The sequence below is a fragment of the Zea mays genome, chromosome 2 (genome assembly GCF_902167145.1).
Source record: "Zea mays cultivar B73 chromosome 2, Zm-B73-REFERENCE-NAM-5.0, whole genome shotgun sequence".
Lineage (NCBI taxonomy): Eukaryota > Viridiplantae > Streptophyta > Magnoliopsida > Poales > Poaceae > Zea > Zea mays.
This window is the reverse complement of record NC_050097.1, coordinates 3592526-3658093: the sequence shown is the minus strand read 5'-3', so window position 1 is coordinate 3658093 and position 65568 is coordinate 3592526. Positions and strand designations below refer to the sequence as shown.

Genomic DNA, 65568 nt, shown 5'->3' with positions numbered 1-65568 from the left:
CTTCAGGAAAAGGACAACTAAAAGCTTGATGGATATCATCATATTTTTGGTAGGATCAACCTTCATTTTTGGCTCCTAGATGTGTATGACAAAAAACTCTAACATGCTTGATGGGCACCTCATAGAGACTATGATGACCCAAACTTCATTGACAAATTGTTGAGACATGGTAAAAGGACTTAACGGAATTTCGATGAAATTTCTTTTACAAGTCCAGCGTAGACACGGCAAAGTTTTCCAAGCTAGTCATTGTGACATCAAATAACTATCGTCCAAGCTCGGTCTAACTACAAGTATGAGTCCAACTTGAACACAACCAATTCTTTTGAGTGGGGTTTTAGGCCATTGGATAATTGCGGTCTAAGCCTAGTCGGATTCACTCTCAAAATCAATAATACCACTTCGATCTACCAACAAGCGATCACAAGTCTTGTCACATCCACTCTCACGCCAGAGGAGGGATACGAGCAAAACTCCCACTAATAGATGCCCAACAAGGTCTGGTACTATGGTCCTTACCGCCCCATCAGATGGAAGCATTATACACTTGGCAAAAATCCTACTACTCAAGAGCAACCCTGCTTCCTCCCGCATAGTCTCCTTCATGGATCAATTATCATACCGAGTCAGAGTCACCATTCTAACCATTTCGATCACTGAGCACTACACTCCCAACAACACATGCAACTATGATCGTAGCCTAAAGATCTTCAATTAAAAAAGAGAACAACCCAAAGGACAATGAAGAATAGATCGATATATCTAATGATTAGCAAAGTGTAGTTGGAGAGAAAGAGCCTAAGAGAGCTATTCAGAAGAATAAGTAATGCAACCAACGACGTCTCTATGTTTGACTTCACCGTGACACACTTAGCTAGTGCTTAGTTTAAGAACAATGCCATGAAGAAGCTAGATGACAACTCGACAACTGCCTGCGTGGCTCCACAGTGTGCATTCCTGACTCCAACTTCCAAGAAGTCGTATGACATGGAACCTACAACAGGTTTGAAACTGATGTCATGTTCATTGCAGATGTGGTACATCTGGAGCCCAATCTACCTCCTATGTACAAGAGACTCAAAGTTATTATGAAATCGACAACTTTGATGCTTCATAGAGCTCAACAACCTTAAGCATGCATAATATTCACTTGAAATGAATAAGGGCACACAACTGAACTAAAACATGCTAATGAATAATGGCCATAATTCGGAAAGGTTAGTCCACCCTTAAGGTAGTCAACTCTAAAATAGGGGAGGTCTAGGCCACCGCGAGCCTATCTAGCATTAGAGTGGGATACATGGATTGTTACATGCCCATGATCTACATGAGCAACTAAAGTCCATACAAGAGGACTGTGATCATGCAGAGTCTTCCAACACGATTGGGTGCAGCGTCGATGGGGTACTAGTGAACGACTTTCCTTGATTTTATAGAGGAATGAACTTGATCAAGTACCTAAGAAAGTTAAGCCTATTAACATTGACGAGTATGACAACAAGAATTGCCCAAACTAGTGGATTTGATATTACTCATCTACCATCAATCTCGCTGGAGGAGATGATGATGTAAAGACTCTACTTCCCACTGGTACTCAAAGCTACTTCGCTGACTTGGTTCGAGTAACATAGAACATACAACATTCATAATTGTCTGTGCTTTCCCAAAAAACAATGGAGAAGTTATGAGGTGTATAGGCTCATCCAATCAACCATCATGACCTCTACAACAACAAGGACAAAGATGGTGAAAGCATATGCGTCACTTTGCTAACATATGGTGCACACTGCTAGATGCATCAGATAGAGACACCATCAATTACTTTAGCCATGTATTTAGAGACAAGTATCTCTATCAGGACTTCATCAGAAACCAACCAAGAAATATTGTTGAGTTCTAAGATAGATATGTAGACGCAGAAGAGAGGATACATGATAAGTATAGCAATCGAAAACCATTGAGATAACAAGGGTAGCAACTAGAAGAAGGGTCAAGGCAGTCCGACAGGATGGAAGAAGGGGGTCACACAACTCGGTTGAAGCCATTAGCAAGTTGAAGAAAGACAAGAAGCCTAAATCTTTTAATGACCTACTCCTATAGCTATTCCCCTTGAGAGCACCTAGAGGGGGGGGGGGTGAATAGGTGATCCTGTAAAACTTAAACTTATAGCCACAAAAACTTGTTAAGTGTTAGCACAGTTATTGCCAAGTGGCTAGAGAGGAGTCTCAACAAAACACAATACCACAAGAGATCAAACACAGAGAGGACACAGTGGTTTATACCGTGGTTCGGTCAAGACCAACGCTTGCCTACTCCACGTTGTGGCGTCCCAACGGACGAGGCTTGCAATCAACCCCTCTCAAGCGGTCCAAAGACCCACTTGAATACCACGGTGTTTTGCTTGCTTTTTCTCAATCCCGTTTGCGAGGAATCTCCACAACTTGGAGCCTCTCGCCCTTACAATTGAAGTTCACAAATAAATACAGAGCAAGGGGGGAATGAGCAACGCACACAAGACTTCAAAAGATCAGAGCAACACGCACACAAGCAGCAACAAGAGCTCGCAACACAACTCCAAGAGTTCACAACTCCACAAGAGCTCTATATGCTATCACAATGAATCGAATGCGCGAGATCAATGTCTTGGTGCTTAGAAAGGTTGTAGGAATGCTTGGTGTCCCCCTCCATGCGCCTAGGGGTCCCTTTTATAGCCCCAAGGCAGCTAGGAGCCGTTGAGAACAAATCTGGAAGGCCATCTTTGCCTTCTGTCGTCGGGCGCACCGGACAGTCCGGTGCACACCGGACACTGTCCGGTGCCCGATTTCCTTCCTTAAACAGCGCAGTCGACCGTTGCAGATGCGGGAGCCGTTGGCGCACCGGACATGTCCGGTGCACACCGGACAGTCCGGTGCCCCCTTCCGACCGTTGGCTAGGCCACGTGTCCCGCGCAGATCGCGCGGCCGACCGTTGGCCCGACCGACCGTTGGCTCACCGGACAGTCCGGTGCACACCGGACAGTCCGGTGAATTATAGTCGTACGCCGTCAGCAAATTCCCGAGAGCGGCCTCTTCGGCCGAGGCAGCCTGGCGCACCGGACACTGTCTGGTGCACCACCGGACAGTCCGGTGCCCCAGACCGAAACAGCCTCTTGGCTGTACACAGCCAACTCTCCTCTTTTCTTCTTCTTCCTGTTTCTGATACTTAGACAAGTATATTAGTACATAAAACCAATGTACTGAGACTTAGAAACATACCTTAGCTCTTGATTTGCACTTTGTTCATCCATGGGCATAGATTCACATTTAAGTACTTGTGTTGGCACTCAATCACCAAAATACTTAGAAATGGCCCAAGGGCACATTTCCCTTTCAATCTCCCCCTTTTTGGTGATTTATGCCAACACAACATAAAGCAACTAGAACAAGTGCAAAATCACTTCAAATAAAATAAATTTGAGTTTTATTCAATTTTGGCATATATGGATCATCCTTTGCCACCACTTGGTTTGTTTTTGTAAATCAACCTCAAATATCTATCTCTAAGTCAAACACACATGTTGAAGCATAAACAGAGTCATTCCAAAAGAGATTGATCAAAGATTTCAAAAACTCCCCCTTTTTCCCATAATCACTACTTCTCCCCACAAGAAGCCAACTTTTGACAAAAAAGACAATAAGAGAGTTTTGACAAAACAAAAAGCTCTATTCTACTATTTTCAAAATTTCTCAAGTGGTAGCTGATCCATTTATTGCTTTGGCCTTTATTTTCTCCCCCTTTGGCATCAAGCACCAAAACGAGATCAACTTTGGCCCTTGAACCCCATTGCCTCACCAAAATTTCCAATTAAGAGCAAATGGCAATAAGAGTTCATTAGATGGACTTGGAATAAGTTACCCTCTCATCGGAGTGCAGTGGAAGTCTTTCATGGTCCAAGTCCACCTTTCCCTTTCAATTCTCCTTCGAGACTAAATCAAGCAAACTCAAGCATATGGTTAGTCTCAAAGGGTCAAGTTGTAACACAGCTCCCCCTAAACATGTGCATCACTTTGCAACGGACTTGTGAGGTCCAGGGAGTGTTTGTACAACTTGAGCACCACAATAAGCAACAAAATGCAGAATGAACATGATCAAAAGCATAAACACATGTATGCTACAATTCAATCCAAGTTCCGCGAATCTAAGACATTTAGCTCACTACGCAGCCTGCAAAAGGTCTTCTCATCTAGAGGCTTGGTAAAGATATCGGCTAGCTGGTTCTTGGTGCTAACATGAAATACTTTGATATCCCCCTTTTGCTGGTGGTCTCTCAAAAAGTGATGCCGGATGTCTATGTGCTTTGTGCGGCTGTGCTCAACAGGATTTTCCGCCATGCGGATAGCACTCTCATTGTCACATAGGAGTGGGACTTTGCTCAGATTGTAGCCAAAGTCCCGGAGGGTTTGCCTCATCCAAAGTAGTTGCGCGCAACACTGTCCTGCGGCAACATACTCGGCCTCAGCGGTGGATAGGGCAACAGAGGTTTGTTTCTTAGAATTCCATGACACCAGGGACCTTCCTAAGAATTGGCACGTCCCCGATGTACTCTTCCTATCGACCTTACATCCAGCATAGTCGGAATCTGAGTATCCAACCAAGTCAAAGGTAGACCCCTTTGGATACCAGAGCCCGAAGCAAGGCGTAGCAACTAAATATCTCAGAATTCGCTTCACCGCCACTAAGTGACACTCCTTAGGATCGGATTGAAATCTAGCACACATGCATACGCTAAGCATAATATCCGGTCTACTAGCACATAAATAAAGCAAAGAACCTATCATGGACCGGTATGCTTTTTGATCAACGGACTTACCTCCTTTGTTTAGGTCGGTGTGTCCGTCGGTTCCCATCGGAGTCTTTGCGGGCTTGGCGTGCTTCATCCCAAACCGCTTTAGCAGATCTTGCGTGTACTTTGTTTGGGAGATGAAGGTGCCGTCCTTGAGTTGCTTCACTTGGAACCCAAGGAAGTAGTTCAACTCGCCCATCATCGACATCTCGAATTTCTGCGTCATCACCCTGCTAAACTCTTCACAAGACTTTTGGTTAGTAGAACCAAATATTATGTCATCGACATAAATTTGGCACACAAACAAATCACCATCGCATGTCTTTGTAAAAAGAGTTGGATCGGCTTTCCCAACCTTGAAAGCATTAACAATTAGAAAGTCTCTAAGGCATTCATACCATGCTCTTGGGGCTTGCTTAAGTCCATAGAGCGCCTTAGAGAGCTTACACACATGGTCGGGGTACCGTTCATCCTCGAAGCCAGGGGGTTGCTCCACGTACACCTCCTCCTTGATTGGCCCGTTGAGGAAGGCGCTCTTCACATCCATTTGGTACAACCTGAAAGAATGATGAGCGGCATATGCTAGCAAGATACGAATTGATTTTAGCCTAGCCACAGGAGCAAAAGTCTCCTCGAAATCCAAACCTGCGACTTGGGCATAACCTTTTGCCACAAGTCGAGCCTTGTTTCTCGTCACCACTCCGTGCTCGTCCTGTTTGTTGCGGAACACCCACTTGGTTCCCACAACATTTTGCTTCGGACGAGGCACCAGTGTCCAAACTTCATTCCTTTTGAAGTTGTTGAGCTCCTCCTGCATGGCCAACACCCAGTCCGGATCTAGCAAGGCCTCCTCTACCCTGAAAGGCTCAATAGAAGAGACAAAGGAGTAATGCTCACAAAAATTAACTAATCGAGATCGAGTAGTTACTCCCTTGCTAATGTCACCCAGAATTTGGTCGACGGGATGATCCCTTTGAATCATCGCTCGAACTTGGGTTGGAGGTGCCGGTTGCGCTTCATCCTCCATCACATGATCATCTTGTGCTCCCCCTTGATCACACGCCTCCACTTGAGGTACCTGTTCGTCATCTTGGGTTGGCGGATGCACCATGGTTGAGGAAGAGGGTTGATCTTGCTCCAAGTGTTCCTGTGGTCGCACATCACCAATCGCCATGGTGCGCATAGCGGCCGTTGGAACATCTTCTTCATCTACATCATCAAGATCAATAACTTGCTCTCTTGGAGAGCCATTAGTCTCATCAAATACAATGTCGCTAGAGACTTCAACCAAACCCGATGATTTGTTGAAGACTCTATACGCCTTTGTATTTGAGTCATAACCTAATAAAAACCCTTCTACTGCTTTGGGAGCAAACTTAGAATTTCTACCTTTCTTCACTAGAATGTAGCACTTGCTCCCAAATACACGAAAGTAAGATACATTGGGTTTGTTACCGGTTAGCAGCTCATACGAAGTCTTCTTGAGGAGGCGGTGAAGGTAGACCCTGTTGATGGCATGGCAAGCCGTGTTCACGGCTTCCGTCCAAAAGCACTCGGGGGTCTTGAACTCTCCTAGCATCGTCCTCGCCATATCGATGAGCGTCATGTTCTTCCTCTCTACCACACCATTTTGTTGTGGTGTGTAGGGAGCGGAGAACTCGTGCTTGATCCCTTCCTCCTCAAGGAATTCCTCCACTTGAAGGTTCTTGAACTCGGACCCGTTGTCGCTCCTTATCTTCTTCACCTTGAGCTCAAACTCATTTTGAGCCCTCCTGAGGAAGCGCTTGAGGGTCCCTTGGGTTTCAGACTTATCCTGCAAAAAGAACACCCAAGTGAAGCGGGAAAAATCATCTACAATAACCAGACCATACTTACTCCCTCCTATGCTCAGATAGGCGACGGGTCCGAAGAGGTCCATATGCAGCAGCTCCAGGGGTCTTGAAGTGGTCATCACATTCTTGTTGTGATGCGCTCCTCCCACTTGTTTACCTGCTTGACAAGCTGCACAAGGTCTATCTTTTTCGAATTGAACGTTAGTCAGACCTATCACGTGTTCTCCCTTTAGAAGCTTGTGAAGGTTCTTCATCCCCACATGTGCTAAGCGGCGATGCCACAGCCAGCCCATGCTAGTCTTAGCTATTAAGCATGCATCTAGACCGGCCTCTTCCTTTTGCAAAATCAACTAAATAAAGTTTGCCGTCTAATACACCCTTAAAAGCTAGTGAACCATCACTTCTTCTAAAGACAGACACATCTACATTTGTAAAAAGACAATTATATCCCATATTGCATAATTGACTTACAGATAATAAATTATATCCCAAAGACTCAACTAAAAACATATTAGAAATTGAGTGCTCATTAGAAATTGCAATTTTACCTAACCCTTTTACCTTGCCTTGATTCCCATCACCGAATATGATTGAATCTTGGGAATCCTTATTCTTGACGTAGGAGGTGAACATCTTCTTCTCCCCCGTCATATGGTTTGTGCATCCGCTGTCGATAATCCAGCTTGAACCCCCGGATGCATAAACCTGCAAGGCAAATTTAGGCTTGGGACTTAGGTACCCAACTCATGTTGGGTCCTACAAGGTTAGTGCAAATATCCTTAGGGACCCAAATGCAAGTTTTGTCTCCCTTGCATTTTGCCCCTAACTTCCTAGCAACAATTTTCTTATCCTTTCTACAAATAGCAAAGGAAGCATTTAAAGCACAATAAATTGTAGAAGGTTCATTCACTACTTTCCTAGGAGCATGAATAATATTCTTTCTAGGCATAGCATTTTTCCTAGACATATTTCTACCATGCATAAAGGAAGAACTAGAAGCAAACATGGCATGAGAGTTAGAATCATCATATGCATTATAACTCCTATAAGCATTTCTAGTTTGTCTCCTATCATGATATATAAAAGCATGATTCCTTTTAGTGCTACTTGCCATAGGGGCCTTCCCTTTCTCCTTGGCGGAGATGGGAGCCTTATGGCTTGTTAAGTTCTTGGCTTCCCTCTTGAAGCCAAGCCCATCCTTAATTGAGGGGTGTCTACCAACCGTGTAGGCATCCCTAGCAAATTTTAGTTTCTCAAAATCACTTTTGCTAGTCTTAAGTTGGGCATTAAGACTAGCTACCTCTTCATTTAATTTAGAAATGCAAGCTAGGTGTTCACTATAAGCATCAATGTTAATATCTTTACACCTAGTGCACGCTACAACATTTTCTACACAAGAGGTGGATTTACTAGCAATCTCTAACTTAGCATTCAAATCATCATTAATGCTCCTTAATTTAGAAATTGTATCATGGCAAGAAGATAATTCACAAGAAAGCATTTCATTTCTTTTAACTTCTAGAGCATGAGATTTTTGAGCTTCTACAAATTTATCATGTTCTTCATACAACAAATCTTCTTGCTTTTCTAAAAGTATGTTCTTTTCATTCAAGGCATCAATCAATTCATTAATTTTGTCTACCTTGGTTCTATCTAGGCCCTTAAACAAACATGAGTAATCTACTTCATCCTCATCACTAGATTCGTCCTCACTTGAAGAAGCATAGGTAGAGTTCCGAGTACATACCTTCTTCTCCCTTGCCATAAGGCATGTGTGACGCTCGTTTAGGAAGAGGGTTGATTTGTTGAAGGCGGTGGCGGCGAGTCCTTCATTGTCGGAGTCGGAAGAGGAGCAGTCCGAGTCCCACTCCTGCCTAGATGCGCCTCGCCCTTTGCCTTCTTGTAATTCTTCTTCTTTTCCCTCTTATTTCCCTGTTTCTGGTCACTATCATTATCGGGGCAGTTAGCGATAAAATGACCAATCTTACCGCACTTGAAGCATGAGCGCTTCCCCTTTGTCTTGGTCTTGCTTGGCTGCCCCTTGTGACCCTTTAGTACCGTCTTGAAGCGTTTAATGATGAGAGCCATCTCTTCATCATTAAGTCCGGCCGCCTCAATTTGTGCCACCTTGCTAGGTAGCGCCTCCTTGCTTCTTGTTGCTTTGAGAGCAAAAGGTTGCGGCTCGTTGATCGGTCCATTCAAGGCGTCGTCAACGTACCTTGCTTCCTTGATCATCATTCGCCCGCTGACGAATTTTCCTAGGACTTCTTCGGGCGACATTTTGGTGTACCTAGGATTCTCACGAATATTATTTACCAAATGAGGATCAAGAATAGTAAAGGACCTTAGTAATAGTCGGACGACGTCATGGTCCGTCCATCTCATGCTTCCATAGCTCCTTATTTTGTTGATAAGGGTCTTGAGCCGGTTGTATGTTTGGGTTGGCTCCTCGCCCCTTATCATCGCAAACCTTCCAAGCTCGCCCTCCACCAACTCCATTTTAGTGAGCATGGTGATGTCGTTCCCTTCGTGAGAAATCTTTAGGGTGTCCCATATTTGCTTGGCATTGTCCAAGCCGCTCACTTTATTGTACTCGTCCCTGCACAAAGAGGCTAGCAACACAGTAGTAGCTTGTGCATTTTTATGAATTTGTTCATTGATAAACATAGGGCTATCCGAGCTATCAAATTGCATTCCACTTTCTACAATCTCCCATATGCTAGGATGGAGAGAGAACAAGTGAGTACGCATTTTGTGGCTCCAAAATCCGTAGTCCTCTCCATCAAAGTGAGGGGGCTTGCCAAGTGGAATGGGGAGCAAATGCGAATTTGAACTTTGCGGAATACGAGAGTAGTCAAAAGAAAAGTTCGAATTAACCGGTTTCCTTTTCTCGTAGTCGTTGTGGTCGTCGTCTTTTTGGGAAGAAGAGGATTCGTCGCTGTCGTAGTAGACGATCTCCTTGATGCGCCTTGTCTTCTTCTTCTTCCCATCTCTGCGCTTGTGGCTTGAACCCAAGTCGGTAGACTTGTCATTCTTCGGCTCGTTGAAGATAGACTCCTTCTCGTTGTTGTCGACCACCATCCCCTTTCCCTTAGCATCCATCTCTTCGGGCGATTAGTCCCTTTCTTGAAGAGAACGGCTCCGATACCAATTGAGAGCACCTAGAGGGGGGGGTGAATAGGTGATCCTGTAAAACTTAAACTTATAGCCACAAAAACTTGTTAAGTGTTAGCACAGTTATTGCCAAGTGGCTAGAGAGGAGTCTCAACAAAACACAATACCACAAGAGATCAAACACAGAGAGGACACAGTGGTTTATCCCGTGGTTCGGTCAAGACCAACGCTTGCCTACTCCACGTTGTGGCGTCCCAACGGACGAGGCTTGCAATCAACCCCTCTCAAGCGGTCCAAAGACCCACTTGAATACTGAAAGGGAATTAGGCTTACACCTATTTCCTAATTGATTTTGGTGGTTGAATTGCACAACACAAATAATTGGACTAACTAGTTTGCTCTAGATTATATGTTCTACAGGTACCAAAGGTTCATCTATAACTATACGAAATCGACTGTCCGGAATACCGTAGATTATTCCGGACAGGAGAAGCTTTTTGGAAAAACAGGCCAAGCGCGGACCGTCCGGCCCCTTGCGGCGGACCGTCCGCGACACAAGAATGACCCTCGGACAGAACCAATGCGAGAACACAAGTTTCCACTACGGACTGTCCGAAGGAAAAGCAAAGACCGTCCGAGCCCTCGCGCGGACCGTCCGGCCTCAGGCGCGGACCGTCCGGTCGGTAAGAAACCGAAAAACCCGAAGGTAACGGGTTCGGAGAAATGAATTATAAGGGGCCTCGCGGACCGTCCGGGGTGCACGACCGGACCGTCCGCGACTGGCTCTGTCTGACATCTGACGACGCATTAAATGCAATATAGCCGTTGATATAGCCGTTACTGCTGACCGTTGCATTTTCAGCCGTTGATCTACAGGGGCGGACCGTCCGGACCTGGCTCGCGGACCGTCCGCGCTCAGCAGAATGGCCCAACGGCTAGGAAGTGGTTGGTGGCTATAAATACCACCCCAACCACCTCCATTCATAACACCCAAGCATTCCAATCTTCAACATTCAATACAAGAGCTAGCAATCCATTCCAAGACACATTCAAAGCCTCCATCTCTCCAAGTTTCACAATTGAGAAAAGAGATCATTAGTGATTAGTGGCTTGAGAGAGAAAGTGATCCGTGTGTTATTTGTCGCTCTTGTCGCTTGGCCTTTTGCAATCGTGCTTTCTTTCAATCTTTCATAGCGATCAAACTCACTTGTAATTGAGGCAAGAGACACCAATCTTGTGGTGGTCCTTGTGGGAACTTTGTGTTCCAAGTGATTGAGAAAAGAAAGCTCACTCGGTCCGAGGGACCGTTTGAGAGAGGGAAAGGGTTGAAAAAGACCCGGCCTTTGTGGCCTCCTCAACGGGGAGTAGGTTTGCGAGAACCGAACCTCGGTAAAACAAATCCACGTGTCACACTTCTTATTTGCTTGTGATTTGTTTTGACCCTCTCTCGCGGACTCGATTTTATTTCTAACGCTAACCCGGCTTGTAGTTGTGTTTATATTTGTAAATTTCAGTTTCGCCCTATTCACCCCCCTCTAGGCGACTATCAATTGGTATCAAAGCCCGGTGCTTCATTAGAGCCTAACCGCTCGAAGTGATGTCGGGAGATCACGCCAAGAAGGAGATGGAGACCGGCGAAAAGCCCACTACAAGCCACGGGAGCACTTCATCGCAAGAGTCCCGCACCAAGAGGAGGGAGAAGAAGAAGATCTCCTCCAACAAAGGGAAGGAGAAGAAATCTTCTTCTCACCACAAAGAGAAGAAGGAAAAATCTTCTTCCCACAAGCCGCATCGGAGTGGAGACAAGCAAAAGAGGATGAGGAAAGTGGTCTACTACGAGACCGACACTTCATCAACATCGACCTCCGGCTCCGATGCGCCCTCCGTAACTTCTAAACGCCAAGAGCGTAAGAAGTTTAGTAAGATCCCCCTACACTACCCTCGCATTTCTAAACATGCACCTTTACTTTCCGCCCCATTAGGCAAACCACCAACTTTTGATGGTGAAGATTATGCTAGGTGGAGTGATTTAATGCGATTTCATCTAACCTCACTCCACAAAAGTATATGGGATGTTGTTGAGTTTGGTGCACAGGTACCGTCAATAGGGGATAAGGATTATGATGAGGATGAGGTGGCCCAAATCGAGCACTTCAACTCTCAAGCGACAACGATACTCCTCGCCTCTTTAAGTAGAGAGGAGTATAACAAAGTACAAGGGTTGAAGAGCGCCAAGGAGGTTTGGGATGTGCTCAAAACCGCGCACGAAGGAGATGAGCTCACAAAGATCACCAAGCGGGAAACGATCGAGGGGGAGCTCGGTCGGTTCCGGCTTCGCAAAGGGGAAGAGCCACAACATATGTACAACCGGCTCAAGACCTTGGTGAACCAAGTGCGCAACCTCGGGAGCATAAAGTGGGACGACCACGAGGTGGTTAAGGTTATTCTAAGATCTCTTATTTTCCTTAACCCCACTCAAGTTCAATTAATTCGTGGTAATCATAGATATACTAAAATGACCCCCAAGGAAGTTATCGGGCATTTTGTAAGTTTTGAGTGCATGATCGAAGGCTCGAGAAAGATCAACGAGCTTGACGAACCCACCACATCCGAAGCTCAACCCGTCGCATTCAAGGCGACGGAAGAAAAGAAGGAGGAGACTACACCAAGTCGACAACCAATAGACGCCTCCAAACTTGACAATGAGGAAATGGCGCTCGTCATCAAGAGCTTCCGCCAAATCCTCAAGCAAAGGAGAGGGAAAGACTACAAGTCCCGCTCCAAGAAGGTTTGCTACAAATGTGGTAAGCCCGGTCATTTTATTGCTAAATGTCCTATATCAAGTGACAGTGACCGAGGCGACGACAAGAAGGGGAGAAGAAAGGAGAAGAAGAGGTACTACAAGAAGAAGGGCGGCGATGCCCATGTTTGTCGGGAGTGGGACTCCGACGAAAGCTCTAGCGACTCCTCCTCCGACGAGGACGCCGCCAACCTCGCCGTCACCAAGGGACTTCTCTTCCCCAACGTCGGCCACAAGTGCCTCATGGCAAAGGACGGCAAAAGGAAGAAGGTAAAATCAAGCTCCTCCACTAAATATGAGTCTTCTAGTGATGATAATGCTAGTGATGAGGAGGATAATTTGCGTACTCTTTTTGCCAACCTCAACATGCAACAAAAGGAAAAACTTAATGAATTGATTAGTGCCATCCATGAAAAGGATGATCTCTTGGACACCCAAGAGGACTTCCTTATTAAAGAAAATAAGAAGCATGTTAAGGTTAAAAATGCTTATGCTCTAGAAATTGAAAAATGTCAAAAATTATCTAGTGAGCTAAGCACTTGCCATGAAACAATAGACAACCTTAGAAATGAAAATGCTAATTTGTTAGCTAAGGTTGATTCTCATGATTGCAATGTTTCAATTCTCAACCCTAGAGATAATAATGATGATTTGCTTGCTAGGATTGAAGAATTGAACATTTCTCTTGCTAGCCTTAGAATAGAAAATGAAAATTTAATTGCTAAGGCTAAAGATTTTGATGTTTGCAAAATTACAATTTCCGATCTTAGAGATAAAAATGATATTCTTCATGCTAAGATTGTTGAACTTAATTCTTGCAAACCCTCTGCATCTACTGTTGAGCATGTATCTATTTGTACTAGATGTAGAGATGTTGATATTAATGCTATTCATGATCATATGGCTTTAATTAAACAACAAAATGATCACATAGCAAAACTAGATGCTAAAATTGCCGAGCATAACTTAGAAAATGAAAAATTTAAATTTGCTAGAAGTATGCTCTATAGTGGGAGACGCCCTGGCATCAAGGATGGCATTGGCTTCCAAAGGGGAGACAATGTCAAACTTAGTGCCCCTCCTAAAAGATTGTCAAATTTTGTTAAGGGCAAGGCTCCCATGCCTCAGGATAACGAGGGTTACATTTTATACCCTGCCGGTTATCCCGAGAGCAAAATTAGAAGAATTCATTCTAGGAAGTCTCACTCTGGCCCTAATCATGCTTTTATGTATAAGGGTGAGACATCTAGCTCTAGGCAACCAACCCATGCTAAGTTGCCTAGAAAGAAAATTCCTAGTGCATCAAATGAGCATAACATTTCATTTAAGACTTTTGATGCATCTTATGTGTTGACTAACAAATCCGGCAAAGTAGTTGCCAAATATGTTGGGGGCAAGCACAAGGGGTCAAAGACTTGTGTTTGGGTACCTAAAGTTCTTGTGTCTAATGCCAAAGGACCCAAAACCATTTGGGTACCTAAAGTCAAGAACTAAACTTGTTTTGTAGGTTTATGCATCCGGGGGCTCAAGTTGGATACTCGACAGCGGGTGCACAAACCATATGACAGGGGAGAAAAGGATGTTCTCCTCCTACGAGAAAAACAAAGATCCCCAACGAGCTATCACATTCGGGGATGGAAATCAAGGTTTGGTCAAAGGTCTTGGTAAAATTGCTATATCTCCTGACCATTCTATTTCCAATGTTTTTCTTGTAGATTCTTTAGATTACAATTTGCTTTCCGTATCTCAATTATGTCAAATGGGCTACAACTGTCTATTCACTGATGTAGGTGTCACTGTCTTTAGAAGAAGTGATGATTCAATTGCATTTAAGGGAGTGTTAGAGGGTCAGCTATACTTGGTAGATTTTGATAGAGCTGAACTCGACACTTGCTTAATTGCTAAGACTAACATGGGTTGGCTATGGCACCGCCGACTAGCTCATGTTGGGATGAAGAATCTTCATAAGCTTCTAAAGGGAGAACACATTTTAGGACTAACAAATGTTCATTTTGAGAAAGACAGGATTTGTAGCGCATGCCAAGCAGGAAAGCAAGTTGGAGCTCATCATCCGCATAAGAACATAATGACGACCGACAGGCCACTGGAGCTCCTACACATGGATCTATTCGGCCCGATCGCTTACATAAGCATCGGCGGGAGTAAGTACTGTCTAGTTATTGTGGATGATTATTCTCGCTTCACTTGGGTATTCTTTTTACAGGAAAAATCTCAAACCCAAGAGACCTTAAAGGGATTCTTGAGACGGGCTCAAAATGAGTTCGGCTTAAGGATCAAGAAAATTAGAAGCGACAACGGGACGGAGTTCAAGAACTCACAAATCGAAGGCTTCCTTGAGGAGGAGGGCATCAAGCATGAGTTCTCTTCTCCCTACACTCCACAACAAAATGGTGTAGTGGAGAGGAAGAATCGAACTCTATTGGACATGGCAAGGACCATGCTTGATGAGTACAAGACTTCGGATCGGTTTTGGGCGGAGGCAGTCAACACCGCTTGCTACGCCATCAACCGGTTGTATCTTCACCGAATCCTCAAGAAGACATCATATGAACTCCTAACCGGTAAAAAGCCCAACATTTCATATTTTAGAGTCTTTGGTAGCAAATGCTTTATTCTTGTTAAAAGAGGTAGAAAATCTAAATTTGCTCCTAAGACTGTAGAAGGCTTTTTACTTGGTTATGACTCAAACACAAGGGCATATAGGGTCTTTAACAAGTCCACTGGACTAGTTGAAGTCTCATGTGACGTTGTGTTTGATGAAACTAACGGCTCTCAAGTAGAGCAAGTTGATCTTGATGAGATAGGTGAAGAAGAGGCTCCATGCATCGCGCTAAGGAACATGTCCATTGGGGATGTGTGTCCTAAGGAATCCGAAGAGCCTCCAAATGCACAAGATCAATCATCCTCCTCAATGCAAGCATCTCCACCGACTCAAAATGAGGATGAAGCTCGAGTTGATGAAGTAGAAGATCAAGCAAATGAGCCACCTCAAGATGATGGCATTGATCAAGGGGGAGATGCAAATGAGGAAGACAAGGAGGAAGAAGAGCAAAGGCCGCCACACCCAAGAGTCCACCAAGCAATCCAACGAGATCACCCCGTCGACACCATCCTCGGCGATATTCATAAGGGGGTAACCACTAGATCTCGTGTTGCTCATTTTTGCGAACATTACTCTTTTGTTTCCTCTATTGAGCCACACAGGGTAGAGGAAGCACTTCAAGATTCGGATTGGGTAGTGGCGATGCAAGAGGAGCTCAACAACTTCACTAGAAATGAGGTATGGCATTTAGTTCCACGTCCTAACCAAAATGTTGTAGGAACCAAATGGGTCTTCCGCAACAAGCAAGATGAGCATGGTGTGGTGACAAGGAACAAAGCTCGACTTGTGGCCAAAGGATACTCTCAAGTAAAAGGTTTGGATTTCGGTGAAACCTATGCACCCGTAGCTAGGCTTGAGTCAATTCGTATATTATTGGCCTATGCTACTTACCATGGCTTTAAGCTTTATCAAATGGACGTGAAAAGTGCCTTCCTCAATGGACCAATCAAGGAAGAGGTCTATGTTGAGCAACCTCCCGGCTTTGAAGACAATGAGTATCCTAACCATGTCTATAAGCTCTCTAAGGCGCTTTATGGGCTCAAGCAAGCCCCAAGAGCATGGTATGAATGCCTTAGAGATTTCCTTATTGCTAATGGCTTCAAAGTCGGTAAAGCCGATCCTACACTCTTTACTAAAACTCTTGAAAATGACTTGTTTGTATGCCAAATTTATGTTGATGATATTATATTTGGGTCTACTAACGAGTCTACTTGTGAAGAGTTTAGTAGGATTATGACACAGAAATTCGAGATGTCTATGATGGGGGAGTTGAAGTATTTCTTAGGATTCCAAGTAAAGCAACTCCAAGAGGGCACCTTCATTAGCCAAACGAAATACACTCAAGACATCTTAACCAAGTTTGGAATGAAGGATGCCAAGCCCATCAAGACACCAATGGGAACTAATGGGCATCTCGACCTCGACATGGGAGGTAAGTCCGTGGATCAAAAGGTGTACCGGTCGATGATAGGTTCTTTGCTATATTTATGTGCATCTCGACCGGATATTATGCTTTCCGTATGCATGTGTGCAAGATTCCAAGCCGACCCTAAGGAAGCTCACCTTACGGCCGTAAAACGAATCTTGAGATATTTGGCTTATACTCCTAAGTTTGGGCTTTGGTACCCTCGGGGATCCACATTTGATTTGATTGGTTATTCGGATGCCGATTGGGCGGGGTGCAAAATCAATAGGAAGAGCACATCAGGGACTTGCCAGTTTTTGGGAAGATCCTTGGTGTCTTGGGCTTCAAAGAAGCAAAATTCGGTCGCTCTTTCCACCGCCGAAGCCGAGTATATTGCCGCAGGCCATTGTTGCGCGCAATTGCTTTGGATGAGGCAAACCCTGCGGGACTACGGTTACAAATTAACCAAAGTCCCTTTGCTATGTGATAATGAGAGTGCAATCAAAATGGCCGACAATCCCGTCGAGCATAGCCGCACTAAGCACATAGTCATTCGATATCATTTTCTTAGGGATCACCAACAAAAAGGGGATATCGAGAATTCTTACATTAACACTAAAGATCAATTAGCCGATATCTTTACCAAGCCTCTTGATGAACAAACTTTTACCAAACTTAGGCATGAGCTCAATATTCTTGATTCCCGCAATTTCTTTTGCTAGATTGCACACATAGCACATTTATATACCTTTGATCGTATCTCTTGTATATGCTATGACTAATGTGTTTTCAAGTCTATTTCAAACCAAGTCATAGGTATATTGAAAGGAATTTGGAGTCTTCGGCGAAGACAAAGGCTTCCACTCCGTAACTCATCCTTCGCCATCGCTCCATGCCACTCTCCATCTTTGGGGGAGAAAGCAAAAGGACTTCGTCTTTGGTATAATCTTAACTCATTTATTTATGACCAAAGGGGAAGAAAGTACTTCTAGGGCTCTAATGATTCCGTTTTTGGCGATTCATGCCAAAAAGGGGGAGAGAGTATGAGCCCAAAGCAAAAGGACCGCACCACCACCAATTTCAAAAAACTTCGTGTTTTCAAAGAATTTTATCATTTGGTATCCTATTGTGTTCAAAAGGGGGATAAGTAGTATTTCAAAAATGATATATCAAAACCCTCTTGAACACTAAGAGGAGGATCTCATTTAGGGGGAGTTTTGTTTAGTCAAAGGAAAAGCATTTGAAACAGGGGGAGAGAATTTCAAATCTTGAAAAATGCTTCTCAAAATCTTATTCATTTACCTTTGACTATTTGCAAAAGAACTTTGAAAAGGATTTACAAAATAGTTTGCAAAAACAAAACATGTGGTGCAAGCGTAGTCCAAAATGTTATATAAGAAAGAAACAATTCATGCACAAATTCCAAGCAACCTTTGCACTGACATTATGCAAACTAGTTCAATTATGCACTTATATATTTGCTTTGGTTTGTGTTGGCATCAATCACCAAAAAGGGGGAGATTGAAAGGGAATTAGGCTTACACCTATTTCCTAATTGATTTTGGTGGTTGAATTGCACAACACAAATAATTGGACTAACTAGTTTGCTCTAGATTATATGTTCTACAGGTACCAAAGGTTCATCTATAACTATACGAAATCGACTGTCCGGAATACCCTAGATTATCCCGGACAGGAGAAGCTTTTTGGAAAAACAGGCCAAGCGCGGACCGTCCGCGACACAAGAATGACCCTCGGACAGAACCAATGCGAGAACACAAGTTTCCACTACGGACTGTCCGAAGGAAAAGCAAAGACCGTCCGAGCCCTCGCGCGGACCGTCCGGCCTCAGGCGCGGACCGTCCGGTCGGTAAGAAACCGAAAAACCCGAAGGTAACGGGTTCGGAGAAATGAATTATAAGGGGCCTCGCGGACCGTCCGGGGTGCACGACCGGACCGTCCGCGACTGGCTCTGTCTGACATCTGACGACGCATTAAATGCAATATAGCCGTTGATATAGCCGTTACTGCTGACCGTTGCATTTTCAGCCGTTGATCTACAGGGGCGGACCGTCCGGACCTGGCTCGCGGACCGTCCGCGCTCAGCAGAATGGCCCAACGACTAGGAAGTGGTTGGTGGCTATAAATACCACCCCAACCACCTCCATTCATAACACCCAAGCATTCCAATCTTCAACATTCAATACAAGAGCTAGCAATCCATTCCAAGACACATTCAAAGCCTCCATCTCTCCAAGTTTCACAATTGAGAAAAGAGATCATTAGTGATTAGTGGCTTGAGAGAGAAAGTGATCCGTGTGTTATTTGTCGCTCTTGTCGCTTGGCCTTTTGCAATCGTGCTTTCTTTCAATCTTTCATAGCGATCAAACTCACTTGTAATTGAGGCAAGAGACACCAATCTTGTGGTGGTCCTTGTGGGAACTTTGTGTTCCAAGTGATTGAGAAAAGAAAGCTCACTCGGTCCGAGGGACCGTTTGAGAGAGGGAAAGGGTTGAAAAAGACCCGGCCTTTGTGGCCTCCTCAACGGGGAGTAGGTTTGCGAGAACCGAACCTCGGTAAAACAAATCCACGTGTCACACTTCTTATTTGCTTGTGATTTGTTTTGACCCTCTCTCGCGGACTCGATTTTATTTCTAACGCTAACCCGGCTTGTAGTTGTGTTTATATTTGTAAATTTCAGTTTCGCCCTATTCACCCCCCCTCTAGGCGACTATCAAATACCACGGTGTTTTGCTTGCTTTTTCTCAATCCCGTTTGCGAGGAATCTCCACAACTTGGAGCCTCTCGCCCTTACAATTGAAGTTCACAAATAAATACAGAGCAAGGGGGGAATGAGCAACGCACACAAGACTTCAAAAGATCAGAGCAACACGCACACAAGCAGCAACAAGAGCTCGCAACACAACTCCAAGAGTTCATAACTCCACAAGAGCTCTATATGCTATCACAATGAATCGAATGCGCGAGATCAATGTCTTGGTGCTTAGAAAGGTTGTAGGAATGCTTGGTGTCCCCCTCCATGCGCCTAGGGGTCCCTTTTATAGCCCCAAGGCAGCTAGGAGCCGTTGAGAACAAATCTGGAAGGCCATCTTTGCCTTCTGTCGTCGGGCGCACCGGACACTGTCCGGTGCCCGATTTCCTTCCTTAAACAGCGCAGTCAACCGTTGCAGATGCGGGAGCCGTTGGCGCACCGGACATGTCCGGTGCACACCGGACAGTCCGGTGCCCCCTTCCGACCGTTGGCTAGGCCACGTGTCCCGCGCAGATCGCGCGGCCGACCGTTGGCCCGGCCGACTGTTGGCTCACCAGACAGTCCGGTGCACACCGGACAGTCCGGTGAATTATAGCCGTACGCCGTCAGCAAATTCCCGAGAGCGGCCTCTTCGGCCGAGGCAGCCTGGCGCACCGGACACTGTCCGGTGCACCACCGGACAGTCCGGTGCCCCAGACCGAAACAGCCTCTTGGTTGTACACAGCCAACTCTCCTCTTTTCTTCTTCTTCCTGTTTCTGATATTTAGACAAGTATATTAGTACATAAAACCAATGTACTGAGACTTAGAAACATACCTTAGCTCTTGATTTGCAATTTGTTCATCCATGGGCATAGATTCACATTTAAGTACTTGTGTTGGCACTCAATCACCAAAATACTTAGAAATGGCCCAAGGGCACATTTCCCTTTCACCCCTACCAGTCATTCAACAAATATCCAGTCGTTGGATGTGAAGGACCGTGATCTAACCTCCGTCATAGATCAGGACAAGACTAACGTGAAAGGGAAGCTAGACGAAGACAAAGACCACGACAAGCGGGAAAGAGCAAAGTTTTAGTGGGCAATAATATCCACAACCTCATCTTTGGAGAAGTAGCTACATCAACGTCTAAGCAACATAGCATGCTCACGCTCTCTGAGATCATTGCTACAGAGCCACAACTTTGACTTAGCTACAATGGTGTGAGGTCCCAATTAAATTTTTAAGGGATGGTTAACAAATTTGTTTCTCCAACCCAATCCGAGCATGCTTATAACTTGGCTTCTTGTCCTCAATCCGAGCATGCTTAAAACATTGCTTATAGGCGTTATATTTGACATAGATAATTTTACTCTCGACTTGTTTTTAGGTCTCATATTTGATAGATGTTGTATTATTTGGCAACGTATTAGGTGCAAAACAAGTTTCCGTGTAAACTCCGTACAAACCAACTAACAAAAGTTAAAAAAAATCTCAAAAAAAATTAGATGTACTTTATTGCCTACTCTACCACTATATAAAATTTCAAGTTCAAATATACAATATGTTAAGAGATATAAAAAGGAAAAAAAATCTGACATGTAAAAAAGTGAAAATTACTTTAGAATTTTATTTTTTATATATTTTAATATATAATAAATTTGAATTTATAATTTTATACAGTGATAGAATGGGCAAAAAAATGCATCCATATATTTTTTTTAGATTTTTTGTGACTTTTGTTAGTTAGTTTGCACGGAGTTTACTAAAAAAAAATTACTGGTTTGCACCTCACGTTGCCATATTATTTACGATCGTCACATCGTCAGTCCAAACAATCTCATGATTTCTATATCATCCAGACGAAGATTTTTTTTTAAATTTCTTGTATTAATATAATAAATAAATAGATGGGATAATTTGATACATTATCACCCCCTTCCTCGTAAGCTCATAATTTAAGTCATTGCATGAAAAAATAGAAAATAGACCTGTAATGCACCGCCATATAATAATGGTCTCTTCTCGTGCTAGAAAAGAATCAAAGCATTCAGAGAATTGGATGCACGTGATGTATCTTTTATTTACAAGAAGAGCCGCTGCGTGGCTACGAAGAACACTCATTTCTCGTATTTGCGACGTTACACTGTGCAGGCTGCGCAGGACATATAGCCCTGACTTTCTAAGCCATTTGCATGCAGTCGTTCAAGACATGCACGCCATTCTCGCTCATCTGCTGTACTTCCGAAGGCGCCAGGATCCGAATGCATCTCACACAGTTGATGAACTCCCTGCCAAGAGGAAGAAAGAAGCACCGTAAGGTTATGCATACATTGTTGTTGGTGTTGTTGTTTCGAAAACGAACAGAGGACTAAGGGCAAAGAAGGCTAATAGAGTACTTACTCCCACGGGTCGTCTCCAACGAGGAGAACATCGTTCTCGTAGTCGACATAAACAAGCTTCCAGTCTGAACTGCCAGGGTGTTCCAGTTTCCCCTGTAGTCCAAACATGCAGGCAATGGCTGACCTCAACTCATGGTAGTCTCTAAACCGTGTAACGTCGATAGATCTTCCAACTGATCCTAACTTTTGAACCTGTCATCATGGAAAGCATGATAAGCAAAAAAAAGAAAGAGAAAAAACACATTTTTTCATTTTAAAGATCTTTTCAGTGCACCTTTGTATATGTCCGGACCGGTGGTTTCAGTGGCTTCACACTTCGATCCATACAGTACTCGACCGCCGCCGCATCCATACTGCACGAAGGTGTTCCCATGGAGCTGTTGTGAATCTCCTGCAGAGGCAAGGCCTGGCATTCTTTTATGTTTGATAGTTTTGAGAACGTCCCTGCATCAAAGCTCCCTGTCGCCAGTGGTTGAAGGCAGGAGCTGTTGATATGGACAGCTTCCATGTGTAGGCCACTTAAGGATGCACTCTGGCTCTCCTCCGAGAAGCTCATCTGCACATAGGAGTTGGACGTGCTCTGCAAGTTGCTGCCGTCGTGTTGGGCATCCAGATGTTGCATCTCAGGCGACATAAATGTCAGTGTGTTTATATCTGGACTGCTGATGAATTCTTGGATGGAATTAGGAAAGCACTCGGAAAGGCAAGAGGTTTGGAACGCGTCCATGCCGTCCGCGTTCATTGTGGAAGGTGGTATACCTTCAGACGGATTAAAGATGCTATCCGATGTGGTAACTGAATGGATGCCATTGGAGTCTTGGTAGCAGGAAGGCGGGATCATCCAATCCAGACCCTCAAAGAACTGTGAGAAACACCCTTGGTTTGGGAACGAGCTGACGGACTTCCCTCCATCAGGTGACTTTGATGACTCTAACTTCGGTGGTGGAAGTAGACCATCTTGTTCAACCTGCTGAACTTGTAGCTCTCCAGCAAAATCACCACGTGTGAGTGCACCAGATGAATCCTCATTGTTCCCACAGGTAGCTTGTTCTGCTTCAAAGTCTGCCGATGTTGGTTCTGAACCATGCCTTTGCTTGTCACAGATCTGAGAAGGTACTGAAGAAATCTCAGATTTATCCGAAATGGTTTTGTGAGACGAGCTCTTCTTGCTCCTTCGCGTTTTTGTTTTAGGGTCACTCTTGCTGTTTGGATCCGAAATGCTCTGACTTGAGTATGAATCCGTGCTTCTTGGGACTCTTGGTTTAACATTCATCTCCGGTGCAGTGATTGAATCAATACCTGGCTGAACATCACAGCTTACTTGATCACCTTTTTGAATACCAAGGGCGTTTAACTGCTGCTGAGATTCATTCCAACCAGTGGAAGCACCTAATGTCGTTGGAGGGAAATAGCTTTGCTTAGCATTTTGAATAATGCTGGAAAATGATGATTGTTGACAAGCAATTGAACTCCCGAGGTTCTGGGCAGATTGATTGAGAAGCAGCAAAGCAATGTCTGAACTGATCCCTGGCATGTGCTGCAAGTTACCAAAAGGACTTCCTTGTGGCTTTGAAATTGATGACACATGTAGGCCAGAAACTGCAGATGGAAAAGGTAGAAATTGTTTCAGATTACAGCTTCATCCAAAAGAAACCTACTGAATGGTAGAGAAGTACCTCCATAACTAGGAAGACATTGCCTTTTCGAATTCAATGGGGAAGAGAAAACCATGTTCTCTGGAGTTTCGATATCCCATAGACTAACTCTTTCAGGTCTTTCTCCATACCCATGTTCATCCCATTCTACCTGCAAGTTGCGCCATTTTGAGTTTGGCCATCGCATCGGTTCATAGTCGCTAATTCCCACAATTGTACCTGTGCATCTGCAATATAAAGCAGCTTGGTTTCAAATGGTCATGGCACAGAAGTACTCATCATATAGTAAGCTGAAATTCAATTCTACAAATTCTAACTTAAATGGATAGTTTACATTCAATCCGAGAACACATATTTTAGAGGTAGCATGAAAAGATCTGATTTATTCTTTCTGCAAAGCTTAGGATGAAGACACGCTCCAGTAATATTTTGTTTTTGAACATTAAAAGAGTGTTTACCTACATTGACACTAAGTCACTAACATTAATTACAGATGATGCAGTAAAATTCAGAACACAGAACAAGAAATAGAACATGCAACCTACATACAAAGACTAAGTGCAGAGAAGACAAACCTGCGCTTGCTTGACTCCTCCGTCTCAAACATCATCGCGAATCTCATTCCAACTGATGGTTGCAGATATGTGGCCATATTGTACCTTGCGAGAGGAATCACAAATGGCGACGGGCTTGTCCTATAGAGATTTCAAGGACACATGTATGTAAATATGCCTACGAGAAAAGCGTGCTAAATAACAAGTAAAATGATTAGATAAATTACATACCGAGGATTGTAGTAAACAGTAAACGAGCCACCACTTGATGCTGCATGAGCTGCAGCAGCAAGAACACCAATGTGCATACTGTCAGTAGACAGGACGGATGATGACAAAGCCGGTTGTTGTCTGGTGGCCCGCCTAACACCCACAAGGAGCTGTGACTTCTCATCCCTGCACCAGCATTTTTCTGTCATTGGTGGCTTTGCACTGTAGAAAGATTATTATTTGGTAGATTATGATACTCTGGATTGGATCATGCATCAGTTGTTGCTTTTACAATGGCATTGGGAAATATTAGCACATATTGGTACATAGCTTGTAATGAGACACTGAAAAACTATGAAGTTTAAATTTAATTTGGTGATCAAATAACATACAGATCACATGGTATTTACTTCATTACAGCAACATAAAATAAATTGAAGGAAAGATTCTACATGGTGATCAATTTTGTAACCCTTTGATATGATTGAGAAACATTACATTTTTTTAATAAGGGGTATTTATTCCATTGAGATCATGAATAAACCCAGTTTCTGCCTAACAGCATTCAACCAACCATAACAGATTTAGTTTCACAACAGTGTCATGTGCCTTTGCCTTAAGGCAAAGAATAGACTTATACATGTTACTCGGTTTAAATGCTGACCTGATAAATAAGACAGAGTCACCAGCTTTAAGCCGTTTCGCACCAACAAAAAGACTCCATCCAGTTGTTAGAAGATGTCGCTTTGGCTGGCCTGCAAGAAACATCAAGGCAAGAGAGTGTTAGACAAGTGGACCAAAGATATCCTGCAAATTTTTATTCACGAACTAAGCGAGACCAAGTCAGACAGTGTCCGACCCTACCACGATAAATGTGACGGAATGTCCACATGTTATCATGCAGATCTCGAACGATAAGCTCCTGATTAGGAGGCTGCATTGAATAATCCTGAGGGTTGAAAACATGGGTATGAGCTGAAGCTGAAAAGAAAAATAGTGAACTGTGCAAAAGGCAAGTTGGACAAGCATATCGTACCAACTGCGGAAACAGCTTCTCTGCAGCTCTCCGTGGCACCGAGAAACCACCATGCGTACTTGTATCACTTGCAGTCAAATTCTTGCAGAAATATTCACTGGGGTGCTTGCTTTTGGTATAAGCACCGAGCGTTGGGATTGGGAACACATCAGTTTCCTGAAATGGTCGGCAGGATGCCAGGATTAAAAGATTCATCAGCTTCTGAATCATAGCTACTGGTGCTTTCTAAAGGCAGTGCATGTTACTACAGTGCTTTCTGTTGGTAGCTACTAGAGACAAAACTGGTGTGCACTATTGTATAAAAAGCCTCAAATTACATTTTTGAGGCCAAACTCTGAAACTTACAGGCTATGCACCAATGCAGCGTCCACAGTTCACTTACCGAGTGTACTGGTTGCAGGGTCATCTGGGCATAAATCTCATCAGTTTCTTTGTCAGCCTGTGCAAGTCGAGCATTAACTGTTAGCGAATAGGCATTGGAGTACCCCCCCAAACATTAGGAACTGAACTAGCAGTGCCATTTACACTTACATGCAAAGTGATGTTGTGGACTTGACATAGCAGCTGCGACGGGAGACTCGGGTAGTTTGGGATGCGAGAGTTGGGTATCTTTTTAGTGGTAGCAGCAACCTGCAAAAAGAACAGCTTCAGCATCGACAGTTCGTATCGCAAGCACAGGTCATAAACTCGTAATCCATATGCAGAGCAGCAGTAACATTTTCGGAAACCTCTCTTGAGAAAAAGAATGTTGAGAATCCACTCAATTCGAACTAACCTGCTCGCTGTGCCCCTGGGGGAAGTAGTAGACGAGGCTCCCCCGCTGCGGCAAGCAGACCAGCGGCCCCGCGCACGCGTGCCACAGCTCGGAGTTGATCACCTTCTTGGCACCTGACGGAAAAGGAAAGGACAGGGTAAGAATACAGAACTTTGCATGAGCAGCAGAGCAAGCAGTAGCAACCACACTCACCCTGCGTTTCTCCCATGAGCTGCATTTCGTCGAGCAGCGCCGCCGCGTTCCTCAGGACACCCGACGTGGCCTTCTCGTACGAGGACGTCATCATCTACAGTCCCCAGACCCAGAGATGGCGTACCAGACCCAAGCTGGAAAAAGGAGAACTCGGGCTCTCTTGAAGCCAACAAGACCCCCGGCGAATCTATCCAATCTCCGTTTCCCAGCAGCAGCTTACGCGCACTTCGTCATCGTTGATGGGCGAGAAGTGAGGAACTCTACCCTACCGCGCCTGCATGCCACTGTGAGAGAGGACGAGAGTGGTAAATGGCAAGCGAGATGTTGCCGTTTCGCGAACAGCAGGCAAAGAGGAGGGTGGAGTAAAAAGGCCAGGTGGAAGAAGAAGACCCGGCCCCAACCCGCCCAAACGCATTCGCAGCAGTCGTCGTAGTTGTACATTGTACTACTCCACCAAGCTGCTAGTGCCTAAACGCGGGCTATGAGGTGTGGGACTGGGTCCCCCCATGCGGCCATGCATGCCATGGCGACCACAGCACGACCCCGCCTTTTCCCAAGAAAGCAGGCGGCTTTTGTGTCCTCACGCCGCGCATGCCATGGCCAGGCCTCCTACGACTACTACGAGGCAGAGTAGGAGTAAAGCCCAGCAGGAGCACGCAGAGCACAGGGCTAGCTAGCTAGCTAGGGGCCTGCCTACACGAACGCGCAGTGGTACGTAGAATGCTCCTCTCCACCTAGCTACTACGTGCGTGCAGCGTGCTGGAAGCCTGGAATCGAATGAACTCGATCGACGGCGTGCACGCCACCTGGCGCCGGCCGGCTCCTGAGTCCTGACATGCTCTGGAGAAGCCCCGTCGTCGCGAAAACCTGGAATGCAATGCAAGCAACTGTGCCGAGCTGAAGCATGGGCGGGCGGCAACGACAAGACAGCTTGGTGGTGAATGGACGCAAGCATGCAAGAGTGAGTATGCGCGGATACGAACGGCAATGCCGAGCAAGACTCAGAGCTTCTCTTGGCCTATAGCTAGGTTACAATAAGGCGGAATGTGCAAAACAAACAGATAAACCACACCTCGGCTTGTCTTCTCTCCTGGGGCTGGCACCTGGAGCGCGCCACACACAAAGCAAGGAAGCACAATGCCAAGGCTTTGCTGGTGGGAAGCTCCAGATATAAAAGCAAGCGGGCGGGGGGAGTGAGATGATAGGGCAGACAAGCGGCGACGATCGAATCCGTGGCAAGGCGTCGTCGTAGTGTGAGGAAGAGTGGCGCGTTGTAGCTGGGTAGCAGGACGGAGCGAACTGTGATGGTCGAGTGGTGGTGGCCTTTGGGCTTGGGCGGGCTAAAAAGGATGCCGACCTTTCGAGGAGGAGGGGCGATGCCATGATGCCGCATCTGTGCAAGCATGCTTCGCTGCCTGCCGATGCCGGGCAGCGGAGTCACTCCTCCGTCGTCCGTCCCAGCCTCCCAGGCCAGCCAGCCAGCCAGCCCTCTTTCTTTCTCCGTCGTCGTCCTGCACCTGCGCTGCGCGCGCTGCCTTTGCGTCTCAGCCCCGTCTTGACCCTTCCCCCCACATGTCAGTCAGCAGAGGAAGAAAGAGAGAAAGCCGTGTGCGTGCCTACGCGTGCTGCCAAGCGCGACGCGCCACGCCACGCCACCGCTGCGCTACCCCTCTCGTCGCGGTCGAGGACTCGAGGTGGTGGTGGTGGATGGGACGGGACTGGACTGGACTGAGAGGACGCTTAGGCTCAGGCGTGGCCGCGTGGGGTGGATCTGCCCGGATCCATCCATTCCTTCCGCAGGCCGACGCGACGCGCGCGGCTCCGGAGGCCGACGCCAACCACCCAGTACCAGTACTTGGCAGCCTTGCCTTGGCGCAGAGTGGGAGAAGACGAGGCAGAGCCGCAGAGCCAGCCAGAGCAGCGGCGCGCGGAGTACGTTTCGGGTCCTTGCGTGGACCGCTACAGACCGACGGGGGATGGGGGGAAGACCTGCAGCCCCGCCCGCCGGAGACCGCCGGACCGACGACACCTCCTTCCTGTGTCGGTCTTTGCTGACGCAGCGCAGCGGCGCAGGCTGCGTCCTGGACCCTGGTAGTACGTACGTGTACGTCGGCGTGACCGTGCCAATTTACACAACGCACACACGCACGCATGCATCATGCTGCGCGCGCATTGTACGTCCTGCTGCGTACCTCGTGCATGGTCTGGTGTACTGGTACATGGTCGTCGGGACGTCTACGTCTCTTGTATAGCCGTAGTATAGTACTCCCTCCAATCAAACGGACGACAAATATTTGAGTACGGAGATGATACTAGATAATACTAGAGTATTCATTTTTTTTGCCGAGAGATGTTGGCTAGTAAAAAAACTTAATTTAAATAACATGGGTTTTTCAGATACCATATCATGGATTTAAAAATTCTGATTTAAATACCTTTGTCAACTGGGGTCCGCTAGTCAGTCGGAGGAGATAAGTTACGTCTACCTGGAAGAATCCACCCCTGGACGAAGCCCACAGCACCGAGCCTGAAATCGGGCTTGGCGAAACCCGTACAGGGCGAGTGTGCCAAAGGGAAACCCACTTGAGTGGATCCCGCGCCTGGCTCAAAACCGACACATCATAAATGACCGATCGCATTAAATGTGTTTGGCGCCGGGCTACAATGGATGTGTCGGTGTGCTTTTCACTCATGACGTACGAATCTGTTTAGCACGAAGAACGAAGAGCTTGGACCGGGCCAGTCTGGCCCGGCCCAATTCCCAGCACTACGCGCTACGTACTTCCCATATACTACCAGTTGCCTGGCTTAGCCTCTGCTGTTAGGGGGTGATCTGGTACTCGTATGGTAGGACTAGGAGGGTGGGGTGGGGACGCTCTCGGCCCCCAAATCATTCCGTTTCGTCACACTTTGAGCCACAGCCGACAAAGAAAAAAGGGAGAGAAAGAAAGAAAGGTTCCCAATCCGCAAAAGGCGTGGAGTGAGCAAGACCTGACTGAGACTGACGGTCGAGAGCGTCTACCCCCTCCCTTTTTTGACCTTGGGCGTGCATCCTGTATGGACCGGCCGGCGGGTGCGTGCGTTGGAGTAGTGCCGCCGACCGGCGCGCGTGACTCTCGAGTGCGCGCGTTTTCAACGATGCCACCACGCCTTTTACTCGCGTACGTGCAAAAGAAAGAAAACAGGCCAGAAGAAACGGAGTTGACAATGCTACTGCCGCCGGTGTAGTCAAGCGTAGAAGAAGAGGACGCTACTACACACACACACACACACACATCGCGCGCACACCCCGTTCTAACTTCTAAGAGAGGACGCTACTACACACACACGAATCCGAATACCTCGGGGCAGACCGCGAATCCGAATAGGCTCGCTGATCAGCGCTGGCAGCAGCAGCCTGCAAAACCCCGGGCCGTCCACTCGGTGCACGGGCCTCCTTCCGTCCGTCCTGCTGCCTGCGGACGACGACGCGACCGCACCGCACCGGGTCCGTCGCGTTGCGCGTCACCCGCGCCAACGCGTGACGAGGTCGCTCCGCACCGTACGTACAGGACAGGAAGAATGACAGCACGGCAGGGCTGCTCGACTGCCGTGCCGCGAACGCTCCCGGTCCCGGCCGGGCCTCTGCCCCACCGCTCTCCTCTCCTCGGCCGCTACCGCAAATGGACCCGGCCGCGTCCTGGGACGGCGCCGAGGATAGGCATGGAGGTGGAGGAGGACGACACCGACGCGCCGGTCACGGTCGTCAGGGAGAGCCTGGACTGGACCTGCTAGCTGCTGCTGCGCTGAGACGCTCGCTGAGCTGACGACCGCTCAGGTGCCTCCACCCCCTACCGGCGGCCACAGCCGGGCTCCAGATGGCAGGTTTTAGCGACGCTGCATGGCATGCGGGCCCCGGCAGCAGCGACGCCGGACCGGACGACGAGCGGAGCGGTGGGGTGGAGCCGAGGGGGCAGAATCCCGGCGACCACGCCCTCTCTCACACGACACGACGGGGGACAGGACCTGCCGCATGACGTCATCGGACAGACGGGAGGGGGGAATCAAAAGCAGCAGCGGCAGCAACCAGAGCATCAGCAACCCTTGTCTTTTTTTTTTTTTATTTTTTCCACGCCTCGGACTTCGCCAAGACCGAAACAGTGTGCGTGCGCGTGCTTGCTTCGAGTGCTCATCACGTACCATACCAACTAGTACTACTGTGCACGGCGTACGCATGTATGCTACCGTAGCAGCGAAAATTTTGGTAGCCGGATCGGTCAACTCTAAATGTACTTAACATTGTCAAAAAAAAAATTGGATGCGAGGTTCAGGTTTGCAAGAGACCAAACTCGTGTGAGTTCCAGCCGAGAGTACTGTGTGCGTTTTAAAACTGTACTCCATCTTGTGTGAAGTGCTCTGATGCTCGCTGTTATTCAACCTAAAACCATGCGCGAAGCTGTCGATGTGGCCCTGCTTTGCACTTACTTGTGTACGATACGATTGGTTCACGTAGGCCTCCTAATGGCAAAAAATCCAATCCACTCCCACCCATACCCAAATCTAATTACTTTGATATCCATCCCACACCCAACCAAAAATACTAGAGGGAAGTTAAACCCAACCCATCCAATAGCATTATTGATCTCAAACCAACCCGTAAGGGCTTGTTCGGTTAGCTCTCAATCCATGTGGATTGAGTGGGATTGGATGGGTTTGAATCCCAAACAAGTCAAACTTCTTCTCATTTTTTTCCAATCCCATCCAATCCATGTGTGTTGGGAATAACCGAACAAGCCCTAATTGGGTGGAAACCCATGAAAAATCCGTGGGTTTAGCTTATTGTCTCTCACATCAAGCCAACCGCATACACATTTTAAAAATCACATTTTAAAGCAGTAAATTAATTCAAATGAAAAAGTTTTCAACTACAAATTTGTATAACTCATCATGATGTACATTTTATATTTTGAACATTTCTTCATATGATAAACTAAAAATAAATTTGTTCATAAAATCTATATCTCTCTCATAGTTTATGGAACTACGAGAGATATGTATCGAATTTGTGCATATTGTTAGAACTATCATGTGAGATGAACAAATAATCAAACAACCAAAATAAACTTTGTAGATCATGAAAAGTTATAGAAGTTTGTAGTTGACAACTTTTCATTTGAAGTCATATTGTCAACAAAAACTATGCCTGAATTTAAAAAATTTAAATTTTGAATTTTGAAAACAACCTCGAAAGAAAAAACCACCAACGTGAAAGTTGTAGGTATTGAAGAGTTATAAAACTTTGTAGTTGACAATGTTTTGGTTTGAAATCATCTTGCCAGGCAAAACTATGTTTGAATTTTGAATTTTAAATTTTTCAAACTACCTCGGATGGAAAAACCACCAAAATAAAAGTTGTAGGTCTTGAAATGTTATGAAACTTTGTAATTGTCAACTTTTTTATTTGAAATCATCTTATCATTAAAAAATTCGTGTGAAGTTTTCAAATTTAAAATTCAAATTTTGTAAACGATCTCGGATGTAGAAACTATTAAAATAGAATTTGTAGATATCAAAAAGTTATGCAACTTTATAGTTGGTCACATTTTTAAATAAAATGGTACTGATAAAATGGTATAGTATAGTGTGCTGTGTGTGACTAAAGAAATCAAAGACTTATCTAAATCTGAAATAAAATGGTACTGATTAAAGTGGTAGTCTGATTGGTGAATACCCATGGAAACTCATACCTATACAAATCCATCTATACCCATGGGTATCCACCATTTTGACCCACAATATAAAATAAACCCACCCAACCCAACCCGTTAATAATTAAAACCCATCACAACCCACCAAAACAAAACCATTTCTTAAACCCACCTAAAATACCCATTTACACCCACCCCATTTGCAGGCCTAGGTTCACGTACGAGCGACCAGTTTGTGTTCGGTGCACATTTGAACCAAACGAATATCATTATGTTGCATGGATGATGTGGATCAAGCTGGTTATTGTAAAGATATAATGTTATCGATCGTCCTATTACACTACCGGAATCCGAGACTTTGTCGAGTGCCGGACGTTTTGCCGAGTGCCTTTTGTCGAGCACTCGGCAAAGTAGGCTTTGCCGAGAGCCGCACTCGGTGAATTCCTGCTCTCGGTAACGAGCTGGTTTACCGAGTGCAGGACACTTAGCACAGAAGAACTCTCGGTAAAGACATGTTTGTCGAATGTCAAACACTCGGCAAAAGTGCGCTCAACAAAGGACCGTCATCGGCCGTCATAAAGCTGACGGCCGTCAGCCTTTGCCGAGGGCCGAGGGTCGGCACTCAGCAAAGAGGCTTCTTTGCTGAGTGTCAAATATTTAGCACTCGACAAAGAACTCTTTACCGAGTGTCTTCTCTGGACACTCGGCAAAGCTTATTTTTATTTTTTAGATTTTGTCCCTCAAATTTTTTGTGGTATGTTCCTACACTATGTAGACCTCCATGTATCATTTGTGGACAATTATAACAGAGTTTTCAATCGTTAGTAGATTTAGTTCGTTTATTTTAATTTCATCGAAAAATTCAGATTTGAACTGCAGGTCACTCGAAACTTAAAAAATTGTGCATGCAAAAATGATATTCATGTTACTTAGCATAAGTGACGACCGATTCCAAGAGCGGACCGAAAACTTCGAGCAACATGCTCACTAAGCATGGTCGTGAACTTGCCATCCATATATTTAAAAATTGTATAAAACACAAACAAAGTCAGAAAATCATAAAACTTGTCCACGTGTCATGATATCATATGTAGAGGCTGTGATAAAAATTTGAAAAAGTTTCGAGACAACTGTAACGCACTATGTGTAGAAACCTAAGAGATCCACATTGAAACTCTATGATTTAATGTGTAGTTCTCTTAGGTTTCTACACATATGGCATGTTTGGTTGGCTTCTCTCCGTAGCCTGGCTGCATGAGCCAGGCCGGCGGGAGCCTGGCTCCAGAGATGCGACCAATTTACTCGCGCCTGCAGAGCCTGACCCAGAGTGCTTTGAGTATCGTGCGAGCCTGGCTCCACATCTGCACACAGGTAACCAAACACACACCTCACACGAGTAGAGCTTGGTTGACAACAACCAAACACCAGCTCATTGCATCACATGATACAAGCACCAACAAATACAGTCAACCAAACACATGGATAGTGTCTCACAACTTTCTCCAAACATTCTAAAATTTTCATCACAGCCTCTATATATGATATCATGACATGTTAAAAAGTTTCATGATTTTCTGACTTTGTTTGTGTTTTATACAATTTTTAAACATGTAGATGACAAGTTCACGGCCATATTTAGTCAGGTTGGTGCTCTTAGTTTCCGGTCCCCTCCTGAAATAGGTCGTAACTTATGCCAAATAGCATGAATATAATTTTTGCATACAGGGTTTTCCAAGTATCGAGTGACTTGCAGTTCAAATTTGAATTTTCCAAAGAAATTCAAATACACGAACTAAATCTAATAGTTATAAAAACACTTTTATAATTGTACCAAAACGGTACTTGTAGGTCTATATAGTGTAGGAACACACCACAAAAAAGTTTGGTTGCCAAAAATAAAAAAATAAAGTATACTTTGTCGAGTGCTGTCCAGCTAGCACTCGGCAAAGACGTCTTTGCCGAGTGCCTGTACAGCTAGCACTCGGCAAAGTTATCTTTGCCGAGTGCCGGATCGCGGGCACTCGGCAAAGAAGGTAAGTAAACCGCCGTCGCGACCCTCTTCTCTCTTCTCCTTTCCTTCTCTCCTTTCACTTTCTTCCTTCTCTCTTCTCTGCCACCCGCCCCGCACGCCGCCGCCCGACCGTCGCCCGGCCCACGCGCCCGGCTCGCCGCTGACGCCCGACCGCCGCCCACCCCCACGCTCCCGGCAAGCCGCCGCCGGTCGTGCCCACGCGCCCGGTCGCCGCCCGCCCCACGTGCCCGGCACGCCGCCGCCGGCCTTCCGCCGCCCGCCCCCACGCGCCCGGCGTGGCGTCACCGACCGCGCCCACGCCGCCTGAAAGTCGCCTAGAGGGGGGTGAATACGGCGAAACTGAAATTTACAAATATAAACACAACTACAAGCCGGGTTAGCGTTAGAAATATAATCGAGTCCGCGAGAGATGGCGCAAAACAAATCGCAAGCAAATAAGGAGTGAGACACGCGGATTTGTTTTACCGAGGTTCGGTTCTCGCAAACCTACTCGGCTACTCCCCGTTGAGGAGGCCACAAAGGCCGGGTCTCTTTCAACCCTTACCCTCTCTCAAACGGTCCCTCGGACCGAGTGAGCTTTCTCTTCTCAAATGTTTGGAACACAAAGTTCCCACAAGGACCACCACAAGATTGGTGTCTCTTGCCTCAATTACAAGTGAGTATGATCGCAATGAAGAATCAAAGAGAGAAGAAAGCAATCCAAGCGCAAGAGCTCGAGAGAACACAAGCAAATCTCTCTCACTAATCACTAGGGCGTTGTGTGGAGTTTGGAGAGGATTTGATCACTTTGGTGTGTCTAGAATTGAATGCTAGAGCTCTTGTAAGTAGTTGAGAAGTGGAAAACTTGGATGACTTGAATGTGGGGTGGTTGGGGGTATTTATAGCCCCAACCACCAAACTAGTCGTTTGGTGCAGGCTGGCTGTCGTATGGTGCACCGGACAGTCCGGTGCACACCGGACAGTCCGGTGCGCCAGCCACGTCACCAAAGCCGTTGGGTTCCGACCGTTGGAGCTCTGACTTCTGGGCCCGCCTGGATGTCCGGTGGCGCACCGGACATGTACTGTTGAGTGTCCGGTGCGCCAGCATGGGCGTGCCTGACCTCTGCGCGCGCTGGCGCGCATTTAATGCGTCGCAGGTAGTCGTTGGCGCCAGAAGTAGTCGTTGCCCCGCAGTTACACCGGACAGTCCGGTGTACACCGGACATGTCCGGTGAATTATAGCGGAGCAGCCGTTCTGAATTCCCGAGACTGGCGAGTTCCTGAGGCCGCTCTTCCTTGGAGCACCGGACAGTCCGGTGAATTATAGCGGAGTTGCCTCTGGAATTTCCCGAAGGTAACGAGTTTGAGTTGGAGTCTTCTGGTGCACCGGACATGTCCGGTGGCACACCGGACAGTCCGGTGCGCCAGACCAGAGATGCCTTCGGTTGTCCCTTTGCTCTTTTGTTGAACCCAATACTTGGTCTTTTTATTGGCTAAGTGTGAACCTTTGGCACCTGTATAACTTGTACACTAGAGCAAACTAGTTAGTCCAATTATTTGTGTTGGGCAATTCAACCACCAAAATTAATTAGGGACTAGGTGTAAGCCTAATTCCCTTTCAATCTCCCCCTTTTTGGTGATTAATGCCAACACAAACCAAAGCAAATATAAAAGTTCATAGTTGAACTAGTTTGCATAATGTAAGTGCAAAGGTTGCTTGGAAATGAGCCAATATAAATACTTACAAGATATGCATGGATTGTTTCTTTCATTTTTAATATTTTGGACCACGCTTGCACCACAAGTTTTGTTTTTGCAAATTCTTTTTGTAAATCCTTTTCAAAGTCTTTTTGCAAATAGTCAAAGGTAAATGAGTAAGATTTTGCGAAGCATTTTCAAGTTTTGTTTTTCCTTTGACTAAACAAAACTCCCCCTCAATAAATTCTGCTCTTAGTGTTCAAGAGGGTTTTAAGACATCAATTTTGAAAATACTATTTGCTCCCCCTTTAGAACACAAAGAGATATTAATTTGAAATTTTCCAAATGAAAATCATCAATTTTTGAAATTAGGTTATTTGCCGAGAGTAATATCCCTGACACTCGGCAAAGAAGCACACTTTGCCGAGTACCATACCTAGCATTCGGCAAAGAACCTGACATGCGGACCCTCCCTGTCGAGTTCTTTGCCGAGTGTCCTAGGTGGCACTCGGCAAAGGTAACTCTTTTGCCGAGTGTCAACCGGGACACTCGGCAAAGACACCGTCTCCGTCACCTGGTACCGTAACGACTGCTTTTCTTTGCCGAGTGCCCGAGAAAAAGTACTCGGTAAAGAAGGCTTTGCCGATACACTGTATGCCGAGCCTTCTTTGCCGAGTGTGACACTCGGCAAAGCCTTTGCCGAGTGTTTTTAAGGCTCGGCAAAGGCGGCGATGCCGGTAATATTAATTTTATATGTTAAAGTTCGTACTGTCATATTTCTAAAAATGGTCGAGATTGTAAATGGTAAGTATACGTATTGGAATTCCATCCGCATAAAAAGGGTCGAGATACATATCTGTATTCAGTATCCGATCTATGTTTGTATACTTATAGCTAAATATTTAATATGTCGATATAAATTAAAATCTTTCCTGACACATCTCGATTTATTCGTATTGGATCTGAATCCGAAGGAAAAATATTAAAAAAATGAAACGAGTGATATTCATCCGTATTCTATTCTATCCGATTATATCCCTATTTTGCTATATGTATTTACAATCTACTGGTAGAAACTAGAAAGGGTAGAATTGCCACTTGTGCTTTCCTATTTAAGAGCCATCTAACTAACATATTAGAGCTGCGAATTGCATATAATAAAATAAAAATACAAATGTGTAAAACAATTAATTTTCAATGGATCGTAGACAAAGGACTAGTTAGTTGTGCCCGTCCATCGCCAGGCATATATGACATACTTTTTTTTTACAATACAAACTAAGGCATATATGACATACTTTTATTTTACAATACAAAGTAACGTGAGCTGTAGTGTGGTTAGTGTTGGCGCCTTTTTGTTACCAAACATTATAATGAACCGCTTGTCGTTATTTAACATTTTAGATGATGTAGGATCAAATAAAGTGGCTATCCTAAATATGGAGCAACACCATATTAAAGGTCTATTAGTGAAGCGATGATACTAGTTTCGATGGCAGAGAAAAAAATAATCTCTAGGCAAAATGATTGTGGCGTGCAAGGATTCTCACTAGTCAGCTTGGCCGGCTGAAACCACAACTGAGTACGGCGGAGAATCTAGCTACTAGTACTTGTACTTTTCACATGGAGAAGAGTAAAAGAAAATGAATAAAGAAACTTTCGAGCCGTCGCGGCACACGGTATGGAGAGCGAGTGATTACTCCTACTAAAAGTCCAAAACAGTCGATGTTTTCGTTTCCCGAGAAACTAAGGGGGTGTTTGGGAGTGAAGTTTTTTCACAGTTTTGGAAGAATACTGCAGTATTCTTAAATACTGCAGTATTATATACAGAATGATGTTTGACAAGTTGGCTAAAATCTCTGTTTTCAAAACTGAAGTATTGCAAATACTATAGTTGTTTTAAGGTATTCTAAACTTAGGTCTGGACCTAAGTTTCCAAAATTGTGGTATTGTAAACTGCGGTATTGTCATGACTAAAGTATACTGTAGTATTTCAAAAACTGTGGTTTTTAAAAACTTTGTTCCCAAACAGGGCCTAAATGTTTCTAAATCCAATGAAATATATAGAAAACATGTTGTTTAATTAATATTATGAAATATATTTCTGAATCTGTTTCGATAATAAATGTAATATTATTAATATTTGTACATACAACTAATTGAATTTGGAAAACAAATATTTTAGGACGAGAAGTACATCAACAGTCATGTTTGATCTCATGTGCTAAACTTTAGCACACCTTAAAAAACTAAACTATTGAATCTAAAGTCTAGCAATTCGTTTTTATCACTTTTAGTATTTGTGTTTTTTATCCTAAGTACTAAAATTCAGCTAAGGACTAGTTCGGGAACATTATTTTCTCAAGAGATTTTTATTTTTCCAAGAAAAATTAATTTATTTTCCCTTTGATAAAATTAGAATCCCTTGAGAAAAACGGTGTTTCCAAAGTGGCACTAAAAGTGTAGTTGTCTAAACTTTAGCGCAACGAATCCGAAGAGAAGCGATGTGGGGCTGAGACATTATTCCCGGGCGCGTCACCGCAAATGATGAGCTTTAGAGCTCCAACCATTTTGTCACCCGGAAAGACGCGCTGCTGCTTTGCGGCAGAGGAAGGAATATACGTAGACAGCTATAAACCCTGGAATCTCACACATGATTGATGATTAGTACTGTACGTACACTACTGCCTGTCCGCTGCCTTTTGCGTTGCGTTGCGTTGCGTTGCGACGCTCTCGGTTCGGATTTGACAGCTGCAGTAGTCCACCACACCATACGCCTACGGTTCGGAGCGAGGGAAGGTAGGAGTGGAAGTGACGGCGGCCGGAAAAGGTCGGCCACTTTGCGCCATTTTCTTGTTGGCCCATGGGAGTCTGTGACGAGACGAGACGAGACGAGACGACGGGGGAGCATGGGCCACGGGGGTGGGACGCGTGCTCGGTTGTCGCCACATGACATGCAGTGCAACGCGATGCGACTTGCCTCGTAGTCCGCGCGCGAGCAGGAGGGGGGGGGGCATGGGGCAACGCAACGCAAATACGCCATGCGTGGAACGAATGATCGGTCCATTGGTCCGATCCGGGCGCGGGGGCCGAGGAGCACGCGCGCTCCTGCGTACGGCGGGGGAAAGGCGGACGGCGGAGGCTCGATCGATGGCGCGGCGGCCTGGGCACTAGGGCCATCATGCTGATGCCATGGCGTGGCATTGCAGTGGAACGGATGGGACGCACACTTTTGGGGTCATTTTCTCGCTCTCGTGACCTCCTCCTCCATAGACGTTGTTGTTCCTACTACTGTGTTCTCGCTCCTCCTGGTGCGAGTTCTGTGTGGGCCACCGCCCACCTGGGTAACATGGAGGCCTATATCTCGTGGATTCAAGAGAAACCTTGGTGGATCCGAGATGGACCGTCGGGTCGTATCGCTACATCGACGCAAGATATGCCCTATGGGCCGCCACGATGATAGGCCGAGCCGACCCGACCCAAACATCAAGCGATTTTTTTTTGAACTGCAAAAACAATTTAATAAATATTCATGTAGTGTTTGGTTGGACCACTGATCCCAGAAATGACAATGGAATCTGTCGGAGAGGAGATCTCCGGCCGGGTGGCGGAGTGCACCCGTCCTAAATCCTAAAATGAGGAGGGGCCTAAGCGTTTTGCTTGTTAGAGATCGGAGGGATGAACACACAAGAACACACAAGAGTTTAGAGTGGTTAGGGCCGCCAGAGCTTAATACCTACTCCACTGTGTGTTGTATTGCTCGTGAGCTTGAGTTGTGTCTTGGATGACTTGGGTCTTTTGTAACGTCGCATGTTTGCCCTTTTATAGCTTAAGGGGGGCACGTACAAGGGAGCTGAGCCCCGACATGTGGGCCCAGGGACAAAATGGAGGGCGCCAACTAACGCCTGCAATGTCCGGGCCACCTCCCAGCATAGTAACGCCCGTAGCGCTTATAGTATTGGCTTCTCTCGGCTGCTTCCTTGGTAACGCGCGAGTCATCATGAGTACAGAACATGTGGCAGTACGCCACCTGCCAACTGATTGGACAGGCACGCCGTCTGCAGGATGGCCCAGTCGCTGCCTACTAGAGGAGTAGCGAGAGGGCGTATTAAATGCTAAGTCGTCACATCGCCTGCCAACGGAGTAGACAGGGCGCATTAAATGCCGAGATGGCACATCGCCTGTCAGGCGGCAGGCCTCCTCCGCATTAAATACCGAGATAGCGTATCATGCGATGCGCTGCGCGGCCTGTGGCGCATACTTCTTATGTCAGGCTTCGCCCGCTGGCTTACGTCACGGGCAGAGGGCCACGTGACAGCATCGGGTCTCCTCCTGGGAGGGGAGCTGAGCCGTACAGGATGGGGCCCAAACACGTGCCAGCGCCGGACCCCTGCCTGGTCTTTCACCAGGACTTAAGCATTTTCCGTCCTGGCGTACCGGGACCCCGCCGTGAGTGGTCCGGACCCCTTGTGAAGGCGTCTGGCTTCCACCTTAGGGGCCTAGTATGCATACTTGGAGGTCTTGGACCTCTCCTGGGAGTCCTGTCCGCAAACTTAGACGCACCCCCATGGGGGTCCGGACCTACTGCAGACGCCCTGGAGTATTCCATTATCATGGACACGTGGCGGCCTCGAACCCTCCCAGGTGGTGAGGCCAGGCACCGCTGTGGGCCCTGAGTAACCGCCCTTGGTTGGGCTGAGGCATGCCTTAGTCACAGACGCAGCCCTACTGCCACGCGGCTAAGAGGTAGCCGCGCGGGGACTGTACCTTGATACAGTAGTAGGGGGTACCCCTGATCCAGGGTACCGGCAGTGGCCCCCGGGCCCGCCTCAGGGGAGGATACGATCCTGCAGGTGGGGCCAAAGCTTGTACCTTGCGTCGACTTGGCATGACCAGTGACTGGGGCGCCTCCTCTGTGCGCACCGCATTAACTCGGCGTGCTGACGCTACCAGCCTACCATTGGTCACATCAACCGATGCGCCTGTTCCCGCGGCTGACTGACCCATGGTCTCCGCGCTCGATGGCTTTTACTGGGCCATGCGCGGGGCGCCTCGATACCGCTGTATTTGGTTTTGAAAGTTCACCTTCTCTGCCTTCTGTGGCGGCCCCGAGAAGGCACGGTACTGGTGCGAGTGGCGGTTCGACTTCTCTGCACCCAGGAACCGGCGCCCAAGGAGGGTGACCTGTGGGCCCAGGCCCTCACGACAGTGCTTGGGTTGTTGGTTTCGGCGAAGACAAAGAGGCACACTACCACAGCTAGTGGCGTGTTACTCACGCGGCGGTTCGCCTTCTTCGCACACGGAGGTCGACGTCTGAGGAGTATGACTCGTGGGCCCGGCCCTCGTGCCAGAAGCCGGACCACTGCCGTCGGCGGGGATGAAGAGGTGCGGCAAGACTATCCGCATGGCGGTTCGCCTTCTGCGTACCAGAAGGCCGTTGCGCCAGTCGTATAACTTGTGGGGTCGGGCCCCCGTATCATAGGCTGGGTGCCGCAGTGTGCGTCGGGGGGACTTCTCGTGGCCTTTCGGGGCGCGATCAGAGGAATCTCCCTTTAAAAAGGGGTTCATCTCTCGGGTAGCAGCCATGTCTTGTTTCTCTTCCTCTTGCTACGCCCCTTTGCCTTCAAGGTCTTGCTTTGTGCCACCGCAGTTGCCATGGCCTTGCTGGTTCACCCTGAGCGCTTTTAGACCGAGTGGACGCTTGTCCTGGTGCGCCGCTTGCCTGGATGGGGCGCGCCGATGTTCGGTGGAAGGATTCGCGCCAGCGTCTTCCCCCTCGGCGATTTTGCCGCCGGGGAGCTCGCGCTCTTCGTTTCCTGTGCGATGGCGCTACCGATCTCGCCTTCTTCTTGCTGTTGCTGGAGGAGCACGACCTCATGGGGGCTGGTGCCCTTCCTCCATTGCTCAGCTTCAAGGATTTTCATCATGCAGCCGGGCTGCGGTCTCCCACCAGTGGTCATCTACAAGGATGACCACCAGCCTTGTGGTGGAGAGAAGCGAGCCGGGCTGTGGCCTCCCCCCTGTCCTCAGCTTCAAGGATGTTCATCAGCCTTGCAGGGGTGGAGAGCGAGCCGAGTTGGGGTTCTGCCTTCCGCATGAGCTGGTGGCCCGCTTCTTCCTCTAGCATTTGGAGGAGGAGGATGTGCACCAGCCTTGCGAGGGAGGCGAACTTCGGCTACGCGGTGCCGGCTGGACCGCAAGCGCCATCAGCCGCCGAGCTTCCAGCTCCTTGGCTTGGATAGTCTTGTCCTCACCCCCATAGGAGGGCGGGGGCGAGGGCCTCATTGCCATGGCGCTCGTGCTGAGGTGGTCGCCGCTGCTGGTGCAGAGGTGGTCACCGCCGCTGACCAGGCCACCAGCGCCGCCTGCCGCCGTGCACCCAACTCTTTGGCTTTAATGGACTCGTCATCACCCCCTGTAGGAGGACGGGGGCGAGGGCCTCTTCGCTTTGGTGCTCGCGTTGAGGTGGCCACCGCCACTAGCAAGTCGCCCGAGAGGATTCCACAAGGATAGTGGCCGCGAGCTTCCGGCGTGACCCTGCTGGCGTCAAGTAGTTTACACCTATAAAGATGGAGATAGGACTCCGCTTGAAGGCAAATGTAATAACTTTTGCTTTTGTAAGTTACTTTTTGAGTACTATTTATCAAGCAGTATTAGCACTTATCTGTGTACCGCCTGTCCCTGTTGTGTGTGGTGTTGCCGACTCCTCCCTGGTACCTGGCCCCCCTAGGATGCAGGCCCGATGTGTCGAGGTTGGATACCAGCGTACCTAAAAGAGTTGGCCACGATCCCCCAGAGGCAGTCTCGACCGGGACCTAGACCTGTACACAGCTTCGGCTAGGGAGCGTTAGTAGCACACCCATAGGATCCCTCGTCTGACATTAGCCATCCTTTGATACATTTTCGGACTTGCAGGATTTAGTCTGGGAAGCCAAGTTGTATGTCCGGACCCCCTGGATCGCGGTTCTAGATACTAGGACACCCGCCGTAGAGTGGTGGAGCGTGCAGGCTTACGGTACTGGACCAGGCTAAGCGGCTACACGGCTCTGGACCACCCCAGGAGACAAGTGCCCATTCTCTGGAGCCGGGCCCCAGGTTGTTGGACCCACAGGACTATAGCTCCAAGTACTAAGGTACCTGTCACAGAGTGGTGGACTGTGCAGGCTTACGGTACGGGACCAGGCTAAGCGGCTACACTGACCCGGACCACCCCATGGAACAAGCTCCCGTTCTTTAGAACCGGCCGCCAGGCTATCGAACCTCCCAGTTTTTGTAAGGGGGTCATAAACTGCAAGCCTGACTACTCAATTCGGGTGTCATCATGCTAGAACAGATGGGAACCACATGGATGGGTTAGGTAAAAATAATATCCAGAAACTGCAGGATAAAACCATGGAGCAGGAGGATGAGGTTATCATCGAAGCGCATCTGATGGGGTAAATCTCCTCTTTATAACTTGACATGCATGGGCGTAAACCAACAGGCCGAGTTTATAAGGGCGGACCTTACCGGGCTGGCGTACGCGTATGCGAGGCCTGACTACAAAAGAAGAAAAACTTCACCCCTCGGACTTGCTTCTATGAATAGAAGTTACAGATATGCTCCAGGGGTTAGGAAGAGATACTCCTTCAGTTATAGCAAGGCGGGCTCCCCCCAGGCTGGCATATTTCCATCACCTTGAAGGGTTCCTCCCAGCTGGGGAGAGATTGCGGACCCCTTCCTGGTTTGGTACTTACCGCAGGACTAGGTCCTGACCATGGGCTCCCTACTATGCACAAACCGTTGGCCGTAGTGCATGGGCGCCTGGTTACAATGTGCATTTTGGGTTGCCACTTGACATCTGAGTTCGCCAATGGAGTCCACGTCCTTGCGCTGTAGCCGCTCCTGCATAGACCCATCGGAAGGCTGGACCCGTGGGGAGTCCAGAAGGGTTTCCGGGGGAAGGTAGGCTTCGGCCCCGTAGACCAGGGAGTACGGGGCCCCCTGGTGGCCTGACTAGTTGTCGTCACTGGAGTTGGAGCCTCCAGCGAAAACATCCTTCAGGACCCCCTAGGGTGACTGATACCCGAGGTCCGGTTCAGCCGCGGCCACCTCCTCGTCGTCGACCCTTTCCTTACCAGGTCGGCGATGAGGTGGGGAGCCATCCCCGGAAGACTGCTCACGTCGCGTGCTGACGCGTTTTGCGAGGTCGATGATCTCGCGACACTTCGTGGCGCTATGGCGACCGTTGGGGTGCACAGGGCATGAGCCGCTGTTACCCTTCTACGGCCGTGGGCGTTTGTTGTGGTCGCCTCGGCCCCCAGTCGCGGCTGCAACGACCAGAGCAGCGGAGTGTGGCTTCTCATGGCCGCGGTTCTTTTTCTCCTTCTTTTTGCCGTCCTGGACGACAGCACGTGAGCCACCCGTCTGGGTAGCCCCGGTCTGCGGTGCCGAGTGCCACGCACGGCCCTCGGCGGCCTTGGCGCACTTGTCGGCCAGAGCGAAGAGAGTGGAGACAGTTTCCACGTCATGCGTGGCCAACTTCTCCAACATCTTTTCATCACGTACTCCCTAGCGGAAGGCTATGATGATAGAAGCATCAGAAATGCAAGGTATAGTACCTCGCACCTTGGTGAAGTGGGAGATAAATGTCCAGAGAGTTTCTCCGGGCTCCTGTCTCACTGCATGGAGGTGGGCCTCCACTCCGTGTTGTTGGTAAGCGCTAGCGAAGTTCGCTGTGAACTGCACGTAGAGCTCTTCCCAGGAGTTGACCGATCTTGGGGCAAGGTTCATGAGCCAAGTCCGGGCAGGCCCAGACAAGGCGACATAAAAATATGTTGCCATCACAGCGGTGTTTCCTCCTGCCGCTGTGATAGCCGTGACGTACACCTGCAGGAATTTTGACGGATTTGATGTTCCATCGTACTTTTCCGGCTGGTGCGGCCGGAACTTGGGTGGCCAAGACGCCGCACGGAGATGATCTGCGAGAGCGGCGCAGCCCACGCTAGCCAATGGGACACCCGCCTGGGACCGGGTGCCCACTGGGGTTTCCGGTGCTACCGCAACGAAGTCTTTATCGAGGTTATGACCCTCGATGTTCTGCCGGTGCTCTTGCGTCCTCTCCAGAGAAACGCGGGCATCTTCGCCCGCACGCCTGCGGTTCAGTTCTGCCCGCAGGTCATTAGACCTCTCCTGAGAGACTGGAGCGTCTTTCGTCGCGCACCGGCGACTGAGCTCTGCCCTCAGGTCCTCAGTTTGTACTGCCCTCACCGAAGGTGAGTGCACAGATGCCGACGCCTCATGTTGGCGCCGGGATGACTGCGGCTTCGACCTGGTCGAGCCGAAGTGCGCCATGCCGAGCAGTCGGTCGAAGTCTTCACACCACTGCCTCATGGCCCCTAGTGAGGCCATAGAGTTTGGGGGGGTGGTGCAGCAACTCCCTGGCAGCAGACAACGCCCCTGGAGCAGTCCTGGGTAGAGTCCGTGATGTCTGCGCAGCCGTATGCTGCTGCGCAGCGTGCACAGCAGCAGTGCCTGGTGAAAGGGAAATAGGGTCAAATCCTTTTCCAATATGAATTTTGATGGTTGAATTGCCCAACACAAATTATTGGACTAACTAGTTTGCTCTAGATTATGAGTTCTATAGGTGCCAAAGGTTCACAACAAACCAATACAAAGTCAAAAGAAAGGGTTCAAAACTAAGGAGCAAAGCATACCGAAGGCAGCCCTGGTCTGGCGCACCGAACTGTCTGGTGTGCCACCGGACAGTGTCCGGTGCACCAGGGAGATCACCTCTGAACTTGCCAGCTTCGGGAATTTGGAAGGTCGCTCCGCTATAATTCACCGGACTGTCCGGTGTAACACCGGACTGTCCGGTGTGCCAGCGGAGCAACGGCTATTCGCGCCAACGGTCGTCTGCAGAGAACAATAAATGCGTTACAGTATGCGCCTGCGCGCGCAGAAGTCAGAGCAGGCGTCAGAAGGCGCACCGGACAGTCTACAGGACCTGTCCGGTACACCACCGGACTGTCCGGTGGCCCCAGTGATCATAGCTCCAACGATCGGAACCCAATGGTTGGGTGACGTGGCTGGCGCACCGGACAGTGTCCGGTGGCGCACCGGACTGTCCGTGCGCCATACGATAGACAGCCTCCCTAACGACCATTTTGGTGGTTGGGGCTATAAATACCCCAACCACCCCCACCTTCAAGGCATCCAAGCATTCACTTCATCTCATTCAATACAAGAGCAATACACAACACTCCAAGACACAAATCAAAGCCTCCGATCGAATCAAAGTCCCCAATTTAACTCTAGTTTTTAGGACTTGTGAGGAGATCGACTTGTGTTCTTTTGTTGCTCTTGTTGCTTGGTTGGCTTTCTTCTTTCTCTCATTCTTACTCTCACAACCTTGTAAGCAAAGCAAGAGACACCAATCGTGTGGTGGTCCTTGCGGGGTCTAAGTGACCTGGGAAATCAAGAAGCAAGCTCACTCGGTCTAAGTGACCGTTTGAGAGAGGGAAAGGGTTGAAAGAGACCCGGTCTTTGTGACCACCTCAACGGGGAGTAAGTTTGCAAGAACCGAACCTTGGTAAAACAAATCATCGTGTCATCCATTCTTATTTGATTGTGATTTGTTTTCGCCCTCTCTTTTGGACTCGCTTATATTTCTAACGCTAACCCCGGCTTGTAGTTGTGCTCAAGTTTATAATTTTCAGATTCCGCCTATTCACCCCCTCTAGGCGACTTTCAATTGGTATCAGAGCCCGGTGCTTCATTAGAGCTTAACCGCTCGAAGTGATGTCGGGAGAACACGCCAAGAAGGAGATGGTGACCGGCGAGAAGCCCGCCACAAGCCACAGGAAGGCTCCATCGGGAGAGTCCCGCAACAAGAAGAAGGAGGAATCACCTCCTCACAAGTCACATCGAAGTGGCGAAAAGAAAAAGAAGATGAGGAAGGTGGTCTACTATGAGACCGACTCTTCGTCGCCATCCACCTCCGGCTCCGACGCGCCGTCCGTAACTTCTAAGCACCATGAGCGCTAGAAGTTTAGTAAGATTCTCCTACGCTACCCTCGCATTTCTAAACGTACTCCATTACTTTCCGTTCCATTAGGCAAACCACCGGTTTTTAACGGTGAAGATTATAACATGTGGAGTGATAAAATGAGGCATCACCTAACCTCACTCCACACTAGTATTTGGAAGGTTGTTGAGTTTGGTGTACATGTACCATCCGTAGGGGATGAGGACTATGATTCGGACGAAGTTGCCCAAATCCGGCACTTCAACTCACAAGCCACCACAATACTCCTCGCCTCTCTAAGTCGAGAGGAGTATAACAAGGTGCAAGGATTGAAGAGCGCTAAGGAGATTTGGGACATGCTCAAAACAGCGCACGAAGGAGACGAGGTGACCAAGATCACCAAGAGGGAGACGATCGAGGGGGAGCTCGGTCGCTTCATGCTCAACCAAGGAGAAGACCCCCAAGCCATGTACAACCGGCTAAAGACCTTGGTAAATCAAGTGCGCAACCTCGGGAGCACCAAATGGGATGACCATGAGATGGTCAAGGTTATTATTAGATCACTCGTATAACTTAACCCTACTCAAGTTTAATTGATTCGTGGTGATCCACGATATAAACTAATGTCTCCCGAGGAAGTGAAAGGCAAATTCGTGAGCTTTGAATTGATGATTAAAGGCTCCAAGAAGATCATCGAGCAAGGCGCCTCCTCCTCCGTACCCGAGGCACAACCCGTTGCATTCAAGGCAACGGAGGAGAAGAAAGAAGACTCTACACCGAGTAGGGTCCCCATCGACGCCTCCAAGCTCGACAATGAGGAGATGACGCTCATCATCAAGAGCTTCCGCCAAATCCTCAAGCAAAGGAAGGGGAAAGATTACAAGCCCCGTTCGAAGAAGGTTTGCTACCAATGTGGTAAGCCCTGTCATTTTATCGCTAAATGTCCATTATCTAGTGATAGTGACAGGGAAAACGACAAGAGGGGAAGGAGGAAGGAAAAGAAGAAGTACTACAAGAAGAAGGGCGGCGATGCCCATGTTTGCCGGGAGTGGGACTCCGACGAGAGCTCCACCGACTCCTTCGACGACGAGGACGCCGCCAACATCGCCGTCAACAAGGGACTTCTCTTCCCCAACATCGGCCACAAGTGTCTTATGGCGAAGGACGGCAAGAAGAAGAAGGTAAAAACAAAATCCTCCACTAAATATGCAACCTCTAGTGATGAGGATAATTCTAGTGATGAGGAGGATAACTTACTTACTCTTTTTGCCAATCTTAACATGCAACAAAAAGAGAAATTAAATGAATTGATTAGTGTCATTCATGAGAAGGATGACTCTTGGATAGCCAAGAGGACTTCCTTATCAAAGAAAACAAAAAGCATGTTAAGACTAAAAATGCTTATGCTCAGGAAGTAGAGAAAAATGAAAAATTAACTAGTGAGCTAAGTAGTTGCCATGACACTATCTCCAACCTTAGAATTGAGAATGTTAATTTGATTGCTAAGGTTGAGAAGTCAAATATTTGTGATGATTCAATTATCAATCTTAGAAATGATAATGCTAATTTAATTGCTAAGATTGATCAATTGAATGCCTCTCTTGCTAGCCTTAGAAATGAGAATTAAAAATTGATTGCTAAGGCTAAGGAACTAGATGTGTCGGTGTTTCGACCCCGGGGGGTCCCTGGACCGACGAGTAAATTGTTGCTGCTTGTCCCAGCCCAGATGGGTCAGCGCGAGACGAGACACAAAGGGGGGAGAACAGTAGAGGGGAAACCGCAACCTTCGTGTTGTCCTGCGCCCAGGGCAGATGGATGCGCTTGCAGTAGGGGGTTACAAGCGTTCGCGTGGGAGAGAGCGAGAGCGAGAGCCTTATGCGTCGGCCCGTTCTCCCGCGCAGCCAACCTCCTCGTACGAGAGCCCTGGACCTTCCTTTTATAGGCATAAGGAGAGGGTCCAGGTGTACAATGGGGGGTGTAGCAGTGTGCTAACATGTCTAGCAAAGAGGAGCTAGAGCCCTAAGTACATGCAGTCGTGGCAGTCGGAGAGGTTTTGGCGCCCTGTTCATGTGATGTCGTGGCCGTCGGAGGAGCGCTGGAGCCCTGTGGAAGTACAGCTGTCGGGGCTGTCGGATCCTTGCTGACGTCTCCTTGCTGACATAAGGGGCTGGGAGTTGCCGTCGTCATGGAGCGTGCGGGGTGTCATCATTACTTGTTTACTGGGGCGAGCCAGATGGGACGCCGGTCTTGTTCCCTGTAGCCTGAGCTAGCTAGGGGCAGGGTAGTGATGGCCCCCCTGGCGATGTGGCCGGTCCGGACCCGAGTTTGGGGTGAGGTGGTGATTCCTCCGAGGTCGAGGTTGAGTCCGAGCCCTGGGGTTGGGCGAGGCGGAGTTCATCGTCTTCCCGAGCCGAGGCTGAGTCCGAGCCCTAGGGTCGGGCGAGGCGGAGTTTCCTATGTCGCCCGAGGCTGGACTTAGCCGCTGTCGACCTCACTCTGGCGAGTGGCACGACAGTCGGAGCAGGGTAGGCGGCGCTGTTTTCCTGACAGGTCGGTCAGTGGAGCGGCGAAGTGACTGCGGTCACTTCGGCCCTGTCGACTAAAGAGCGCGCGTCAGGATAAGATGTCAGGCGATCCTTGCATTAAATGCTCCTGCGATATGGTCGGTTGGTGTGGCGATTTGGCCAAGGTTGCTTCTCCGCGAAGCCTACCCGAGCTGTGCCTCGGGCGAGTCATCGGTGCGTCCGTTGCTTGAGGGGATCCTCGGGCGAGGCGTGAATCTTCCGGGGTCGGCTGATCGTGTCCCTTGAGCAGAGCCTTGTCCTGAATCGCGCCCATCAGGCTTTCGCAGCTTTGTGCTGATGGGGTTTACCAGCTGAGATTAGGAGTCTTGGGGGTACCCCTAATTATGGTCCCCGACAGTAGCCCCCGAGCCTCAAAGGGAGTGTTGGCACTCGCTTGGAGGCTTTTGTCGCACTTTTTTGCAAGGGGACCGGCCTTTCTCGGTTGCATTTCGTTTCGGTGGGTGCGCGCGAGTGCACCCGCCGGGTGTAGCCCCCGAGGCCTCGGAGGAGTGTTTAGACTCCTTCGAGGTCTTAGTGCCTTTCGTGATGGCTCGGCTGGTTTGGTTGTTCCCTCATGCGAACTGGTCGTTGCTCGGGTGCTTAGTCAGGTCCCAAGTTCTCGGGCTGGTATGTTGACGCTGTCAACGGTTTGGTCGGAGCCGGGTTTGCGAGAGCAGCCCCCGAGCCCCTGCACAGAGCGAGAGGACGGTCAAGGACAGACTCGGCTTTTTTCATACGCCCCTGCATCGCCTTTCCGCAAGGAGGAGGGGGGAAAACGCCATGTTGCCCTCGGAGGGCACCGAACATGGTGTCTCCAGTGAGTTCTAGCGGGTGATCCGAGTGGACGCCCGTGCCCCATTCGTTAGGGGTCGGCTAGTGGCCCGGAAGCGCGCTCCAAAAGTACCTGCGGGTGATTTGCCGGACCCGGTCCCCTTTTGACGGGGTCCGAGGGCTCGATGCCTCCCTCTGGTGGGATTCTGTTACAAAATCATTCACGTCGGTCTCGGAAATGTCCTAGGGTACCTCGGGAGCGTAGCCCGAGCCTTGGTTATGTATCGAATGTACCCAGGGTCATCCCTCGCTCTGCGTGCTCTGAGGCGGCTGTCGAACCCTTCGGGGGCCAGCCTACGAACCCCTGATCAGTAGTGGGCGCAGAGCCCGAGTGGCCTGAGGCTGCCGTTGAACCCTTACGAGGGCCCAGCCTTTGAACCTCTGACCAGTAGTGGGCGCGGAGCCCGAGTGCTCTGAGGCGGCTGTTGAACCCTTCCGAGGGGCCAGCCTTCGAACCTCTGATCAGTAGGGGGCTCGGAGCCCGAGTGCTCTGAGGCGGCTGTTGAACCCTTCCGAGGGGCCAGCCTTCGAACCTTTGATCAGTAGGAGGGCTCGGGGCCCACTTCCTTCGCGGAGAAGGATCCCTTTCGGAGTGTCCCCTTTCCCGGTCCCTATGGCAAGAGAGAGAGAGGAAGAGGAAAAGGATACAAAATCGAACGACGTGGCGCACCTTTTTTGACGCGGTCATTATGGCGGAGGTGAAGCGCCGCCTGCTTCGCCTGCCAAAGGTGCCGCCTGTCCTGCCGCAGAGTTAATGCGACGGGACGAGTGGTTCGCTGGGTATCCGTTGTGCATGCGCGAGCCGTTCGAGTAACGGAACACGGGCGCGTCGTATTCACGTCGTGGGAGAGGGTTCTCTCGCTGTCCCAGGAGGGGGCGTGAGCTTACTGACGACTTGACTGCTGCTTTCGCCCGCCTGCCACCGCCATTAATGCCGGCCCATTTCTGGCTGTATCGACCGTCGCGCCTTCTCCCGCGGCTGACTGACCCGTGACTGATGTGCTCGGTTGGCACTGTCGGGTCATGCGCAGGGTTGCCTCGAGTCGCGGCACCGGTTCCGCAGTCGAGGAGGCGTGGTACTGGCGCGAGTGGCGGTGCAGTTTCTCGCACGTGGTAATCGACGAGCCGGTTACATGACATGTGGGCCTGGGCCTCCATGCTGGACGCGTCGAAGTCGAAAGGGTGCGTCCCCTTGGTGCGGTTGCATGCCGCCTGCGCGGCGGTCCGCCCTTTCACCCGCTGGTCTGGGCGATAGTGGAGGAATGCTTGTAACCGCTGGGCTGTTGTGCGCTCCGCGCGCGGCGGTTCGACTTCTTCTGTCCTGGGCCAGCTTGCATGACGCGTGGGACCCAGCTCCCGTGTCGTTGGGGGAGGACCTTGGAGCGTGTTGGAGAAGACTCAGTTCACGACGGCTGAGGACGCAAGTGGGGAGACTCGCCTTTAAAAGGAGGGTGACCCCCTTGGATGGCAACCATGTCTTTGCGCTCCGTGTATCGCGTCCTTCCACCTTCCAAGCCCCCGGATGGGGAGCACTCGCGTCGCTTTCATCTTGCTGTCGTTGGAGGAACGCAACTTCACGGAAGTTGGTACCTTTCAGCCATCGTTCGGCTTCAAGGATTTTCATCAGGCAGCCCGGCTGCATCCCCTCGCCGGTGGTCACCCAAGACGGTGACCACCAGTTCGATGGTGGGGAGAAGCGAGCTGGGCTGCGGCCTCTGCCCCGCCCTCAGCTTCAAGGATCTTCATCATCCTTGCTGAGGCGGAGGGCGGGCTGAGACGGAGCTCTACCTCCCGCACGGGTTCGTGGGTCACCCTCTCCTTCAGCCTTCAGGGGAGAGGGTGCTCACTGGCCTAGCGGAAGGGGCGGACTCCGGCAACGCGGGGCTGGTCGGCCGCGAGCGTTGTCAGCTTCAGCGTGTTGGGCTCGCTGGCTCAGCTGGCTCTGGCTCAGCTCCCGGTGCCCCCTCTCGTCGTACGAGCGGTCGCCGCGCCGCACGCACCAGAGGGCCGCCCAAGACGTCACGCGCTGCTAGGGCGGCGTTCGTGTTCTTGGGCTGTCCTGTCTTTGCTCCGGTATGACGCCCCTTGCGCGGAGGTTGGTGCTCGCATGTCTAGGAGGATTCGAGTGGGGATCTGCCGGTGGGCAGATGGCTGCCGTCGTCGACGTTGAGGTGGTGGCGGCTGAAGAAGTCCTCGTTGCCGACGAGATCGCCGCCACCATCCTCGCTCCGGGCCTCTGGCTCTTTGGCTTTGATAGCTTGTCCTCGCCCCTCGAGTGGGGACGTGGGCGAGGAGCTCGTCGTGGCAGCGTCTGCCCTGAGGTCATCGCTGCTGTTGTTTGGTCGGCCGGAGCGGAGGTTGTTGTCGCTGCTGCAGGAGTGGGCGTCGGTGAGCCATCTGGGGTTTTGTCGCCCCGCAGGCCCTCCAATGTGGGGGGTTGTTCGTACCTGCGGGGGTGGAACCGGAGTTCCGTTTGTAATGGCACCTTGAGTGCCGGTGTTTGTTCATTGTGGCTGTCGGGGCCTGAACATCTAGGTATTTTTGGGTGTAATACCGTGTTTTTTCCTCATTTTCGAGCACTGGAACTCGCCTGTCGGCTAGCCGAACCGCTTAACCAAATGTGAGTTGCTCTGTGCGGAAGGCGATGAGTGAGGTATCCGTATCCCGGAGGCATAGGAATCCCTCGGCTCGGTCGGCCTTGCCGCCCGAGGCTTCTCTTGCTTAGTTAAAGGGACCCTCGGCCGCTCTGCGATGAGCCAGAGCCGGAGGCAGCGGTGTCAGCGTGGACAGAGGTAGAGTTGGCTCGAAAAGAAGACTTCGTTGGCCGGAGCCTGGCCGGGCCGTCCACTGGCGGGACCAGCGCCAGAGTCGGGTTGCCGAGGCCATAAGCCGGGCTGGTGTCCTCGGAGGACAGCTGGCTGAGGCTTCGCGGCGGCCGGCCGAGCCGTCTGCTCGGGCCGGGTTCCTGGAGGAGACCCTAGCGGCGATGGCCCGGGCGTGGTGCTGACGTCGTTCTTCGGAGCGGAGATCCTTCGCCCGTGTTGCCGTCCGAGGCTCAGTCGGACTTCGCCGAAGGTGGAGTTGACGCCGAGGGTGCTGCTGCTCCCCCTCCATCGACGTCTGAGCCTGCGGGATCGGTTTGCTTGTAGTATGCATATGTTTTTTGCGGCCGCCGAGGCCCAAACATACTGTCGTCGCGTTGTAAAGCTGTGTTTCTTTTCCTCTTGTTTCGAGTATCAGGGCTTGCTCATCGGTAGCAGAATCGTTTATCCGAGCTAGAGTTACTTCTCACGGAAGGTGATGAGTGAGGTATCCGTATCTCGGAGGCGTAGGAATCCCTCGGCTCGGTCGGCCTTGCCGCTTACGTGTACTCTTGCTCGTCCGCGGGATTCTATTATCGACGTAGCCGAGAAAACCTGAAAAACCGTTTCGGCAAAAAGTCTTTTGAGCGTTAAGGCTTGTTCGGTTAGCAGGATCGCTCATCCGAACGCGAGTTACTTCTCGCAGAAGGCGATGAGTGAGATATCCGTATCCCGGAGGCGTTGGAGTCCCTCGGCTCGGTCGGCCTTGCCTGCTTACGTGTACTCCGTCGTTTTCATGATCCCACTACCGAAGTAGTCGAAAAGCACGAAAGATATTCTGGCAGAAAGACTTTTTTCGAGGAAAATTTTGACGCAGAGGGGGTTCGCCCCTTCTAGCCCCCGAGGGAGGGTCGGGCTTTGCCGAGGCAAGGCTGACCCTTCCTTGATGGTTAGACTTCATATGTAAACGAGGTATATGAATGGCTTGAAAACATCTTAAGGGTAGAAGCAACGTAGCTGTCAGATGTTCCAAGCGTTGCTGTAGACCTCGCCTTGACTGTTGGCCAGCTTGTACGTCCCGGGCTTCAAAACCTTGGCGATGACGAACTGTCCTTCCCAGGGAGGCGTGAGCTTGTGCTGCCCTCGGGCATCTTGTCATAGTCGAAGCACCAAGTCGCCCACCTGGAGGTCTCGGGACCGAACCCCTCGGGCGTGGTAGCGTTGCAGGGACTGCTGATAATGCGCCGAGTGTAGTAAGGCCACGTCCCGAGCCTCTTCCAGCTGGTCTAGTGTGTCTTCTCGGTTGGTCTGGTTGCGTCGGTCGTCGTAGGCCCTCGTCCTTGGGGAACCGTATTCTAAGTCTGTGGGCAAGATGGCCTCGGCCCCATAGACTAGAAAGAACGGTGTGAAGCCCGTGGCTCGGCTCGGTGTTGTCCTCAGACTCTAGACCACCGAGGGGAGTTCCTTCATCCATCGCTTGCCGAACTTGTTGAGGTCGTTGTAGATCCTCAGCTTGAGTCCTTGCAGAATCATGCCGTTGGCACGTTCTACCTGCCCATTCGTCATGGGGTGAGCCACGGCGGCCCAGTCCACCCAGATGTGGTGATCCTCGCAGAAGTCCAGGAACTTTCTGCCGGTGAACTGGGTGTCGTTGTCGGTGATGATGGAGTTCGGGACCCCAAAGCGATGGATGATGTTGGTGAAGAACGCCACCGCCTGTTCGGACCTGATGCTATTTAGGGGTCGGACCTCGATCCACTTGGAGAACTTGTCGATGGCGACCAACAGGTGCGTGTAGCCCCCGGGTGCCTTCTGCAAGGGACCGATGAGGTCTAGACCCCACACAGCAAACGACCAGGTGATGGGTGTTGTTTGCAGAGCCTGAGCGGGTAGGTGCGTCTGCCGTGCGTAGAATTGACACCCTTGGCAGGTGCGGACAATTCTAGTGGCGTCGGCCACCGCGGTCGGCTAGTAGAAACCTTGTCGGAAAGCGTTTCCAACAAGGGGTCGAGGCGCTGCGTGATGTCCGCAAGCCCCCAAGTGTATTTCTTGTAAGAGCTCCTGGCCTTCGGCGATGGATATGCATCGCTGGAGGATGCCGGAGGGGCTGTGGTGGTAGAGCTCCTTCCCGTCACCCAGCAAGACGAATGACTTGGCGCGCCGCGCCAGTCGCCGAGCTTCGGCTCGGTCGAGGGGTAGCTCTCCTCGGTGGAGATATTGCAGGTACGGGGTATGCTAGTCTCGATCAGGCGGGACCCCATTCCGCTCTCCCTCGACGCGCAATGCCTCACCCTCGGGGGCCGAGGGTGCCTCGGGCGGAGCCGAGGACGCCTCGGGATGAGCCGAGGGTGCCTCGGGCAGGGCTGAGACCTTCTCGGGCTCGGGCATGTCGTCGGTCTTGACCGTGGGTTGATGTAGGTCCCGGGAGAAGACGTTCGGGGGAACCGTTGTTCGTGCCGAAGCTATCTTCGCCAGCTCGTCCGCAGTCTCGTTGTACCGCCGGGCGACGTGGTTGACCTCGAGCCCATAGAACTTGTCTTCCATGCACCGAACCTCGTCGCAGTAGGCTTCCATCTTCGGGTCGCGGCAGTGGGAGTTCTTCTTGACTTGGTCGATGACAAGCTGCGAGTCACCGCGAGCGTCGAGGCGTCGGACCCCTAGCTCGATGGCGATGCGCAACCCGTTGACCAGAGCCTCGTACTCAGCCACGTTGTTGGATGCTGGGAAATGGAGGCGCAGCATGTAGCGGAGGTGCTTCCCGAGGGGTGAGATGAAGAGCAGGCCCGCGCCTGCCCCTGTTTTCATCAGCGACCCGTCGAAAAACATGGTCTAGAGTTCTGGTTGGATCGGAGTTGCCGGGAGCTGGGTGTCGACCCATTCAGCCACAAAGTCCGCCAAGACTTGGGACTTGATGGCCTTCCGAGGGGCGAACGAGATTGTCTCGCCCATGATTTCCACCGCCCACTTTGCAATCCTACCCGAGGCCTCTCGGCACTGGATGATCTCCCTCAGGGGGAAGGATGACACCACAGTCACCAGATGAGACTCGAAGTAGTGTCGCAACTTCCGCCGCGTCAGAATCACCGCGTATAGTAGCTTCTGAATTTGTGGGTAGCGGATCTTAGTCTCGGACAGTACCTCACTGATGAAGTAGACCGGCCTCTGGACGGGCAATGCATGCCCTTCTTCTCGCCTTTCGACCACGATCGCGGTGCTGACCACCTGAGTGGTAGCGGCGACGTAGATTAAGAGGGCTTCTCCGGCAGCGGGAGGCACCAGGATGGGTGCGTTTGTAAGGAGCACATTCAGGTTCCCAAGGGCTTCCTCGGCCTCGGGGGTCCAAGTGAAGCACTCGGTCTTTCTTAAGAGGCGGTACAGAGGTAGGCCTCTTTCGCCGAGGCGCGAGATAGAGCCGCAAGGCATCCCATGACCCTCTGTACGCCTTTCAAGTCCTTGATGGGCCCCATGTTGGTGATGGCCGCGATTTTCTCCAGGTTGGCCTCGATGCCCCGCTCGGAGACGATGAACCCCAAGAGCATGCCTCGGGGGACTCCGAAGACGCACTTCTCGGGATTGAGTTTTATGCCTTTCGCCTTGAGACACTTGAATGTCGTTTCAAGGTCGGAGAGGTGGTCGGAGGCTTTCCTCGTCTTGACTACGATGTCATCGACGTAAGCCTCGACCGTTCGACCAATGTGCTCTCCGAACACGTGGTTCATGCACCTTTGGTACATCGCACCCGCATTCCTCAAACCAAATGGCATAGTAACGTAGCAGTACATGCCAAAAGGTGTGATGAAAGAAGTCGTGAGCTGGTCGGACTCTTTCATCCTGATTTGGTGATACCCTGAGTAGGCATCGAGGAAAGACAGGGTTTCGCACCCAGCAGTGGAATCCATGATTTGATCGATGCGAGGCAGAGGGTAGGGAACCTTTGGACATGCTTTGTTTAGACCAGTGTAGTCTACACACATCCGCCATTTCCCACCTTTCTTTCTCACAAACACAGGGTTGGCTAGCCATTCGGGATGGAATACCTCTTTGATGAACCCTGCAGTCATCAGCTTATGGATCTCCTCGCCTATGGCTCTGTGCTTTTCTTCATCGAATCGGCGTAGAGGCTGCTTCACGGGTCGGGCTCCAGCTCGGATATCCAGTGAGTGCTCGGCGACATCCCTCGGTATGCCAGGCATGTCCGAGGGACTCCACGCAAAGACTTTGGCGTCCACGCGGAGAAAGTCGACGAGCACCGCTTCCTATTTGGGGTCGAGCTCGGAGCCGATCCGTATCTGCTTGGAGGCATCGTTGCTGGGGTCGAGAGGGACGGACTTAACTGTCTCTGCTGGCTCGAAGTTGCCGGCGTGGCGCTTCGCATCTGGTGCCTCCTTGGAAAGGCTCTTCAGGTCGGTGATGAGGGCCTCAGATTCGGCGAGGGCCTCGGCGTACTCCACGCACTCCACGTCGCATTCGTATGCGTGTCGGTACGTGGGGCCGACGGTGATGACCCCATTGGGGCCCGACATTTTGAGCTTGAGGTAGGTGTAGTTGGGGACGGCCATGAACTTGGCGTAGCATGGCCTCCCCAGTACTGCGTGGTAGGTTCCTCGGAACCTGACCACCTCGAACGTGAGGGTTTCCCTTCGAAAGTTGGAGGGAGTCCCGAAGTAGACGGGCAGATGAGTTGTCCGAGGGGTTGGACGCGTTTCCCAGGGATGATCCTGTGAAAAGGCGCGGCGCCTGTCCGGATTGAGGACAGATCGATCTGCAGGAGCCCGAGGGTCTCGGCGTAGATGATGTTGAGGCTGCTGCCTCCGTCCATGAGGACCTTGGTGAGCCTGACGTTGCCGATGACGGGGTCAACAACGAGTGGATATTTCCCCAGGCTCGGCACGCGGTTGGGGTGGTCGCCCTGGTCGAAGGTGATGGGCTTGTCGGACCAGTCTAGGTAGACTGGCGCCGCCACCTTTACCGAGCAGACCTCCCGACGCTCTTGCTTGCGGTGCCGAGCCGAGGCGTTCGCCACTTGCCCACCGTAGATCATGAAGCAGTCGTGGACCTCGGGGAACGCCTCTGCCTTGTGATCCTCCTTGTCGTTGTTGTGGGCCCTGCCACCTTTCGCAGGTGGCCCGGCCTTGTGAAAGTGGCGCCGAAGCATGACACACTCCTCAAGGGTGTGCTTGACGGGCCCCTGATGATAGGGACACGACTCCTTGAGCATCTTATCAAAGAGATTGGCACCTCCAGGAGGTTTTCGAGGGTCCTTGTACTCAGCAGCGACGACAAGGTCCGCGTCGGTGGCGTCACGTTTCGCTTGTGACTTCTTCTTGTTCTTCTTCTTGGTGCCACGCTGAGCGGACGCCTCGGGGACGTCTTCTGGCTGGCAGCCCTGGGGCTGCTTGTCCTTCTGGAAGATGACCTCAACCGCCTCCTGGCCAGAGGCGAACTTGGTGGCGATGTCCATCAGCTCGCTCGCCCTGGTGGGGGTCTTGCGACCCAGCTTGCTCACCAGGTCACGGCAGGTGGTGCCGGCGAGGAACGCGCCGATGATGTCCGAGTCGGTGACGTTGGGCAGCTCGATGCGCTGCTTCGAGAATCGCCAGATGTAGTCCCAGAGAGACTCTCCCGGCTGCTGGCGGCAGCTTCGGAGATCCCTGGAGTTCCCAGGGCGCACACACAAGCCCTGGAAGTTGCCGGCGAAGGCTTGGACCAGGTCGTCCCAGTTGGAGATCTGCCCTGGAGGCAGATGCTCCATCCAGGCTCGAGCGGTGTCGAAGAGGAACAGGGGGAGGTTACGGATGATGAGGTTGTCATCGTCCATTCCACCCAGCTGGCAGGCCAGTCGGTAGTCCGCGAGCCACAGTTCCGGCCTTGTCTCCCCCGAGTACTTTTGTGATGGTAGTCAGGGTTCGGAACCGGGTCAGGAACGGTGCCCGTCGTATGGCCCAGCTGAAAGCCTGCGGACCGGGTGGTTCGGGCGAGGGGCTCCGATCCTCCCCGCTGTCGTAGCGTCCCCCACGCCTGGGGTGGTAGCCTTGGCGCACCCTCTCGTCGAGGTGGGCTCGACGGTCGCGGTGGTGGTGCTCGTTGCCGAGGCGACCCGGGGCCGCAGGCGCCGTGTTGCGTGTGCGCCCGGTGTGGACCGAGGCTTCCCACACGAATCGGGAAGTCATGGCGCGATGCTCCGAGGGGTACCCCTGCCTTCGGGAGGCAGAGCTTTCGGCCCGTCGGACCGCAGCATCCTCCAGGAGATTCTTGAGCTCTCCTTGGATACGCCACCCTTCGGTGGTCGATGGTTCCAGCGTTGAGCGGAGTACTATTGCTGTTGCTGCTAGGTTCTGGCCGACTCCACTGGAAGCCGGTGGCGGCCTTGCCCTGACGTCGTCGGCAATGCGGTGCTGGATGCCTTGGGGTAGATGACGCGCTTCTCCGGCCAGAGCTTGGCCTGCCTATTCCTGCCCGATGTTCTGCCGGAACTGCTCAAGTGTTCCTGCTCCCTCGTCGAGCCTAGCCTGCGTCTCGTGGATTTGCTCGAGCTGTGCGTCCTGACCCCCCGCAGGGACTGGGACCACAGCTAGCTCCCGAAGGATGTCAACGCGAGGCGTAGGCCTAGGGGGATCGCCGTTTTCCGACATACCAAGATGGTTGCCTTCGCCGGGACCCCCTAGATCGACGTGGAAACATTCACGACTCAGGCCGCAGTCCTCGTCGCCGAAGCTGCGGCTACCATCGGAACAATTGGAGAGGCAGTAGTCGCATGCGGTCTTGAAGTCCCGCATGGCACTGGGGTTACCGAGCCCGGAGAAATCCCAACAAAAATCGGGCTCGTCATCTTCCTCGGAACCCGAGGGTCCGTAGGTCGAGACGGTCATCAGTCTGTCCCAGGGCGACCGCATATGGTACCTCGGAGGGTTGGTACATGCTTCTATGGAGGCTTCCGCCGAAGCGAGGTCGCTTGGTGGGTCGAAGCTGAATCCAAAAGGCACGAGATGGGAATCAGTTGGTACCTCTTGGTCGACGGGCGGTGACGAAGTCGTGTCAGGGGCGGACTGCACCACTGTCTCAAGTACGAGGGCGACGCCCAACAAGTCCTTCGCGAGCGTGCTGGCGTCGTTCGTCTGCTTGGGGTTGGCGTGTTGCGGGGAAACGACGCTCGTCTTCGTCTCAGACGCAAGGTCGAAGCCCGACGTGTCCCCCGCTGGGGCGCCGGCGTCGTCGACTTGCTTGACAGCCGACGAGGTGCCGCCTCCTGCTTGGCCATGGTTGCCCCGCCTCCTCCCCCGTCGGTGGGGGAGGTGACGGGACAAACCCGGATGTTGTTCTTCCGCCATGTGGCGAAGACGTCGTTGATTCCGCTGCCGGCGGGCGGGATGACAGCCGCCATTATCGCTGTCGCGCGGCGGAGGAAGGAGTATCATGTAGTAGCTACCGTCGAGGGACATGAACTCAAGACTCCCAAAATGGAGCGTCGTCTCGGGTTGGAAAGGTTGCTGGAGACTACCCATCTGGAGCTTGACGGGAAGCTGTTCGTCAACACGCAGCAGGCCCCTACCTGGCGCGCCAATTGTCGACGTTTCGACCCCGGGGGGGGGGGGGGGGGGGGGGGGTTCCTGGACCGACGAGTAAATTGTCGCTGCGTGTCCCAGCCCAGATGGGTCGGCGCGAGACGGGACACAAAGGGGGGAAAACAGTAGAGGGGAAACCGCGGCCTTCGTGTTGTCCTGCACCCAGGGCGGATGGATGCGCTTGCAGTAGGGGGTTACAAGCGTTCGCGTGGGAGAGAGCGAGACGAGAGCCTTATGCGTCGACCCGTTCTCCCGCGCGGCCAACCTCCTCGTACGAGAGCCCTGGACCTTCCTTTTATAGGCGTAAGGAGAGGGTCCAGGTGTACAATGGGGGGTGTAGCAGTGTGCTAACGTGTCTAGCAGAGAGGAGCTAGATCCCTAAGTACATGCCGTCGTGGCAGTCGGAGAGGTTTTGGCGCCCTGTTCATGTGATGTCGTGGCCGTCGGAGGAGCACTAGAGCCCTGCGGAAGTACAGCTGTCGGGGCTTTCGGATCCTTGCTGATGTCTCCTTGCTGACGTAAGGGGCTGGGAGCTGCCGTCGTCATGGAGCGTGTAGGGTGTCATCATTACTTGTTTACTGGGGTGAGCCAGATGGGACGCAGGTCTTGTTCCCTGTAGCCTGAGCTAGCTAGGGGCAGGGTAATGATGCCCCCCTGGTGACGTGGCTAGTCCGGACCCGAGTTTGGGCGAGGTGGCGATTCCTCCGAGGTCGAGGTTGAGTCCGAGCCCTGGGGTCGGGCAAGGCAGAGTTCATCGTCTTCCGGAGCCGAGGCTGAGTCCGAGCCCTAGGGTCGGGCGAGGCGGAGTTTCCTATGTCGCCCGAGGCTGGACTTAGCCGCTGTCGACCTCACTCTAGCGAGTGGCACGACAGTCGGAGCGGGGCAGGCGACGCTGTTTTCCTGTCAGGTCGGTCAGTGGAGCGGCGAAGTGACTGCGGTCACTTCGGCCCTATCGACTGAAGAGCGCGCGTCAGGATAAGATGTCAGGCGATCCTTGCATTAAATGCTCCTGCGATATGGTCGGTTGGTGTGGCGATTTGGCCAAGGTTGCTTCTCCGCGAAGCCTACCAGAGCTGTGCCTTGGGCGAGTCGTCGGTGCGTCCGTTGCTTGAGGGGATCCTCGGGCGAGGCATGAATCTTCCGGGGTCGGCTGTCTTTGCCCGAGGTCGGGCTCGAGCGAGGCGGGATCGTGTCCCTTGAGCGGAGCCTTGGCCTGAATCGCGCCCATCAGGCCTTCGCAGCTTTGTGCTGATGGGGTTTACCAGCTGAGATTAGGAGTCTTAGGGGTACCCCTAATTATGGTCCCCGACAAGATGTTTGCAATATTTCCATTTCCAATCTTAGAGATGAGAATGACATTTTACATGCTAAGATTGTTGAATTAAATGATTGCAAACCCTCTACATCTACCATTGAGAATGTTTCTATTTGCACTAGATGTAAAGATATTAATGTTGATGCTATTCATGATCACATTGCTATGATTAAACAACAAAATGATCATATAGCAAAATTAGATGCTAAAATTGCCGAGCATGAGTTAGAAAATGAAAAGTTTAAATTTGCTCGTAGTATGCTTTATAGTGGGAGACGCCCTGGCATTAAGGATGGTATTGGCTTCCAAAAGGGAGACAATGTCAAGCTTAATGCCCCTCCTAAAAGATTGTCTAACTTTGTTAAGGGCAAAGCTCCCATGGTTCAGGATAACAAGGGTTACATTTTGTACCCTGCCGGCTATCCCGAACACAAAATTAGGAGAATTCATTCTAGGAAGTCTCACTCTAGATCTCATCATGCTTTTATGTATAAGAGTGAGACATCTAGTTCTAGGCAATCCACTCATGCTAAATTGCCTAAGAAGAAAACTCCTTTTGCATCAAATGAACCTAATACTTCATTTAAGACTTTTGATGCTTCCTATGTGCTTACTAACAAATCAGGCAAGGTAGTTGCCAAATATGTTGGGGGGCAAACATAAGGGATCAAAGACTTGTGTTTGGGTACCCAAAGTTCTTGTATCTAATGTCAAAGGACCCAAAACTGTTTGGGTACCTAAAATCAAGAACTAAAATTGTTTTGTAGGTTTATGCATCCAGGGGCTCAAGTTGGATCATCGACAGCGGGTGCAAAAACCACATGACTGGGGAGAAAAGAATGTTCTCTTCCTACGAGAAAAACCAAGATCCCCAACGAGCTATCACATTTGGGGATGGAAATCAAGGTTTGGTCAAAGGACTTGGTAAAATTGCTATATCACCTGACCATTCTATTTCCAATGTTTTTCTTGTAGATTCTTTAGGTTACAACTTGCTTTCTGTTTCTCAATTATGCAAAATGGGTTACAACTGTCTTTTTACGGATACAGGTGTTACTGTCTTTAGAAGAAGTGATGATTCAATAGCCTTTAAGGGAGTGTTAGAGGGTCAGCTATACTTAGTTGATTTCAATAGAGCTGAACTCGACACTTGCTTAATTGCTAAGACTAACATGGGTTGGCTCTGGCATCGCCGACTAGCCCACATTGGAATGAAGAATCTTCACAAGCTTCTAAAGGGAGAACACATTTTGGGACTAACAAATGTTCATTTTGAGAAAGACAGGGTTTGTAGCGCATGTCAAGCAGGGAAGCAAGTTGGTGCCCATCATCCACACAAAAATATCATGACAACGGACAGGCCGCTTGAGCTACTCCACATGGACCTATTCGGCCCAATAGCTTACATAAGCATCGGCGGGAGTAAGTACTGTCTAGTTATTGTGGATGATTATTCTCGCTTCACTTGGGTATTCTTTTTGCAGGAAAAATCTCAAACCCAAGAGACCTTGAAAGGATTCTTGAGACAGGCTCAAAATGAGTTCGGCTTGAGGATTAAGAAAATAAGAAGCGATAATGGGACGGAGTTCAAGAACTCTCAAATTGAAGGCTTCCTTGAGGAGGAGGGCATCAAGCATGAGTTCTCTTCTCCCTACACGCCACAACAAAATGGTGTAGTGGAAAGGAAGAATAGAACTCTATTGGACATGGCAAGGACCATGCTTGATGAATACAAGACTTCGGATCGGTTTTGGCCCGAGGCGGTCAACACCGCTTGCTACGCCATCAACCGGTTATATCTACACCGAATCCTCAAGAATACATCATATGAACTCCTCATCGGTAAAAAGCCCAATGTTTCATATTTTAGAGTCCTTGGTAGCAAATGCTTTATTCTTGTTAAAAGAGGTAGAAAATCTAAATTTGCTCCTAAGGCTATAGAAGGCTTTTTACTTGGTTATGATTCAAACACAAGGGCATATAGAGTCTTTAACAAGTCCACTGGACTAGTTGAAGTTTCTTGTGACATTGTGTTTGACGAGACTAACGGCTCTCAAGTAGAGCAAGTTGATCTTGATGAACTAGATGATGAAGAGGCTCCATGCGTCGCTCTAAGGAACATTTCCATCGGGGATGTGTGTCCTAAGGAACTCAAAGAGCCTCCACAAGCACAAGATCAACCATCTTCCTCCAGGCAAGCATCTCCACCAACTCAAGATGAGGATGGGGCTCAAGATGATGAAGGAGAAGTTCAAGAAGATGAGCCACCTCAAGAGGATGACAATGATCAAGGGGGAGATGCAAATGATCAAGACAAGGAAGATGATTGTCGGGGACCATAATTAGGGGTACCCTCAAGACCCCTAAATCTCAGCTGGTAACCCCCATCAGCACAAAGCTGCAAAGGCCTGATGGGTGCGATTAAGTCAAGGATCGGTCCATTCAAGGGACATGATCGTGCCTCGCCCAAGCCTAGCCTCGGGCAAGGGAAGCCGACCCCGGAGAACCTACGTCTCGCCCGAGGACCCCCCTCCAGCAACGGGCACACTATCGGCTCGCCCGAGGCCCAGTCTTCACCGAGAAGCAACCTTGGCCACATCGCCATGCCGACCGACCAAATTGCAGGGGCATTTAATGCAAAGGTGGCCTGACACCTTTATCCTGACGCACGCCCACCAGTCGACAGAGCCGAAGTGACCGCAGTCACTTTGCCGATCTACTGACCGGTCTGACAAGAGGACAGCGCCGCCTACGCCGCTCTGACTGCTGAGCCACCCGACGGAGTCAGGCTGACAGCAGCCAAGGCCGGCCTCGGGCATCATAGGAAACTCCGCCTCGCCCGACCCTAGGGCTCGGACTCGGGCTCAGCCCCAGAAGACGGCGAACTCCGCTCCGCCCGACCCAGGGCTCGGACTCGGGCTCAGCCCCGGAAGACGGCGAACTCCGCTCCGCCCGACCCAGGGCTCGGACTCGGGCTCAGCCCCGGAAGACGGCGAACTCCGCTCCGCCCAACCCAGGGCTCGGACTCGGGCTCAGCCCCGGAAGACGGTGAACTCCGCTCCGCTCGACCCAGGGCTCGGACTCGGGCTCAGCCCCATAAGACGGCGAACTCCGCTCCGCCCGACCCAGGGCTCGGACTCGGGCTCAGCCCCGGAAGACGGCGAACTCCGCTTCGCCCGACCCCAGGGCTCGGACTCAGGCTCAGCCCCGGAAGACGACGAACTCCGCTTCGCCCGACCCCAAGGCTCGGACATAGGCTCAACCCCGGAAGACGACGAACTCCGCTTCGCCCGACCCCAGGGCTCGGACTCAGCCCTGGCCTCAGCCGACGGTCTCCGCCTCGCCCGACCCAGGGGCTCGGACTCGACCACGGCCACGGAAGACAGACTCGACCTCGACCTCGGAGGAGCCTCCACATCGCCCAACCTAGGGCGCGGACCAACCACGTCGACAGGAGGCGCCATCATTACCCTACCCCGAGCTGACTCAGGCTATGAGGAACAAGACCGGTGTCCCATCTGGCTCGCTCCGCCAGATAGGCAATGATGGCGCCCCGCACGCTCTGTGACGACGGCGGCTCTCGGCCCCCTTACGGAAGCAAGAGGACGTCAGCAAGGACTCGACAGCCCCGACAGCTGTCCTTTCGCTAGGCTCCAGCGCTCCTCCGACGGCCACGACACCACACGAACCGGGTGCTAAAACCTCTCCGGCTGCCACGACGGCATGTACTTAGGGCGCTAGCTCTCCTCCGCTAGACACGTAGCACTCTGCTACACCCCCCATTGTACACCTGGATCCTCTCCTTACGCCTATAAAAGGAAGGACCAGGTCCCTCTTACAGAGGGTTGGCCCGTGCGGAGAAGGACGGGACAGCGGTCGCGCAAGGCCGCTCGCTCCCACTCCCGTGTGGACGCTTGTAT

The 65568-nt window shown here is 50.2% G+C and overlaps 1 protein-coding gene across 4 annotated transcripts; it reads right to left on the bottom strand.

Annotated features, from left to right (window-relative positions):
* Positions 1-21296: 21296 nt before the first annotated feature.
* On the bottom strand, positions 21297-28458 carry LOC100383226 (uncharacterized). Of its 4 annotated transcripts, none has more exons than XM_008670169.4 (14): positions 27247-28458; positions 26175-26458; positions 25983-26095; positions 25739-25837; positions 25590-25646; positions 25208-25363; positions 25039-25120; positions 24836-24926; positions 24193-24357; positions 23983-24102; positions 23429-23634; positions 22027-23351; positions 21754-21944; positions 21297-21641 (listed from the first exon to the last, which is right to left on the bottom strand). In XM_008670169.4, the coding sequence occupies exons 2-14, from the start codon at positions 26266-26268 to the stop codon at positions 21533-21535; spliced, it is 2808 nt and encodes a 935-aa protein (XP_008668391.1). In that variant the 5' UTR covers positions 26269-26458; positions 27247-28458; the 3' UTR covers positions 21297-21532.
* Between the last annotated feature and the right edge of the window lie 37110 nt (positions 28459-65568).

Excerpts from the sequence above, each read along its gene's own strand:
- LOC100383226 (XM_008670167.3), bottom strand. The coding sequence starts at position 26,268 with ATGATGACGTCCTCGTACGAGAAGGCCACGTCGGGTGTCCTGAGGAAC. Across the intron at positions 23,635-23,982 it reads GAGGAGTCAAGCAAGCGCAG|ATGCACAGGTACAATTGTGG; the intron begins GTTTGTCTTCTC and ends TTTATATTGCAG. Across the intron at positions 21,945-22,026 it reads CGGTCCGGACATATACAAAG|GTTCAAAAGTTAGGATCAGT; the intron begins GTGCACTGAAAA and ends CCATGATGACAG.